The sequence below is a fragment of the Myotis lucifugus genome, unplaced genomic scaffold (genome assembly GCF_000147115.1).
Source record: "Myotis lucifugus unplaced genomic scaffold, Myoluc2.0 scaffold_18, whole genome shotgun sequence".
NCBI lineage: Eukaryota > Metazoa > Chordata > Mammalia > Chiroptera > Vespertilionidae > Myotis > Myotis lucifugus.
In genome coordinates this window covers 947,462-1,019,550 of record NW_005871066.1, presented here as the reverse complement: position 1 = coordinate 1,019,550, position 72,089 = coordinate 947,462, and positions in this window count along the sequence as shown.

Here is a 72,089-nt window from a genome sequence, read left to right as displayed (position 1 = left end):
AAATGAAGAGTTTCTTCAGCCCCGGCTAGGGGGCTGGGTTGGTGGGAACATCCTCCCACACATCAAAAGGTTGTGGTGCGATTCCCTGTCAGGGTACATACCTATGTTGCATGTTCAATTCTTGGTCAGGACACATACCAATCTCTCTGTCTCTCTCTGTCTCTATCTCTGTCTCTCTCTTTCCCCCTCCTTCCCTCCCTCCCTCCCTTTCTTCCTCTCTCTCTTTTCCTCTCTATAAAACATATCCTCAGGTGAGGATTAAAAAGTAATAATAATAAAAGAGTTCTTTCAAAATGAAATACAGAACAATGTAGACGTTTGGAACATAGGAAACCAACTCAGAAAGCCCCATTTTATTTATAGAAAGCTCTACGTGTTATTGTCAATGCCTCTTTCTTTTCTCTGAATAGAAGGAAATCATGTCCAATACTCAATGGGATGCTGTGTTCTAAGTGACCATGTGCCACAGGCAGTCCCCTCCGCAGGGACGAAAATGCACAGCGATTGTCCCTGCAGAGCTGGGAGTGCAGTGCCTCACAAAGCAGAACGTGTTATCCTCCCCGGGCTGCGTGATGCCAGTGTGTCTCAATTGTGTTTTAACCACAAGCAAAGCTCAGTGCTGCTGGGGACCTTCCCTGTGTTTGACTGAGGGATTCAGGGGATAAAGCCGCTTGAAATTAATTAAGCGATTTGTCTGAGTTACACAATGCAACATAATGTGATGATCTATACTTTTAAAATTTTCAATTGAGTTTGTTTTGATGATAGAAACGCTAGGCTTAGTAAAATGAAAGCAAAAATAAAAAAAGCATGAAGAAGTGGGGAAAAAGGATGATAATACCAGACACACTATAAAATTTGCTTTTCAAATATCACACATACATATTTCCCCTTTTCAACTCTTTGAGGATGCGCCATAGTCCAACCATTTTTTATAGAGCAAAATTGCTACTCACCTTAGGTAATATATCCTGCCTTGTTTTGTTGGCTCAGATAATTCCCCTTGTTTTCCAGTTCTTGAAGTTGGTAAGTCCACTGCATAGGTAAAGCTAACTAATGAAAGGACTGCATTGGAGGGAAGGACTTGGGGTTACTGTACCCAGGCATGGAAAATGGCTATTTCCTCACCGTGTTGAAGGAGGAAGTCCTTGCCAATAAGCTTCGAACAGTGTGAATGTTTGAGAAAAGTCGGTCGTTGGGGTTTTCTGTGTCAGTGTATGAAATCTCATTCATAGACCGCCATTGGACGCAGTGCAAGACTTGGTCAACGTAACCACCAGTGGAACGTGTTATCTTTACCCACCCCTGACTGTGCTTCAGAAATGGGCTTGATGGACACCCCTAACTCATCTCGTCAGAAGGTGCCTTGAGGCCTCATCTCTCCATGATTCAGTGCAGAGCTACTGAGTTTATTCTCGTTCTCCGCCTCTCCTCCCTTCCCTCCCTTTCTGTGAGTTTCCTTCTCTCCTGGAGAAGGAGAGACCTCAAGACAGGCCCCAGGGACAGAGAGGAGAACATTTGTCAAATGACGGGATTGCCTTTGACATTAGCAATGCAGTAGAACTAAAAGGCGGAGAACAGTTTCACTTTTAAATGTACATTGACATTCTAAAAACACGCTCTATTCCAAAGCCACTAAAATCACATTACATTGTATTCCAGGTGTTACATTTTATTAGATTGTTAAGTTTTATCTTAATTTTGGGTTAGACAATAAGATGTAACAGACACTATTGCTCACTGAGTAAGACAACTGTCAGTGAGCTCCATTCTGACAGGCTCACTAGGCAAGTGAACGTTCCATGTCACCATCGAATGAGCTTCACAGGTGTCCCCTGCGAACCAAGTACACCTTCTCAGTTCTAGAACGTGTGGGTATGGAACGTCATGACTCAGTTGAATTTATTATAAAGTGTATTCCACATTCTGTGGGCCTCAGGAAAACTGGGTGATTTCAATTTCTGTCTTATCGCCCTCTCCACTAATGTGAAAATAATGGTAGTTCATATGGTTCTGGTGAGGTTCAGTCAAAATTTATGTAGAGTTTTATAGCCAAGTCTATAAAGTTATGCATGGGAGTCCTGCTTGTTTATGTTGCTGATATGTTGTCCAAGGAGAATCAGGACATCATATTGCACAAAAGTATTTGTGGTTTCAGAGAAACTTATTTTGAATCTGAAGTTAGAGGTTCTGGAGTTGAGTCCTTATGATCTTAAGAGTTGAGCCATGGAGCACCCCCGGGCAAGCTTTGAAACCTCCCTGGACTGGATTTTTCTTTGGTGAAGCTGGTGAAGTAGCAGTTGCTTTGCATGGTTTATTTAGATGACAAGCATGGCGGTGTTTGTAAGTTAAATATTTTGAGTGGCTGTTAAAGTGTTAACACACTGGGCCCTCCCAGAGGTGAGGAATATGAAGGAGTGCGACCCTCCAGAGGATGGTGTGCTGCGTCGCAGGGATGCATGCAGATACTTGGGGGAATGCAGTCCGTGATCAGTGATCGGAGGCTGAGAGGAAGCTGGTGTCAGAACCACAGACATTGCCTAGAACCTCACACTCAGAGAGCAGTCCATGGACCGGCAGCATCAGTGATAAGTGACAGCTTTTAGAAATGAGGAATCTTAGGCCCCGGCCCAGGCGTGCTGACTCAGAATCCACGTCTTCACAATGCCCAGGACATGAGCGGAAGTTTTAGAAGCACTGGGCATATTGAGAGGTATCAGACCGATAGGCCTTGACCTTGTGGTGTAGCCTAAGAACGCCTGCTCTCGGTATAACCCTTGACATAGGAATAGCTAAACACTTGTAGGGGGACTGGGCCAATAAAGCCTTGTAGGGCTTGGGAACTTTATTCTCCCTTCTCCTTAGCTCCTCCTGTTCTCAGATCTCCCCAGCACAGACCCACCTACTGGCCTCTGTAACCAGTGACCAGTAAATCTCAGTAACTAAGTCAATGTCAGGATTTTGGTCTCAAATAAGACTTCCATGCCGAAACCGGTTTGGCTCAATGGATAGAGCGTCGGCCTGTGGACTGAAAGGTCCCAGGTTCGATTCCGGTCAAGGGCATGTACCTGGGTTGCGGGCACATCCCCAGTGGGAGATGTGCAGGAGGCAGCTGGTCGATGTTTCTAACTCTCTATCTCTGTCCCTTCCTCTCTGTAAAAAATCAATAAAATATATTTAAAATTCTGGTTTCAAATCAAGACTTCCATCTGGCCCCAGTGCCAGTTTTTTGTTTTGTTTTTGCTTTAAGTATTCATACGCAGGTAGACTACCCACCTTTGCATTGCTGCTTCACAACTACTCAAAGAGGCATTGAAGAGAGAGGCGTTGGAGATCCCTGCTAGACCAGGGCGTATTTTCAGAACAGAACAGACCTGTAAAACACAGATTCCAGGGCCTCAGAGCCCCCGTGGCTGCCTCTCTAGGAAGCTGCTTTTTAACAATGGACTGCACTTTATTCTTTTATAGATACGTTCATAGACTCCAGCTTTCTTCAACCCATAACGTTGCCTATCTAGGTAGCCACAATGGACTGGCCCACAAACACCCACTTTCATTCTTTGTTATCGGAAGTTCACCTCCCTGTGTACGTGCATAAAGGACTAATGTTTAAGGCAGTGTTTTTCATGTAGGGCAGTGTTTCCCATGGACCACTTGCATCAGAAATCATACTTGGCATGTTCGTCAAACTTTCAGGTTCCTTGCCATCCCCAATACCCCAGAATCTCTAGGTAGACTCGGCATCGTTTCCTTTTCCCCAGGAGTGTCTGATACACAGCCCGGTGTGGAAACCACTGCCGTAGGACATTCGTTCTTTACCTGCATATTAGAATCCCTTGAAAAACATTTTCTAATATACCCCTCCTGGGTCCCAAACCCAGGGCTTTTGATCTACTCGATTAGAGGGGTGAGGATGGGTAGCCATCAGTATGAAATGTCCTACTGTGGTTCTAACCAGTTTTCTAGCTGATATAACTTGTAACTGGTGATCACAAAATGCGTCTCCTTTCATGAAAAATGTTCAGGTCAACATTGGCCCTTTGTCCTCCTCAATGGCAGTGCCTCCTATACCTGAAATCCCTCCTGATGTTCACCTACTACCTCTCACACCCCGCCCTCCAGAACGTCAAATAGATTCTATCTAGACCAGTGAGGAAATGCCTCTCTTTCAGTCAGAAAGAGAACAATTCCCAGATGCAATCTCACATCTTGCCTTGGGACTCATTAGCCTCGGCCACTGTGGCCTGCCTTCCAGGATTGCTCCTGTATTTCATTGTGGAGAAACGGAGCATCCTCCAAGTGGAAGAAATGGCGCACTAAGCGGAGTCTTCAGCAAAATGTCAGAGTGACTTCTGTTCATTGTGAAGCAAGTCATGAACAATAACAGAAGATGTGAGATTCTTACTCTATTTTTCTCCAAGTCAGTTGAGCAATCATCTTATGTAGCTTCTTTGTCCAGAGAAAACAGGCAGAATTATCATGTTAATTACAACAGGTGTACCCGTGGACAGCCATCACACCACAAGGCTGCATCTAAATCACAAAGATAATAAACAAAGTAAGGGTTGACATAAAAAGCCACTCTGCCCTTTATCCTTTTGTAAAGTGAAAAAGGAAATGGGCTCCTATTTTTCAAATACAAGTTTTAGTGTATTGCGTTAGTTTACAAAGAAAGATGTGCATTAATTAGCCTCGATAATTTTATATGATATGTGTAAGATTGGAGTTGTGCAAGGATTTAGGCGGACACAGGGAGCAAGCAGGAGGGAAGTTTATTAGAGGGAATAGGGGATGGAGTCACAACCTGGGACAGTTAGGACTCAGCCTCCACTGTCCTGGGGCAGAGGCCGGGGGATGTAGGTGTGCTGCTCTGATTAGATGGAGTTTGGTGTCCTGCAGACCGACCAGTGCTGGCCGAGGAGGCTGTGGCTATAAGCAGCCATTGTTATCCTTGGTGCTGTCTCACTCTTGGTGCAGCTGCCTCCTGTTGGCTGGGTAGGGTGACCGCTGGCTCTTCCAGGAAATGAGGCTGGGGCCACTTTCTCGCTCAGGACACTCTACTCCGCCTGAGCCAGACGTCCTCTGCGGGCCTGTTGATCTGTAGCCCAAAGAGATCTTAGGAGTAGCCTCGCATCATTTACTTGTTTACATCTGAGAAGACACATATCAGGACAGAGGTCATGACCTTGCACTGTAGTTAGAGTTCAAAACAAGAATTCCCGGGTCTTGATTTCTAGTGAGTGTTCTTCCCACACCTTACTTCGTCTTTCAAGGATAAATGGAATTAAGTATAGAAATTTGAACATTTACATCTATACCATGAAATTAGATGTTTTAAAGGTATGATTGATTTTGAAGTGCAAAAGGTCACTAATGCATGAGCATTTAAATATTTAAATTGGATATAATAATACATGTATTGAAGGCTTAAAATGGCCTGTGCTTTTAATGTTAGTTGTTTCCAAAGATGGACTAATAGATGGGCCAATTAATGCAGGATGAATATTTAGCGCCATCAGTGAAATAATGGAGAAGTTGAAGGTGCTCCGTATCTTTTATCTTCCCCTTTATTCTGAGAAACTGTCTAAGTGTAGTTTGCATTTGGTAACTTTTTCTAGAGATGTGTTGCTTTTGTAGCATGGCTTATATATAAAGCAGGAGCTGAAGCCGGGTTGGAACATAAAAATTAAAATCTATGCTCAACGGTACAGTGAGAGGCTGGTTAGAGGCAAATGGAAAGAGGCTCGGCACCTTACCAGGCTCTTCTCATCTCCTGATGTGTAAAGTGAGAGTTATAGTAACTGCGTCCTTGGGTGTGTTGATAGGACTTATTAGGTGCATCCTGAAAGCCCCGCAGAGAAGGCTGTCTACCAGAGGTTAGGTCTTCTGATGTATTCGGTATCCCCTTGCCCTTGGGCGGGAGGAGGCCTGTGGCCGGTGCTTTATACAGACTGGCTTGGGAGGGAAGCTTTGTAAGTTCGTAAGAATCTAATTCCTAGACTCGTACAAACAACTACAGAAGTTCCTAGAATGCTTTAGTTACATTACAAAGGAATGGTAGTCCGCCTTTTTTTGTTTTAAAATGAAGTTTGTCTCTATTTGATCTTTGGAAACTGGACATCTGGTAACTTTTCAAATAATAAGCCTCTTTCTTCATGTTACATGTTATGTCACATTTGATCGGACTGAATTAGATGCAACAGGTTTTTTAAAATAAACTTAACCCAGAGCGACTTTTCTGGAGAATGAGCTTAATTGAGATGAGGATGACAGAAGCACGAGAACAGAAAATGCACTTTTTGAATCCACACTCATCCAAGTCACTGCCTGACAGTAACCACACAGCTGGACAGTTGTGTTGCCGGGTCATGTCTGGAAGATTCTGCGTAATGATAATAGCTGCCAGAGGCCTCCAGCTCTCGAGGATTGCTTTTGGAATTGGAAACGTCTTTCTCTGTGTTACCGTAAATGAACAACAGCCCAAACTGAAAGAGAGCTTCTAGTTCTTACTAAGAGAAAAAGAGAGAGAGAGAGAGAGAGAGAGAGAGAGAGAGAGGGAATATGAATGAGTGAATGAATAAGTGAATGAGTGATTATGAGTGAATGAATTTCTTGGCTACTGACCCTGTAACGAATCTTAGTTATGGCTGATTGTAGTGATCAGTGAAGAGATACCTGCTACCTAATATGCTACCCAGTTTGTGAATTTTGTATCAGCTCCTCGCTCACTTACTGTTCAGGTGTTAGTTTTTTCTTCTCAAATTTTAAGAATTGTTTGATTAAATCTTGTCTTTTATATTTGATACAATAAAATGTTATCCATTTTTTCTTTGTCCTTTGCTGGTTTGAAAGGTTTCTTCAATTATGGCCTAGCCTTGCTTTCCTGACTTGCAAATATCAGGCATTGAATCATTAATGTTAAAATAACAATTTTGAACACAGCAAAGAAATTGCCCATCTTTTTCTCTCTCCCGAATTCTGAACTTATATTCTTTTTAATTCTTGTTTTAGAAATGATACACTTATTTATTCTATTTTGAACAAAATAGTTGTTTCCAGTTTCTAGATGCTTACCCAGAGTTCTTTCTGTCTCTGATTTTATTGTCTAATTATTTGTTTACTTATTTATATTCTTGCTTGTTACTTATTTGTTAATGATTAAATCATGAAGGCTTCTTGACCAATTTGGTTGCATTTTTCTATTGGTTGTGGTTAGTGGAAGGGAAGGTAAAAAATCTGAATCACGTGGACCTCAGTTTTACCTCAATTCCCAATGTAGATGTCATAGTAAAAAATGGAACATGTGTTTTTAATCGCATATTTAATACAGTTTTCATAGTTAATGGCATATGGTCAGGTATGATTTTTATGAATGCTTAGCACATAAACACTATATGGATTTTAAAATGTCTTATCTCCCCACAGTAATTTTTATAATATTTTATCGTTTCAGCTAAGCTATTTGCTACATTCTGCGGGACAGCGTGCCAGACTTCTCTCTGAAGAGTGTTCTGGAAGTTAAGGTAAACTGGTTTGGTTTTGTCCACTGGGTTGTGTCCCATTTCTACCCAATCAATTGTCCAGGTTGTCAAAGGTCAGAGTTACAGATGCTCTTTCTAGTCAGGCCGTTCCAGAAATAGAAAAAAAATACAGAGAAATGAAAAAGGGAACGAAAAACAAAGCAGAAAGATCCTTAACCTCTTTTGATAATTTTCTATATTTCTCTTAATTCTTGTTTTAGAAATGATACTTATTTATTCTGTTTTGAACAAAATAATTTTTTTCAGTTTCTAGATGCTTACCCTTAGAGCAGCTAATTCCCTTTTAACTATTTTACAATATATTGAAGGAAATTTTTCTAAATGTACCATAAACTCTTTGCCTTCTCGAATGGAAAAGCATCATGTTCTCTTTGTTGCTGAGTCTTCATCGTCCCCATGAACAGATTACTGCTCTGAGCGATGCCCTCAGCGGCTGTAGGATGTGCAGACTTGCTTGCCTTCCACACAGGTGGCTCTCTGTGTCTAAGGTCTATGTGGATGTGTGTGAGTTTTAATTAAAATATTATATATTCTCACAAGATCTTTCTTAACATACATCTTTGTTCATGCCACATCCATCAAAATCTTTGTCTAGTAGGGATCTGGGTCATTATCCAAAATGGATATTCCCAATCTTTAAAAAAATTTGTTTTTATTTATCTTCATTGTATAGAGTATTACAGATGCCCTCTCTTTTCCCCCTAACTCCCCCTTATATCCAGCCCCTACCCTACCCCAGGCCTTTCCCACACTATTGTCTGCCACTGGGGCTATGCATATATGCACTTAAGTTCTTTGCTGAATCTCTTTCCTCCTCCCTTCCCTCTGAGATCCATCAGTCTGTTCCATGCTTCCATGCCTCTGGACCTATTTTGTTCATCCGTTTATTTTGTTCACTAGATTCCACATATTAAAAAAAAATAGAGTTTCTTAGCTAGGACTGTTTTGCTTAATCAGTATGTAATCGGTGGTGGTCTCTGCCTGGGCAGGAGCGCGTCCCTCACGTCTCCAGATCCTACAGGCCATTATTCCTCCTGGTGCCAGGCTCAATCAGATAACCAGAGCCCTGCCTCTCCGTGATGAAATATGACATTAGCTACAGGACAGGAACAGGGAAACCAGGCCACTGCAGCCGACACTGCCTCTGATAACGCGGTGTGCGAGCGGGTTCTGCAAAGCCTGCGGCTCCCGGGCAGCTCTGCGGCCGTTCCGGAGCTGCTGCTGGGATGCTTCTCAAAGAAACAAAGCCGCGGATGATGATAATGACGAGGGAATAGCCATTCCAGGAAGTCCTAAAAGGCATTTCCCCTGGCGGTGGCTGTGCTGGGTATCGGTCAGGGAGAGCTCCTTCCTTTTCAGTGAAATCCAAGGTGGATTCTTTTTCACCCAACAAGGAGCTGATGTGATTTTTATTCTTTTAAAAGCTCCGGGGGCGGTGATGGGAAGGTTGGAGGCTTTCACAAATAATTACACACATTTGGTAAAACCAGTTCTCACTCAGCTCAGCGTCAGAAGGAGCGCATTGCTCTGGGCACGTCCCTTCCTGTGCAGACAAGCAGGCCTGTGCTGTGTGCAGGACGCAGCTGCATGAGGGGTGCAGACTCCAGCCCCTGACCGTGACCCCGTTTTCTAGGCCCACCCTCTCCTCTCGCCACTTCCTCAGCAAAGTGTCGCGTTTTCCCCTTAGGAGACCGATGGTCTGAAGCACTCCATACATATCCTGGGGTGTTTGTTTGTTTCTTATTGTTGCTTATTTTAAACGCTTTTCCCAAATGACTTCACAAAAGGCATTTAAGTTTCCATATGACATTGCTTTCCCGCAAAGCATAGGACCTTACCTTCTTTCTGTGCTAGACTTTTCTCTAGCAGCTACTGAGGAGTTAGTACACTAATTGATGAGAGAAAGCATAGAAAATAGGAAAATCCATCAGCTGTGGTGCGATGAGTGCTGTGGTCACCCTGAGGAGGAGGAGTGGCCCCAAGTTTGGTTCCTGTGTGGAAGCGGCAGTGCCACACATGCACCAAGAAAGTGTGGAAAAACTAATACCCCTGATAGGCTTCTCTGGGGAGTGCCAGGCGGCTCCACGCAGGTTCAGAAATGACTGGAGAAGGTCCCAGAAGGAGAGTCCCAGGGCTTGGAGTTTCTGTGGCGGTGAGAGAGGTGAGATTGGCAAAGGTTCTCATGTCAGGCTGGGCCTTGGGTGGTTGGAAACCCCAGTTCTCTGAGCTCCACAGGAAGGAGCTTGCTTATCCGTTTGCCGGATGCAGGGTGAGAGGTAACGGGCACATGACGGGCAGTGAGAGCTGCCAGCACTCAGACCCCGGAAGCTGACGGCAATCTGCGGGGCCCCAGGAGCACGCCCTCATCAGCCTTGTCAGTGCAGGGCGCGCACGCGTGTGGACTGGATTCGGCAAAATACCCTGTGCTGTGGTCAAAAGAGTTTGAAATCTGGAAAACCTAAAAGATATTGAATAGGTTCCATTAAATTAGAGATCGACTTAAAGAACATAGATTCACATATTCCCCCCCCCCAAGCTCATCACCAAATTAAGTGCAGAAATGAATTTTAATGGTCTAACCAGGCTCTTACTGTCTTTCTTTTCTTTTATTCCTTAAATTTAAAGACTGGGAAATTGAAGTCCATTTATTAACACTCTTACTGCCTGCCAAGCCACTGGGCTCATCTGGACTACATTACTGGAGTTATCTCATTTCATTTAACCTTGACATAGATTCTGTGCTCCAGTCCAGATTTCAGAGCAATCTGATGGTATAAATACATGAATCCCTCAGTCATTACAAAAATCTTCATTCTTGTCTGTTGTTCTGCACATTTGGGTAGATTTTTTTTGAACTTTCATAATCTACAGAAGCAGAAATTCAAAACGATCTCCTTCATCTGTTGTGCACAGGTTCTTACTATTACCCAGCTTTCCCCAGGTAGTGGTAAAATTTCCACAATGTACTTCATTATTAAAAATAAATTAATACAAAAAGGTTGTATTTTGGTTAGCCTACAAATATCTTTAGAACTTGTTTGGCCCATGACTCCTTCTCACACCCCTCTGCCCTCCCCTGACCTTGAGGTTAGCCTCACACGATGCTCCTATGCATGAGCCTATATTGCTTTTATCTCATTCCCTTTCCCAGGACAATGCCTATGACTTATGGTTACATGACTAGGATTTCCAACTTTCTGACATAAATGAGAATTATTTAGATTAATTACTTTTTATTCTTGAGCTAAGCATACTTTTGAAATGTATATGATTTTAGCCCTTTCTTTTGATATTTAAGCATTGCAGTAAAATGGTGCCAACCATACAACCTTGTACATATGTGTGTTATTATTATTCACTTCATTAAGAGTGCTGTTTCTGATTTTAGTGTCCCCACAGCCATGTCCCTTTGATAGACAGATGGAAACTGTTCATTAAAATGATAACACTTTTCAATATTAATTGGACTGTGATTTCACTCTATAATAAGCTTCCATTTTCAGAAACTCTGCAATGTGAGGTGTTTTTGGACACTGCATTTTAGATTAGGACCCAACTGAATATACAGTCTGCTGCCTTAAAAAGCACAGTCACCACTCTCCCGGAGAACAACCCGAGTGTCTGGGTACGACTGGGTGGTGTCTCCTGACCTTGTTCATCTAGAAGCAGCGTCTCAGGTGTGTGAGTCGGGAGCCATGTGAACAGCAAGGGAGAGCAAAGACTTATTTCTGTGTTAGCTTTTTCCACTTTGGCACTGCTAAAGATTTTTATCAATAAATTGAGCATTTTCCTTTTCATGTTTTTCTTTCTATGCTTTTTCTCTTGTCACTTCCACCTTTTAAAACTATTTTTCTATTACTCTTCTCTTCCTCTTGCTTCTTTTTCCTGTCTATTCTTATCTAGTCCCTTAAATGCTGTAACATCCAAAGATATAGAGGGCATGTGGAACAGTATTGGTTAGATAAGAGGAAATAAGGGTGGGCCTTTTTTTTCTCCACCTAAAAATATGCTCACTATAGAGTCCTGTTATCTCAGATTTCAAAAATGCCTAACATTTGTCTGAACTTATATTTGGAAAAGAGTCAGAGGAAATGCTTATTCTTGCTCACAGCAGAGCAATAAAGAAATTAACTGGCCCTAGCGGTCTACATGCCATATGGTCTCCAACTAACTAAAGATTTTCTTTGGAAAAAACACACACACCCTACAGACTGAAGGGGGGAGGTATCATCGCTTACTGTTGGGTTAGCCTGGACAGAACCTCTGTCACATGCCATCCCAATGCTCCACAGGCCCTGCATTCCAGAAGGAACACGTTTCATTAAATAACCAGAGCTTTGGCTGGTGTGGCTCAGTGGTTGAGCTTCAATCTCTGAACTAGGAGGTCAGGGTTCAATTCCTGGTCAGGGCACATGCCTGGGTTGTGGGCTCGATCCCTAGTAGGAGGCATGCAGGAAGCAAGCAGCCAATCAATGATTCTCAAAATTGATGTTTCTATCTCTCTTTTGCTCTTCCTTCCTCTCTGAAGTCAATAAAATATATATTTTTAAAAAGGGGGGCTCATTTTCAAGGTCTCATTTTTATTAACCTCGATTCCTATACAACCAGATATTCAGACTTGTGATTGTATAATGGCACTGAAACTTTGATTTCCAGAATGTTTGAGAAATACAGGCTGTCTAGACTAATCAAATAATGTGTGCAAAATAATCAGTGAAGAGTTGCTTTTAAAGTTCAAATTCTTTTTTCAAATCATAAATTTGACAGGTCAAGGACAGAACAGTCAATGATAAAAAATACAGTTTAATTTGTAGCTTAGTTATAAAGCAAATTACACATCCTATATAATAAAAGCATAGTATGCAAATTGTCCCCTCTGCCGGAGTTCTTTGGGGAGTTCGACCAGGTAGTGGGGGTGGGGCCGGCCAGGGGAAGGGAGGGAAGCCCTGGCTGGTGGCAGGCGGTCGGGGGAAGGGAGGGAATACCCGGCCGGCAGCTGGCAGCCACTAGGGACCCTGCTGGTGCACGGATTTTGTGCACTGGGCCTCTAGTTACATAAAATAAAAATATAAGCTATAAAACAGAAGCTATAAACACCAGCAATGCCCATGGACTGCAGTACAGCACCAATCAGTAAGAGTTTTCCTGTTCCCCATTACTCTTTTCCTCTCTAAACTCATACCTGGAGGAGATCAAAATCCTTTTTATGCAGATGGACACAGAAAAATGAACCAGAATCCCACCCCACCCCATTTCCTGGACTCTTGTCTTCATAATGTCTTAACCAGGGAGGGGAAGATTTAATTATAAGGGTCTTACAATTTCTAAATTCAGATAGCATTCCCTGACTTAAAGCAACCATGTTATTTTTATTACTTACGAGTAGTCAAAAAAAGTCAGTGGAATTCATTTTCATGTACATGCAAGGAAAAATATTGGCTACTGAACTGATTTTTAAAAACTTCTTATTATGGGAAATTTCATATACATACAAAAGTAGAGATCATGGTACCGCGGACTCCCATACGCCCATCACTAATTGGAACAGACATCAGCTCATGACCAGCTTGGTTCACCCATGCTGCTACCTTTATTAAAGCAAATCTCAGATGCCCTGTCACCCACTGAATTAATGTTAAAGAGACAGAGGGCCTAGGGAAGTTACTTTAAGATTATACTTCAGGAGCCCTATAATTGTATTGTGGAGAAAAAGATATATGAGTTTTCTATGTGTCATGCCAGGGACAGAACTGGCCTGGAATTGAAATCATGCTTGTGAATGGCTGTATTTATGCAGATCTAGGAAAACTGAATTGATTTCAAGTGACCTGGGACGGGTGTATCCTAACCACATTTTGGGTTTCTAAGTAGTAATTCATTCTCTCATTGTGAATTGTGAAGCATTTTGTTCGTACATAGGAATGTTTTAATACCTTTATGAGGCACAGGTAATAATATAATTCAAGTAACTGACTTATACACACTAAGAACTCTGCGTATTCCTCCCTGACCCTGGTTCCTCACCTCTCCTCTCTGTCACAACCATGACCCATCCCCACTGTTGTATTTATCATATAATTGCTCTTTGAAAGAATGTCTTCCCTTGTGTGTATCCTCAAACCATTACTTGGTTTTGCATGGTTTAGAACTTTATGTGAAAGTTCCTGTTGATGATGGGCACTCATTTGTGTTCTTGGACGTTATAAATACTGCAGTAATGAACCTTCTTTTCTATAACTCCTTGGGCAAGTGGGCAGGAATCTCTGCCCGCTCCAGGCCTAGGAATAAACTTACTAGGCCATAAGGCTCACAGCTTAACTTCACTGGCTGAATTTATATTTATCTGCAAAGTGATTTCCCGATTTACATTCCTACCAGCTTGTGTGAGGTTCTCATTGCTCCACGTCCAGAAACAACCCTGAAAGGGGCAGCATGGTTAAGCTTGGTCAACCTGATCAGTGTGAAGTGGTGATTCCGTGTTGTTTGGATGTGTATTTCCCATAGTCAAATGAAGTTGAGTCTGTTTTCATGTTTATATGTCATCCATGCCTCTCTCATAGAACACACATCGCCTCGATCTTTGCCCGGTTTTTAGTTGAGCTGAATTTCTTTCCCCACATTGGTAAGAGTAGTTGATATATTCTGTATACAAACTCCTTGCCAGGTTTATAGGTTAAAACTCTGTGGCTTTTAATTACACTTTAAAGATGATGCTTTTGATGAATAGGAGGCTGTAAATGTATGAATCTTTTCCTTATGAATTGCACTGTTTGAATAAGTTCTCTCCTGCCTTAATGTCATGACCATCTTCTACGTTTACTTCTAAAAGCTTTGAACTTCTGTTACCTGAACATGATTTCTGCAGACTGATCTTCTGCCACGTAGATTCTCAGTTGTCCGTCTGTCCTTCACTGAGCAGTCCGTGCTTGCCCAGTGGGTCTGCAGAGGCACCTTGGGTTTCAATCAAGGTGGGCAGTGCTGGGGCGCCTGTTTCTGGTCTCCCAGTACTGCCCCACTGGCTACTTGCCCACCTGTACACCAGTGCTCCTCTTTAGCTATTATTCTCATTATATAATGATTTTTGGAAGGGTAAATGTAATATCTTTTCACATTCTTCTTTTTAAAAGTATTTTATTGAAACTTTACAGACTTTGGAATTACCTTATGTTGGATGTTGATTGGAACAGAAAGGCCTATATAAATTAACATTGGGAAAAATAGCAACTTCATAACATTGTGTCTTCTTCGTGAATATACTTAGGTGAACCATAGGAAATGGCTCACACGTGACCATTTCTGACCTGCCAAAAGAGTTTCATATACTTCAACTTAGTAAGGTACCTCTCAATTTATTTGTATCTGTCTCTTCAGTGTCTTTCATTAAATTTTTATTATTTGCTTCAGCAATTCACAGGCACATATTTTTATTTTAATTCATTATTGTGAAATAAATCCCTTTTGAAAACTACACTTCTGTTTTGCTAATATAAAACTGTCCAGATAATTCACTGAAATTCATCTTTTATTTACTCATTTTATTTTTTTAACTAGATCACGCAGTATATTTATGTGAGCAATGATTGGCAGTATCTTTGTCTCACACTGGCTTGAGTTTAAAGGAAAGCCTTCCAACATTTCACTATAAAAAGTGTAATGTTGGCTGGACGTGTTTGATCAATAACCTTAATAGGTTTAGAAACAGTTCTTTTTAATCCTGGTTTATAAATAGGCTTTATTTTATCACAAGTGAAAGTCAAATATTATCAACAGATTTTTCTGCATTTATTGATAGAGGTATGTAGATTTCTCTAGTAGTGTACCAATAGGCTTTGGTCGAGAAGTATATATGTATTTTTTCCCCTCAGTATTTTTCATGAATTGTATTTTAAAAAGTAGATAACATGACTACATAAAAGTGACCATATATATGTAGATATGGTGCAAAGTAATATTTACAAAATGACCTCCTATTTGCTTTATGCAGCTCAAGAGACAGAAAACTGTCAACAACAGGTCAAAGGCTACTCAGAAATAAATACTAACCAAGAGTCTGTAAAACATAACTTATGTGTCCTAACTTCTGAACAGCGGAGTTCTGCCCTCTGCCTGGAGGAGGCACTGTCTCTCCCTGCCCAGCTTGTTTGCTGTACAGATGTCCTTGACAGTTTGGGACAAAAGCTGACACCAGGTGCGCAGCCGCAGAGAGACTCGGAGAGCAAGTCTCTCAGCCGCTCTGGATCTGAGGCGTGTAGGGCCTCGGGGTTGGAGCTGTCTGCAGGGAGGCCTACATGTGCGCCCTGCGACCAAGGGAGCTCACAGGTGTTTGGGGACTAGAAAGGCCGACTGAAACTCTGACCTGGAAAGCTCCACCACCTCGTTCCTCTGGTCATCTCGGGTTCACTGGAGCGCGCTCCCCACAGCCCTGCAGCCACGTGGGTGGGGGACTGGCTCTCACCAATGCACAGTGGGCTAGACCGAGGCCACGGCCTTGGGGAATGAAGGAGGCGCACCTGGAGAGAGTCTGGGTTCCTGAAGGACAGAACAGAGCCATGCCTCCCTCCCACTTTCATTAGACTGTAAAAGGGGTGATCACCATTGTTTTCTTGTTAAACCTCTGGAATGCACTGGCTCCTGTTAGGGCAGTTAGAGCCTGCTGATTGACAGAGAGATCCTGGTCATTTATACCTACCCTTTATCGGGCACTTACCATAGGATGGTCCCATAGGTTACCAAGTGTGACTCCCTCCCATGCTTCCTACACAGGTTTAACAAGCCCCTGGAGGGACTCATTTGCCCTTCAGACTTGTCACATCGCTGTGAAGGGGGAGTTAGGACTCCCAACTAGTTCTAACTGGGCCCACATTCTGCCTGTTCTCTGTTGTGCCTGTGCTTAATTTAATTCTTGGTGTACGCTTTTCCCTGAAAAAGTCCTCTCCTTAGTCCTGGGTGATTCCATCGACCCAAGCTGGGAAAATCTCAAGCTGTAGTTCTCATTAATATCTGGTCAGTAGACTAAGGTTGCAGGTTCAATCCCCAGTCAGGACACATAGAAGAAGCAACAAATTAATTCATAAATAAGTGGAACAAGTCTCTCTCTCAAGCCAATCTATAAAATTTAAATATACATTTTTGTTAATACAAATAATACAGAGCCATAATGTGACCTAATTTTTTTTAATTAAAATTACTTTCTTAGTATGTATTCTAAATCTATAACTTCCTCCTCCTCTGCCTTTGTACAGGGACTGATCTTGAATCTGATTTCTGATAGTAATGGATTTCATTTCCGTGTCATTCTGCGATACATTGACACACAAGCACCATGAAATAGAAAAGGCTTTAGGAAATCCCAATCCCGAGCTCCAGGAAAACTCGAGGGTTACATAACAGGAACCTCTAAAGCGCATCTTCAAGAGGGAATTTTATGAGGATGCCTAATGTCTGACATTCTATTTACCATTCAGTGAGGTTCGTGAAGGGCATGGCCTTCTGTCCTCTCTGTTCTGTTCTCACTTCTACTCTGTGCCGGCTAAAACAGTACATGGTGAAGCATTACCGAAGAATTATATAGATTTTTGTAATTTGAAGGAAAAACGTCTAAAAATACATTTTTTTATTTTTAAAAATGTGTTAGTATAGGAGAGTGATGTTGTTTTGCTGTTGCCAAAATCCCCAAGCCTCATAACCAGGGCGGACTCTCCCTTCCATGTGACGATCGGAGTGTTTATGCCACCGCAGGATAGGAAATCCTAATGGCATTTCCTTGAAGATAAATGTCTATATCTCTAGACTTTGGTTTTATCTACTCAGTAAACTTTTAATTAGTCCTGATTTTGCTTCCTTGACTATGTAGAGAAACTCACTAATTACCTTGGAACATTTGGTTGGGTAGGAAACCTGGTGAACAATTCTGTGGGCAGTATCATTTTTCAACACATTTCCAAGGATGTGGGAAGGGCTGGGATTGTAATTTGCCTGTTTAATAGCTACCTGGCGTAAGCTGATACCAGCACTCATTTGGAGATATTCTTCTCTTCACCTTCAGCAAGATGTTAAATGCCTTTGAATAGCTCTCCTGTACTGTTTTATTGGTGTTAACTGAACTATTAGGGCTGTCACTGGCCATCTTTACAGCCCTTCGCTGTTTCATCTCCACAGCGGGCGTGTGTGGCTACCAGAAATGTCATTGATCATGGATTTAACCATCTTTCGATAGTAAAGTTGGTGATATCATTGAATGACAGATTCAAAAGTATTATAAAAAGTCTCTCAAACAGATGGCAAATAGACCACTGTTTACATTTTTTAAATGAATGCTACAGATGGTGAGAAATTGTTCCACCATGTTTAATAGGAAAATTCCACCGCATTTCTACAAAGGCACTTTTCTTTTTACTGCAAAGAAATATATTTGGCAATTTAGCTACTAACCACTCTTTTGCCTTCCAAATTGTATATTGGAAGCATATGGGAAAGATGCCTAAAGAACCAGTATTCATTTTTTTCTTTATGTGCCCTTAAACTCATTGAGTAGTAAAAATAAATAGGAGTGAGAGAGGTGTATGAATGCGTTCATTCTTTAGGAAAAAAATAATCATTCTCAAAAGCTTTTTTAGGTAATATACTCATTCAATTACAGTATATTTTATGATTAAAATTATTTTGGCTGTAAAGAAAAAATTTAAATGTCACATGTGAACATTTTAAAGAACATCATTTTGTTAAATATGTCTATAGTCTGGATTATATGTTAATTTTATGTTTATTTTATGAAATATGTATAACAAAATGTTTTCAGTTACAGGAATAATTCAACAAATTAAATAAGCATTTGAAAACAAGAATTAAAATTTTTTATTCGGTTATAAATATGATTGTAGTTATAGTAGCAGAGTAGCTGAGATCACTACACTTCTACAAACAATTGCCCACACCTTATGCAAGCATGTCAAAGTCAAAGGCTAACACGGGCCAAATAAACAAGGGATGTGGCCCGCGGGCTGTGAGTTTGACATGCTTGCCTTACAGTGTTTCATGCTATTCTCTCACTAGTGTACAGAATTCCCTGGATATTAATGAGGAAATCTACCCCTCCACAATCAAATGTACTTTATATCACATGTTCTAAAAGAGAAAAAAACTTCATTCTAAAATGAAGGTCCTTTGTAGAACTTTAATATCATTCTCACCACCTTTCTTTTGAGCAATTCCTATAACTGTCCTGCTTTTCAAATCTACATTTGACTTTACAAAATGTAACTTTGAAAATATACATTCTCTTGCCCTGACCAGTTTGGCTCAGTGGATAGAGCATCAGCCTGCGGACTGAAAGGTCCCAGGTTCGATTCTGGTCAAGGGCATGTACCTTGGTTGTGGGCACATCCCCAGTGGGAGGTGTGCAGGAGGCGGCTGATCGATGTTTCTCTCTCATCGATGTTTCTAACTCTCTATCCCTCTCCCTTCCTCTCTGTAAAAAATCAATAAAATGTATTTTAAAAAATATATATACATTCTTCCATTTCCCCTTCAGATAGGCCTGTGAGCTGTTCCCCAGGAGGCCTGTCCCTTCCCAAAGGACTGCTGGGAAGTGATCCCCATTCTCACATAGAAAACAGAACCTGTTATATTATGGTTAAGAGGAGAGTAGAAGACTTTCTTGACTTTTGGCTGTTATCATTTCTTCTTCATATAAACATTTAATAAATATAAAAAGCATTATTAAAATGCAGAGTCTGTAATCTTTTTCATCAAAACAATACAGAATTTGAAATGAATGAGAAGAGAACTTAGAAACTAATACTTATAGGTCAAAATTTGGACACTGCCTGGTATAACTCCTATCTTGTGGCCCCATGGTGCCCAGTGGCCTCCAGAGGCAGGACATGGACGCTGCCTCAGTGGACAACACCAAGGTCAGTCTTCATCTCTAGTCTCCAACCAGTGTTTCTCAAATGTTATGTCAGAACTAGAGGCCCGGTGCACGAAATTTGTGCACGGGTGGGGTCCCTAGTTCAAGCTGGCCATCAGGGTTGGTCTGTGGGGCGACCGGCAGGGAGATTGGGGGGCCTCCGCTGGCACCCGCCTTGGAGGTGACTGGCAGGGTGATTGGGGAGCAGTGCCAGCCCGCTTGCTGGCCAGGCCCGCCCCCTGCCACTGCACACTTGCTGGCTGGCCCCGCCCCCCACTGCTGCCGCTGCTGGTCGCCCTCTTCTGCGGGGTGACCGGTGGGACAATCGGGAGCCCCTGCTGGCAACCACCTTGGCTGGCCTGTGCCTGTGGGCTGGGGGCAATTCCTGCATTGAGCATCTGCCCCCTTGTGGTCAGTGCATGTCATAGCAACCAGTCATTCTGCCATTTGGTCAATTTGCATATTAGGCTTTTATCATATAGGACTAGAGGCCCGGTGCACAAAAATTTGTGCACCTGGGGGGGTCCCTCAGCCCGGCCTATGCCCTCTTGCAGTCTGGGACCCTTCGGAGATGTCCACCTGCTGGCTTAGGCCCGCTCCCTGGGGGATCAGGCCCAAGCTGGCAGTCAGACATCCCTCTGGCAGCCCAGCAGCCCTTGGGGGATGTCCACTTGTCAGCAGGGAGCAGACCTAAGCTGCAGTCGGACATCCTTAGTGCTGCTGAGGAGGCTGGAGAGGCTCCCTCCACCACTGCTGTACTGGCAGCCGTCAGCCTGTCTTGTAGCTGAGCAGAGCTCCCCCTGTGGGAGCGCACTGACCACCAGGGGGCAGCTCCTGCATTGAGCATCTGCCCCCTGGGGTCAGTGTGTGTCATAGTGACCAGTCATTCCCAGTCGTTCTGCTGTTAGGGTCAGTTTGCATATTACCCTTTTATTATATAAAATAGAGGCCTGGTGCACGGGTGGGGGCCGACTGGTTTGCCCTGAAGGGTGTCCTGGATCAGGGTGGGGGTCCCGCTAGGGTGCCTGTCCAGCCTGGATGAGGGGCTGATGGCTGTTTGCAGGCTGGTCAAGCCCCCCAGTGGGGACCCTCACCCCATGGGGGCTTGGCCAGCCTGGGTGAGGGACTAAGGGCTGTTTTCAGGCTGCCCACACCCCCTTCAGGGTGGGGGTCCCCACTGGGCTGCCTGGCCAGCCTGGGTGAGGGGCTGACGGCTGTTTTCAGACTGACCAAGCCCCCCGGCGTATGCAGCTCCCAGCCTTTCCTTTTTTGTGTTTTTTTTTATTCGCTCCAGCTTTGTGGCCATGGCGACTGGAAGCAGGTATCTGGGGTTTATTTACCTTCTATAATTGAAACTTTGTTGCCTTGTGAGGAGGCAGCAGCAGGCCAGGAAGCTTGGCTTCCTCCATCATTGGGGCAACCAAGCCTCCTGCTTGCTCCAGCTCCGTGACTGCCGGCCGCCATCTTGGTTGGGTTAATTTGCATATAGTTGCTCTGATTGGCTGGTGGGCATGGCTTAAGGCATAGCAAAGGCACGGTCAATTTGCATGTTTGTCTTTTATTAGTGTAGATAATTTGGTTAAAACCGATATTGCAGGGTCAAAAACACAGAGTTTTGAATCCAGCGAGTCTGGGAGGGGCTAGAAATGTGCATTTCTAAGATGTTCCCAGTTGATTTCAAAGCTGCTGGTCTACAGACCCATTTGGAGAAAGTCTGCTTTAGCATTGAGACTAAGGCAAGAGGCAGCAAACTGGAATACCGCACTCTCATCTCAGTGTTGCCGTTAGGTGTGTGATCTTGGAAATGGCATTTACTATCCCCGTGTTTACAGCATTATCTTTCTACAAATAATTGGTCTAGGTCAGTGGTCGGCAAACTGTGGCTCGGCAAACCGCGGCTCACGAGCCACATGCGGCCCTTTGGCCCCTTGAGTGTGGCTCTTCCACAAAATATCACGTGCGGGTGCGCACGTATAGTGTGATTGAAACTTCATGACCCATGCGCAGAAGTCGGTATTTTGTGGAAGAGCCAGTATTTTGTGGAAGAGCCACACTCAAGGGGCCAAAGAGCCACGTGTGGCTCGCGAGCCGCGGTTTGCCGAGCTGCAGTTTGCCAACCACTGGTCTAGGTGATGGTCACTCATTTCATGATGTTCCACCCAAAAATCTATGAATGTAAATCAAGAGCCACCAAAGCGCATGCAGTCTCTTGAATTGTGTTGATCGAAGGCCTTAAAGGAAGCAGGGCTCTGCAGAGACTTCTTAGATGACACGGGGCTCTGCCTGTCACCCTGCTTCCTCTGCACAGGTGGTTGGACTTGAGCTCAGAATGTCACTCAGAAACAGACAGAGCTACGTCTGTTCTCTAACGGGTGTGTGATTCTAATTCAACGTGGTCTTTATCACACTGCAAAGTCACAACCTTGTTACCAGAGCTTGTCCACCCCAGGTGGCTGCTGGGCTCAATGCCATAGAAGCCAGTTCCTTGGCACTCCTGTTGACTTAATACCAATACTCGAGGGCCCCGATGGCCTCTTGCCAATCCACCTCTGTGGCAGGTTGTTCAACAAATACTATTTTCTGTTGGTTATAATGATGGCTCTTCCCTGTATTTCAAACACTTAACCTCTGAGGGAGAATTGGGGAGAGTGACCAGACTTGCAAACCCATGTGATCTCCCCATGGTTGGTCTGCCTGGGTTCTATTAGGTTGGTCTTGAATTTCATCATTCCATTTCTAATACAGCTGAGACAGTTTCAGTCATTAATGAAAACAGACTGGAAAGATGATTGACTATTCAGAGTCAATAAAGAGCATGAGGGAGCAACAGTGTTAGGAAAGTGGTTTTCTGATGTGTACCCTTGACTGTCCCCCAAGTTTTACCATGGGCCACTGCAGTATGAATAGTTTTAAAGAGACCAGATAGCATACTCTTAAGTTTTAGTTGTAGTTGATATGAAATTCACCAGCCTGGAAAGCTGTCTGCCTGCAGTTTTTCCTTTCCCATCTGTCCTTGAACAGGGATCCTTACGGAAAGGCACAGGGCTGGCTCCAGACCCCCACCAGTGCTGGGCCTGATGGGTAAACCGCTCCGGATGGCCAGTCAAGGAACATTCCAACAATTGCTTCAAACAAGTCACCCAAGGTCTTTTTCAAATGAATTTTACTTTATAAAAATGAATTTTTTGGAATTAAATAGTGTACTTTGCTGTTTTAAATAAATTAAGCACTATTAATAATTGTGATAAAAAGTCAGTGTAAAAGATAGGAAGATCCTATGGCTACAGGACCTTAAATTTTAAAAATACCTATTTGTAAGGAAGTAAGATGAGACAGTCAATAGAAGACCTTTAAATATGAAGTCGTATTACATCAGGATGAATTGGTGTTGCAGAATTGGAATGGGAATAAAAGTCCAAGGAGACAGAATTAATGGCACAAAATTTCCTATTTATAGATAATAGCTGGTTTGTGTGGTTTTAAATGAATGGTGATGATATCAGTTTATTACAGTATTTATGCTCCATTGGTGTCAGTATTTAAGTAATGTTATCATTTCAACTATTTATACCTAAGATAAAATTTATATGTCACTTTAAAATTTGTGAGAAGTAGGATGGTTTTTCATTCTTTCTGAAGTAACAATAATATCTGGATACCTGTATTGCATTTTTGAATAAAGTACAGTATAAATACTAACAATTACTAAGGATAACATTACTAACAATAATAGTAATGATTCATATAGTGACAGTCTGTTGAAAAAGCACTTCATAAACATTGAGTTGAAATCTTCAGGTAATAGGGAGGCATTCTTACCTCCTATTTATAAACAAGGAAAAATGGGCAAGGCGCTTCCTCAAAATGAAAATAATGTGAAAGGTGCAGCTAGGATGAAACCTGATCCAGTGATTCCAGTGTTTGCTCTTCCTACCTAACTTCTACCTAAGTGGAAACAGTGATCGAATGTAGACCGTAACACACTTATTTTGTTCATCTATACGTCATCATTGGAAATGAAAAACTTGGCAGAAGATCATTGTGTTTTGTTCTTATTAAATAGTCACAGTTTATAATTCTTTAAAATTTACTATATTGTACTATCTCGTGTCTCCTATTAGAACCCTAATATCTTTCTATTTTGAACCATTACTCTTTCATAATTAGTTTAGGTGACTCTTCCAGCCTTTGTAAAAATATTATTAGTGAAGTAACTGTAGATTCAATGTCATTAAATCTAATGGAGTTAAATTATCACCTGGGACTGATAATTCTCGGTAGCAAATTATCTCTGAATTCATCACAAAAATTAACACTTACAATCACCTTTACTTAAAAATAAAGAAGTCTAAATTGGTTCAAACAAGAGAAGTGATAAAATACTTTAATTTGAATAAAATGTTGCCATTGGCTATAATAAGAGAATAAGTATCCGAACTGCCAAGAATATTTGTTATGCTGTAATTTTAAGTATTTTAATGTCTTGCTGTCACATTTAACTTTATTAGGTGTGAGATTCAGCCTTCAAAGATAACCAGGTATTCTCAACTTTGGCAACCAAAACTTTGTCCATCATTCTGTCTTGAAAAGAAAACTTGAACATTGCAAGTGCCAGCCATCAGCCACACTGGGCCCTTGGAGATCTATTAGCGAGTGGGCTCAGCTGTAAGCTAGCATTTGTTGGGAACATAAATAATCTGCCCTAACTGAGTTCCATCACATGAACTCACTGATTTGAGGAAATCCAATACGTTAGTTTCCATTCCTCAAATATATGTCCCTCCTGAGTATCTGCAGATGTCTCGGGTCACAAGATAGTTATTGTTTGGCTCTTACGGGTGAAAAGATTTCTTCAATTTACCTCAACCCATTTCCAATATTTACATATTTGGCACAAGATATAAACTTCTCTTATAACTGAAAATTGTCTCAAGAAGCTGTATTCTATCTCTCCGTACCAGAAAGACAGGCTTAAAATGTATTATGAATCTATTGGTCACAGAATAGACTTTTAAAGACACCAATCCCTAATTTCCCCAATCCCAGATAATTTTACTGTAATGAGCAACCTTGACTCACATCTGAAGAACAGCAACACAGTGAGGCTTAAGTGTAAACGATGCGTCACCTACAGTTCATTTATGGCTGACTAGTGATGGGAGCTTGCATTGTTGAAGGGTGCAGTTTTTATTTGCCTCCTCTTTTTAATAGGGAACCCTGGATTGGTTTTTAGAAACTGAACATTTTAAAAAGTTACACATCTGTTTTTAACCCAGTTACATGTTATCCCTAAAAGGCGAATTTGGACAATGGTAATGAGGCCACGTGTTTATAAAAAAGAAATGCATGTGAATTAAGGGAAGAGTACTTCCATGAAAGCTTGCCCTTGCTGGGTGAACCTGGTGGATCACATGACTGGGTGAGGGGGAAAGTATTCTCCAGAAGGGGTATGGGGGACTTTCCCCTAGTTATTAATCAGAGTAATTTTCATAACATTTCTAAGCCTTAGAGGACGAGGGATTCATAATAGATCCAGTCACACCTTTACACAATTATGTAGTCAGATGGTGTCAAAATGAAGGCATTTTCAAAGGTTCAGATTAGAGTAAAACTCACTTTCTAGATATTAGATAACTGAACATCAGAATAGTCCTTTCCAAGTTATCAAAAGAAAAGCATTTCTTGGACTAACTTGACTTGGTGGAAGGTATTTAGAAGAAGGAAGTTCATGGGTTTTTACAAATGCAATTCATCTGAGGCTCATTGCATTGCTAGCAAAGTCAGTTTTGTCTCGGTCACACGTTATTTGGCAGGAAGTCTGTTGTGGCTGCAACATTTAGGTTTTACAAGCAGGCCTGCTTTATAGGAAGTGGTGGCAGTATTTTTAAAGAGAGGCTATATAATGCACTTTAGTCTCTGAATGTGAAGATATATTGTATTTAATGGTGCCAAGAAGAGATAGCGTGGCCTGGCAATGTACAAACATGTCCACGCTCATGATGCAGTAGCCGAGAAATGGCACTCAACATGTCTCCCATTTCTGCCCTGCACATCTCCATGGGGATTGGCAGTTCAGCCTCTTACTAACGCATCCAAACACGAGGCAGAGTTCTAAAATACGAACCTACGTGTGCAAAGAAAACCTCTATTTACTAATATATGGGTTTTTCAATAGAAATTGCCTAATAGTTTAAGTCTAACTATGTGCATGGGATTTCCATAATGAATTCAATTCCCATCTTCAAATTCATGTTGTCTAAATTAACTTTGATCCGCCCATTGGAAAACTTTGAGCTTTAATGAGTAACTTACCTCTGTTGTCATAGGTAAGTTGGTCAAAGGGAAAAACATGGTAAGTCTCCTCATAGAAATGTTCTTGTATGCAATGAATATCCATTCGAGAATCATAGAGAGCAGTTTTAAGCAGTTAGTAAGTAATTTGTTGGCCTTGCGACCTAGTAGAACAACTTTAGTAGTGATCTGACAGAGAAGATTGACTGCTTCTTATTGTCTTTACTTAGAGAATTTAATGTACTTGTGATTCTAATAAAGTTTTGAGTTTAGGAGAAAAGTATGTCACTTCCATCCCACTGTACTAAAAAGTCACACGAGCATGAAGATACTATGTTTTGCACTTGAGCATAACTGATATTATAAATTGCTTGTACTAATGATCCCATTAATCAAAGGACATGTAGTACAATTATGGAAGAATACCACCTGAGCACTTAACAGACTCCAAAGCATACAACCCTGTGAAAACTGAAATATGCATTCCAGGATGTCGCCCATTATCCTCCCCGAAGGGGCATGCTACTTTTACCTGAGGGGTACATCATGAATGAATGAGTTAGAAACAAGCTAGCCAACAGATGAGTTTACAACCTTACTGAACTACAACACTTTGAACTTTTGCTGCTGTTACAGCTTTCAGATCTACCCGGACACTGAGTGATTCCCAGCATAGATTCAAAGTACCTTCCCCCGACACGTTACTTTACATAGCGAACGCTTGTCCAGTTTTGTACAAACATTTGCCTCAAATCAGTGAACGTTCAAATTCACAGTGTGCTGACACGTTATGCAGTTGAGGTTCATTTTGTAACACAACTTTTACTGATTAAGCTATCACAGGACTAGTTTATTTAGGTCTCAAAGTGAAATTATATTAACTAAGACACAATACAAGGTGAAGTGATGTATTAGATTTTAGATTAGATTTTACTGTTTCCAAGGAACAAAAACAAATGACTATATTATTAATCTAAGAAGTCTGTCCCTAGATATCTGTCACTCTGAATTCCTTATTTTTCTTCTTTAATCTAGTGATGTGTAGTCTCTTAATAAAAATCAAGGAGGGACACAACCCACCCATGATGATTACCTTTATTGCCAATAAAGGAGCATATGTAATTCAGTATCACATTATGTCATATTTGGTCAGTCAGAATAATGTGATATGCAGGGCATATGCCTGCCTGAAAGTATGTCAGATTTACTTAATGAATACTCAAAACCTGGCCAGTTCTGAGTACTGTTAGGAAAGTATAGCATTGTTTCTAGATGAACCATATGAAAGGAAACGACACGCTTTGGAAGGAATAGGTCTTTAATGAGGTCATGTATATAAACACTTCAGTTCTACATCAGGAAAGAAAAATTATTAGCAGATTCTAAATTTAAAATTTTAATATCTATAGAAGCCCGATTATTTTTTATATTAACCAAAAAGAAACCGATAGCCTAAAAGAGATGAAGACTTTTTCTTTAAAATTTCAGAGTGAAGGTAATGGTCAGTGTTTTACATAATGAGCTAAATAACTAGGAAATTCTCAAGAGAAAATGTGGTAACAGATACTTGACAAAATATTTAGAGGCAAGTAAGACTGTGAGCATAGGGAGAATAGTACAAAAGTATCCTTATGGCATCATATTAAAAACAAAAAGGAGAAGTAAAAGCAGGTTGCAAATTACTGGGGATTAATAATCAATTCAGAGGGAGAAAGCCAATAAGGACATAAAGGAGGAGAAGGCCCTTGGTAATCAAAGTGAGGTATAATGATGGTGAAAAGTGAAAGAGGAAGCCAGTTTCAAATAGAACCAAACCAGTAGGTCTTCAGGAGTCCTATTTGTACATGGGTGTAGAAATGGTCACAGAAACCCAGTGGAAGCCCTAGCCCTCAATGTGGCAATAGTTGGTGATAGGGCCTTTAAGGGGATGGTTAAGGTTAAATGAGGTAAAAGGGTGGGGCCCTTACCTGGTAAGGTTGTGTCCTGATTGATAAGAAGAGGAAGAGACCCCAGGGAGTGTGCTGCCTCTTCACCTGTGCACAGATACAAGGTCAGGTGAGGACTCCTGGGAGGAGCATCTGTCAGTTACTCAGCATGTTAGACTCCAGTGAGGAAGGGTAAATGTATCCAAAGATAGATAGGAATAACTGCCCAGCATGCGGTCAGTAGTGGAGCAATGCAACTCATTCACATACACGGAGGGGAGGCTGCAACATAGCTGTGACCAGGGTTTCAGAAGGACTTGGTTTTATAGATCGTATTTCATGCACTGCTGGCGGATGTGCAAATTGGTATCCACGTTGAGACAGTTTGGCACTCATTACAGATTTACATACGTGAATCGCTGGGTTGCAGCAATGCGGCTCCAGGCGCGCCACCTAGAGGAGTCATTGCATGTGCGCCAGAGGACCCCCAGGAGCTACAAAAACAGCCCAATCTTGATCAGCAGAACAAATAATCAGTGATGGTCTACACAAGCAGTAGAATATTATGAAGTATTGGAAATGAATACCTACAGCCTCGTGAGATAAAAATAATGCCGTTCACAAACATATTAAACAAAAAGAAAAGCCTTGGAAAAATACAGTACTCTACCATTTACAGGAATTAGCTATAGGCAGCACTACATCATATACTGTGTCTGTCTGTATATGTATGTAGCGAATCTGCTGCTGCCTTTGGGAGGACAGGAGGTGTGATGGGCGGAGGGGGATACAGTGGCGTGCGTTTGGGGGATGTGGTATCTAAGTGATGTGTAAGTTCCCTTTAACTCGCAGGAGAACAGCAGTGTTCACATTTGCATTTTCCTTTAACCACGACATATAATCTTCACGTGCTCTTTATGGAAGGCATCTTTAGTGTTAAACAGTTACAAAAGAAGAAATATCTGTGCAATCAATGTAATACTTTTGAAAATACTTGTTTGATAACGCAAAGACTATGTAACTATACAAAATATAGACCCAGAAAGGGAGAAAGCGAAAAAGGTAGAGTGAGAGAGACAAAGAGAGAGGGACCCATTTGTTATCCCACTTACTTATGCATTTGTTATTGATTCGTACATGTTCTCTGATGGGGGATTGAACCCGAAACCTTGGCGTATCGAAATGATGCTCTCACCAAGTGCGCTACCAGGCCAGGGCTAGCTCCAGATCTTAAAGAAAGAAAGTGTGACTTCCAAGTGAGATACTTGCTATGGATTGAATGGTGTCCCCTCAAATTTCACATGTTGAAGTCCTAACCCCCAATGTGGCCATCCTTAGTGATAAGGCCTTTAAGGGGCAACTAAGGTCAAATGAGGTATAAGGGTGGGGCCCTCACCTGGTACGATTGGGGTCCTTACAAGAAGAGGAGAGACCCCAGGGAGCGTGTGCACACAGGAAAGGTCAGGTGAGGACTCCTGGGGGAGCATCTGCCATCATCCCTGACCACATTAACTAGAGGAAGCACCGCCTGCCCCTCTCATCAGGGGGCTCACGCTTATTCATGAAATAAGAAAGGATTTGGGTGTCAGAAAGGCATCTCTGCCAGCCCTCCTTCCAACCTCGAGCCGAAGCCAGAGACGGAGGCCCGCCGTTCCCGGTGTAGCTGCTCTGGTGAGAGCTGTCTCTCCAGCGCCTGGCCGGGGCTCCCACTCCTGGGCAGAGGGGACCTGCTCTCCACCAACGTCTGAATTCCCCGTCAAGCCGAGCGACGGCAGTTCTCCCGTACAAACATTCTCTCTTCTACAGTGATGCACTCTCTGAATTGGATGCACTTTCTACTTGCCAGCAAGCTCTCCAGTGAACACACAAGTGAAAAGGAGGAGCAGAACACACAGAACAGAGAGAGGCAGGTTCATACATCGTTTGATCAAGTTTCCTACTTTGGAAGAATTTTGGAAAATAAAGACTTACCTGGATTTTTGGACACGAACATGAATGATCCTATTTACAGCATAAATGATGCATTACAGGATCTTTGAAGACATCATTCATATAGATAACATTTTTATGTTACATCAGACCATAGGAAACTGTTTGGTTGTTGTTGCTGTTGTTTTAGTTTAAAAGCCAGTGGGATAGCAACAGTTTCCTCTAGTGCAACCTCCGTAGTGTGTGGTTTTCTCTGTTTATTGTGTAACCTGTCACAGTTTTACGTGTAGGAGCCTGTTCCTCACTCTGGAGCGATGGGTAAGATATTAAATGATCACCCTGTTGTTTCAGGGAAGCATGCTATCGAAGCCTAAGTCAGTTCTAGTGGCTGGAGTTTTCTGTTCTTGGCGCGGATGCCTATTTCTTGCCGATCTCTCCTGTGACACGAGAGCTCCTGCACATTAGGAGCCGACCACAGCCCACGGAAGAGGCGGAGGTCCCGCGGAATGAGGGGTCTCACCAGGAGTTCGCGCAGGAAGACCTGCTCAGGACACTCGGCTCCCAGGGAGAGATTCCGTTTCTCCCCACGTGAAGGAAGGCCTCTCGCCTGGGACACTGTTTGGAGAGCTGACACTCACCTTCATGTCCATCTCATTTTCCTTTATCTCTTTGAAGCCACTGGGTACCAGGAGGGGACAGGAGACAGGACAGGCCTGGGTAGCCGATGACTCAGGACAGACACACCAGCAGCCTGTGCCCTTCATGTCGGGGGGGGCCCTGACAGAACACGCCTGTGATCCCTTCGCCTGCACAGACGGGGGGTTTGCAAGGGGATGGATCTGGGATGGCTGTCACTTTGACAGATATTTCAAAGAAAATCTCGCTTTTGTTTGCAACTCTACTTTTTTCCCTTTCTACTATCAGTTTAAATGATTTACCTTTGTTTGTCCTCAATACTTCCTGTGAAAGGACATAGGGAATAACCTATTGAAAATAACTTATTGAGATGTCTACCGATACAGACTTCTCCTTTGTGTGATGAGCCTGTCAGAATGACACACTGATGGCCTGTGCTGGAGCAACGTGTGGTGCAGGCTTAGTCTGTCGCGATCTCTCTGGCTGATGGGTCCCTGCTGAACCCGAGTGAGTGACTGATGATGACAGGAACCGTGCGCCAGTGCCTGGTGTCCCGGTGGTGGGCCGCCCGCACCTGGGCCCGGAGCCTGCTGGTGCGCATCTTGATGCGGGTCGGCACGCCTCAGCCTGCGCTCGCCTCTCCTGGATATGGTTTTCAAATTCTTGATTTATCGCTGTGATGTGTGACAGAGCAAAAGGAAAAAAATAAAAAGCAAAATGCAGTGACAGCTCACAGCAATCTCTTTCCTCGGAGGTTCTGCAGCGTCGCCCGAGGACGCTTGATTGTTAATTAGAGCTGCTGTATGAACACGACGAAATCAAATCAGATGTCATCTGGTTCCCGTCATCTCGCGTTGGCCAGGGCAGGGCAAAGTCGTCAGTTTCTTGCAATTAAGGAAGAACTGCCTCAAGGACGATGGAAGTGATGAGCCTCCGAGAAGCTTCCGATGTTTTCTCAATCCAGACGTTTGAAAGGAATCTGCTGTCCGGGAAAACAAGCATGCTATGGCATGAATGATCGTGCCTCCTTTTACTTCTGCGTTCAGATGTTTGTGTACACATCTTTGTTTGCCATTGGCTTGTATTAGTCGCTAAAGAAACAAACTCCCGTTTAGTTGAATCTGAACAAAGATCCCTTGAAGTTGGCTTTAATGATATCCAAATTAATGATCACAATTAGCTATAAGGAAAACAAAGATAGGCATGTTAGTACAGTTGAAACAGTAAAAATCTGTAAGGAGGTAAACTTATTGTGGAATTTTACGATCAATTTTTTAATCTTTCTTGTTAAGCTGAATTCTTAAAACTCACCAGCAGAAAGAAAGGCTAAATGGCTCTCTGACTCCAGTTCAGACCTTCACTTCTCGGCTGGTCATTGTAGATCATCTTTATGTCCTCGGAGCAGAGGCCCCTGGCAGGAGCCTGAGACAGGCCCGCCTGTTGTACATCACCTCAGCGGCTACATGGGGAGGGAACTGCTGTTCTGTTTGCTTGGACTGAAGCCACTGCAGTGGTAATTTCCCCGCACCTGTGTCTTGCCACTGATACAGATGACCATCAGATTCATGTTCTTTCCCTTTTCCTGTCCAGTCGGTTCTAGACGTGCATTTCTTTTCTTCCACATAGAGAAACGATTGGCTCCACAGATGCATGGAGATATAAGTAAGAAAAAGGTGCTTAGGAAAGCACGGGTCCTGATTCATTGTCACAGAATTTGATTTCAGAAGATCTTTAATTGTGTGTTAACGTCACTGTGGAAATGATTGTTTTATAGTCAAGAGGATGTTGGGGTCATTTTAGCACAAGTGAGCTGCACCTTCCCCTTCAGCATCTCTTGAGCTGTTATCGAGGTTCGGCAGGTTGTGGCACCTCCAGGTTGATGTGGAAGATCCTCTCCAAGCCCACTCGGTGGTTGAGGGCGGATTCGGTCCCCGTGGGCCGTTGAGTTGATTGCTAGCTGTGGGCACAGGCCCCTCTCAGGTCTTCGCCACATGCGCCTCTTCAGTGAGGCAGCTTATGTCCACAAAGTGGAAAAGGATCAGAAGGCAGAAGAGAGAGTTCCCGGGAGAGAGTGCTGGAAAGATGGGCGGTACAGTCTCTCGCCTGCTCAGGGAAGTGCTCTCACCACTTTGGCCATCGTTCTCTCGGTTACCAGCAAGGCGCCAGGCGCAGCCCCCAGGAGCTGGCACAGGGCATGCGTCCGAGCAGTTGGGCCGGGAGCTCTCTCTGTGTTCTGAATTCTTCCAGAACCTGAGGAAGGGACCTGCGGATGGTGCCTGGGTCATCGTGCAGATGCCCACCTGTCACTCCAGTGTCCTTTCATTTTAATTTTCACTCAGTGAACATATGCCGCAGTAAATTCTAGGGAGTTCGTTATTTGACATAAAGAATTAAAGCACCTATTTGCACATAAATACCACCGAGATATCAGCAAAAAGGAAGACGTACTTGTAATAGTGTTATCCTTGGAATTCCTTATAAAAAATAAAGCAGTTAAAATTCCATCCTGACAAACCATGCAGTTTAGACACTTAAAAATCTTTGCTGCCACTCGGCATTTTTTTTTTAATTTTCTGAAATGTTGCTCCAGTAATGTGCTTCAGTGATGAATCTGGCTGACGAGGGAAGGTATTTTGTGCTGGTTTCTATGAAGAGGCCTGTGTCCACCCCACTGGCTCCGAAATGAAGCCGCTCGACGCCGGATATGAATGATTCATTGACTCTTATCTCCCTGGTGCTGGCTGCCTGGGCGCTCAACCTGCTAATATAATGGCTTCTAAATGCTGAGTCCAGATGTCCCCCTGGGATCAGCAGGGCAGAGAGAATACAGGTGTGTGAAAAGGCAAAGTTGATTTTATTGTGAATTTTTAATTTAAAATTATCATAGTTTTTGCTTATAGTCAGACCATGCTAAAGCCTTTAATGCACTGCTGTAAACAACCCTTTTCTTTTCACTTGCATGAAAATCTATACATATAAAATTTATATTATAACTTGTGCCCCTGTGTTATATATTATATAGGTAGGAAATAAGGAAATAAGGTCTGGGTGCTGCCAAGACCGCCCTGATTTTGAAGTTGGCCTTACACCCGTCTAACATTTCCGAGAGGATTGGGCAGCACCTGCCGCGTCAGTTAATGAGGAAACCAAAGGGCATTAAATGAAAAGTAGCGCCTACGCCACACCAGGTGGCCTTTTGTGCCCCTGCGTCTGGAGTGAGTTGTACCTGCTGACAGGACCAGGGACCTTGCTTTAGTATCAAGTATCCACGAAGGATACTTCTCTCTTTGACTTCCAGACATTTTTATTCAATGTCTAATGTATTTTAAGTTAAATTGATGTTGTGATTAATCATTAATTTAAGAAGACATGTATGTGTATGTAAAAACAAACACATACTAGCCAAGAAGAGCCTGGCTTTGTGCCCGAATGCATAAGAAGCCCTAGCATCCCGGCACCATCCCCAGACAGCCACTCGGGTGAACAAGACCACAGAGCCCGCCCTCGTGTCAGCACACACATGAGATGCTGCAAATCCTTCCTCTTGCTGAGGCACCTCTGTCTCAACAGCAGCACGATTTCTACAATTGTTCAGTCAAACAGATGCGGCTTATTGTGTGTGAAGGCCACCGAGTCGGGGTTCTGGAGGCATTAGATAAGAGAAAGCTCTTGTCTCAGACCGTAAGCCCAGCCCTGGCTCCGGGCCCTTTGTGCTGCTCTGAAGGGATAAACAAGGTGAAAGGCAGATCTCCATCTACCGGCTAAACTCTCCCCAGTGAGGCCACGTGTTTGCTGGGCAGGAAGCAGGCAGCACCTCTCACCCACTAACACCCTCCTGGGGGGTGCGGGGCATGGAGGCCTGGGTATTTGGGACACGAAGGGCCTGGGTGAGCAGACCGAAGCCTTGAGAAGACCTGGCCTAATTTCTAAAATATGACAAGTACTGATGGAGAAAAATACCTTCCTCTCATTTTTGAAAATGTATATTTATTGATTTCATAGAGGAAGGGAGAGGGGGAGAGAGATTGAAACATCAATGATGAGAGAGAATCCTTTCATCTCTGCCTCCTACAGGATCGAGCCCCAGAACCCAGGCATGTGCTCTGACCGGGAATGGAACTGGTGAACTCCTGGTTCACAGGGCCGTGCTCAACCACTGCGCCATGCCGTGGGGCTCTTCCTCTCGTTTTTTAAAAATAGTATCAATCCAGTATTTACAATAGATGTAAGTTTTAAAACACTGTCACCCAGCATTTCACACAAAGAAGCACATTTTTGTTTATAAATACATACTAGAGGCCGGGTGCACAAAAATTTGTGCACTCGGGGGGGGGGAGGGGGGGTCCTTCAGCCTGGCCTGTGCCCTCTCGCAGTCTGGGACCCCTCAGGGGATGACCACCTGCTGGCTTAGGCCTGCTCCCCGGGGGATTGGGCCCAAGATGGCAATCAGACATCCCTCTGGCAGCCCAGCAGCCCTCAGGGGATGTCCGCTTGCCAGCAGGGAGCAGGCCTAAACTGCAGTCGGACATCCTTAGCGCTGCTGAGGAGGCAGATGAGGCTCCTACCACCACCACTGTACTGGCAGCCATCAGCCTGGCTTGTGGCTGAGCAGAGCTACCCCCTGTGAGAGCGCACTGACCACCAGAGGGCAGCTCCTGCATTGAGCATCTGCCCCCTGGTGGTCAGTGTGTGTCATAGTGACCAGTCATTCCCAGTCCTTCAGCTGTTAGGGTCAGTTTGCATATTAGCCTTTTACTATATAGGATAGAGGCCTGGTGCATGGGTGGGGGCCGGCTGGTTTGCCCTGAAGGGTGTCCCAGATTAGGATGGGGGTCCCACTTGGGTGCCTGGCCAGCCTGGATGAGGGGATGATGGCTGTTTGCAGTTGGTCACACCCCCTTCAGGGTGGGGGTCCCCACTGGGGTGCCTGGCCAGTCTGGGTGAGGGGCTGAGGGCCGTTTTCGGGCTGGCAGGCAACTGAAGCTCCCAACCTCTCCTTTTTTTCTTTTTCTTTTTTTTATTCTGGGATTTATTTACCTTCTATGGCTGTCACTGGAACTGAGAGCCGGCTTTAGCTCTGAGGCTCGGCTCCAGCTCTGAGACCTCAGCTGCTGAAAGCAGGTAACTGGGTTTGTTTGGCTTCTATAATTGAAACACTGTTGCAGCTCCAGCTCTGAGGCCCGGCTGGCTGAAAGCAGGTTTCTGGGGTTTGTTTAGCTTCTATAATTGCAACATTGTTTCTTAGAGTGCAGCTCAGAGGCCGGCAGCGGCAGGCAGGGAACCTTGGCTTCCTCCATCACTGGAGCAAGCAAGCCTCCTGTTCGCTTCAGCTGCCTGGCTGCCGGCCGCCATCTTGGTTGGCAGTTAATTTGCATATCGCCCTGATTAGCCAATGGGAAGTGTGTTGGAGGTATGGTTAATTACCATGTTTGTCTATTATTAAATAGGATGTGTACATGTACACACACTGCATCCTTTTGAAAAACAAAATCACCCTGTCTATATTGTTTGTAAACTGCTTTTTAAAATCCCCCCACACACACCAAAATAGGATTTTAAGTCAGATTATGTATGTTTTTACCTCACATTTGTTAAAGAATATGTGAGATCCCATTTCCTCACAATGTTCCAAGATACATTTACCATTTAATATTGGATATTATTGGTTTTTTAAATCTTTGCTCATCTAAACCTGTGTTAGGCATTTAGCATATATTGGCAAATTATGAATTGTCTACAATACAACAAAACTATACATGAAATTAATAACCTGATGGATCATCTGTAAAAGTGAACTATGATTGCTGAGGAAACATTCATGTCCTTTAAGGCCCCTCTTTAAATTCTACAGATTAGACCCCAATAAACACCAAACAAGATGTAAATTCTGCTAAACTCTGGATGACTTACTTGGCTGCACTTTTATCTCTTGAAATAGTTTTTCACATGTCATGTCGCTGGACTCGGAGTGCAATTAGGTAAAGTGTTGGTCAGGGAGCAGAGAGAACTTCATAAGTCATTTAAGCACTTCTCAATTTGCTGGATCAAATATTTGCAAGTGCCTCCCTGGCTAAAATACTTAGCAGAATAAGAAGAATTCATTTTCCTCACTGATTAACATTGGAGTTTGCTGCAACAGGCCCCTCTATGGCCACATACTGGCCTCATCATCAGTTTGGCAAATGCCAGACTGCCCCGCCCCCTCCCCCCACTTGGTGGTACTTAAGGCCCCACCACAATCAATGAACTAAATGGCCGTGTTTATCTACACAGGCAAGGAAGCCGCCAAAATCATCTTGCTGCTTCTTGTTCACTCTTTGTTTCCTAGAAACCAACTACACAACTCAACCCTTAAGTCCAGGGCTTTAAGATGGTCAACTGTTCAGAATTCATCTCATCAAGCAGCTCCCTTGGAATAGGAGCCGTGACCGTTGCTAGCATGCCTAATGAAATGATGAGTATGGTAGATGACTGATGAATATCTATTCGTTTAAGTGATAGTACTTTGTATGTGGTAGACTTGGTCGGCCAAAGGGATAAATGGGACCAATGACTTCTCTCAAATTACAAACTATGGAAGCCTTTATCTCAAACCTCCAACTTCTCATGCCAGTGAAAGGGTGGACTTCAGTCTGTTCCAGCTTCTTTTAAGTAAGAAACCTTATAACTCCATTTCCCCCCGATGTAGCTTTTCTTCTTTCAGGTGCTGAATCTCTTCCCTTTTGTGAATGTTTTTGTCTAGGGCGCTTCAGTTGCTCCACATGCTCACCATTTGGTGTTGTCAGTGCTCTGGATTTTGTCCGTTCTAATAGGTGGGTAGTGGTAGCTTATTTTTGTTTTAATTTGCATTTTTCTGATGACATATGATATAAAACATCTTTTTATATGCTTCATTTTTTAATTGCAAAATTAATGTGAAACACTTTGAGGGAAAAGCTTAGTGCTTTTATTTCTGTGCAATATGAAAAACTTCAAATAGACAATTTAAATACAAATGTCTACATTTTACAGCATGTAATTATATATAAAATAACGAAGCGGAAGAAGATAGACTGTAAAAGGATATAAAACGTAGCTGAAACTTGTGACAGTTGTCATTAGCTTGTAAGCAGTATGATATAGTTCATTATTGAGACAGGAAGTAGTGCTTTTTGCTCCTTCTCTATACCACCCTCTTTAATCCATTTGCAGATTGACTACAATTTTTGTTAGTACAGTTTTTAAATGTCATGGTAGATTAGTGAATTGAAGGACACTGTGATAGTTAAATGCTGAATTCTACCATGAAAATGTTCAGTTTGGACGCTTCTTCCAGTTCAGGTATAGCTCTCTCTTATTCCTGTGACTCTGCAGGAGTTGTCATTATTTTAATGATCTGTACAATGTGACAGTTTACTCTGTGACACATGTCTTATTACCATTCTCACTAAGCGACATGACTATCATTTAATGGGAGGAAGGCAGAGGACACCTGGGGTTTCCCAGTGAAAAGCCACTTAAATAGTAGATACTGCCTACTGTGGTGAGACATTGAAAACCGTATCTTTAAAGATAGAGCAAGGAGAATACCAAGAGTGAAGAACAATTGAAAATGAATGGCACTATATTATACTCTCTCATTATATCCTTTTTGATTCCTACCTGGACTTAAGAATTCTTGTAACTTCTTTTTTGATTTGTGTTTCATATTGACTAGGATCTTTCCATTTTTAAACTCTTTTAAATAACTAGGCCATATTTAGACAATATATATGACCCTCCAAGAATTAAAAATATATAAGGTAGCCCTGGCTGGTGTGCTCAGTGGTTGGAGTGTTGGCCCATTCACTGAAGGGTCATGAGTTTGATTCCCGGTCATGGGCACGTGCCTGGGGTGCAGGTTGGTCCCTGGCCCCAGTCTGGGTGCATGCAGGAGCAACTGACCAATGCGTCTCTGTCACAGATGTTTCTCTCTCTCCTGCCCTTCCACTCTCTCTAAAAATCAATGGAAAGAATACCCTTCTCACACTCCTTTTTTTTAAGAGTCTGAGAAGGATTGGTGGCAGTTTTTCTTTAAATATTTGGTATATTTCACTGAGAAAGCCACCTGGCCCTGGACTTTTTGGTTGTGGGGAGATTTTGGATTGCTGATTCAATTTCTTTGCCTGTCATAAGTCTGTTGAGATTTTCTATTTTTCTCTTGAGTCAGGTAATTTTGTGTTTATAGAAATGTTTCCATTTCATCTAGAGTACTAATTTGCTGGCTAACACTTATTCACAGGCTTCTCTTGTAATGCTTTTTATTTGTGTCAGGTTAGTAGTAACGTGCCCACGTTCATTGTACCACTAATGGACCTGCCCCACAGGAAATGCCACAGAGAGCCCTGTCTGCTGAAAAGGAAGGAGACAGGGGACTCTTCATTTAATTATGCGGAGTGTTTTATTATAGGAGTTGATCTTATACCTTAATTTCCTCACAATATTTTAAATGTATATTGAGTAATGGTGTTCTTTAAAAAGTATCTTTGTTATGGTGATGGCTCTTATTAGAATGATATTCTTTTTTAAAGCCATAATGTATTACAAATTTGTCATGACTTAGAGAGTAAAAGCAACTTAGAGAGTAACACTATCAGTGTTAGCAAGGTGCATATGTTTTAATGTGGGAATCTGCCCTCCATACTATAAATCAAAATAGGTATTTAAAGAGTTCTATTAACTATAAAAATCATACAGCTCTATTATCTATAGAACCTTGTTAAATTAATTCCCTTTCATACCTAAATAATTTCTCGGAGTGATAAGTTCAAATTATGGTATAAAGCAGGACTTCTTATATTTGCCTTAAAAAAAAAAAGTCTCCACTCAGGCAGTTGCAAGTGGTTTGAAAACAGCTGATCTTAAGTTATGAGAGTTCCCAGATCCCGCTTCCACGGTGAGAATACTCCGTATCTTTCGGTATTGTTGGGGAAAGTATATGAGACAACGAGCACTAAATTGCTTTGCGGGCTTTATGTGCATAAGCACGAACATCATGCCTACAGGAGATTCTGAAAGTTGGTGAGCATGTCCAGTTCTTGGTGACTTTATAGCTATAACTCACAGTCTTCTCGCCGACATATTTCCAAAGCCCAAAGCTCAGCTCTTGTAGATGCCCTTTCCGAAACTTCAGTCAGACCAGCCTTTATTACTCTCACTCTCCGCTGAGCACCTCGCGGCTGTCAATAATGCACAGGTGAGCAGAGCAGAGTTTGTCCCTGTACTTCCTTCTGACCTCTTTGTCGCTTCCACGTGCCTCTAACATTGTTCAGCCGAAATTTCACTCCGGGGTGAGCATTGTGAACATGGGCCTGGGAAGGGAGAGAGGAGCTGGCATGCCCCATTTTGAGAGGAAATAAACAGTCCGTCTCTCCCTGTCCCTCATGAGAGCAATGGACACAGCTGCCCACAGTCTTTGAAGTGTGATTGTCCATTACAAGCAAGATTCTGTTTCTAAGCGTCTTATCCAATCTTCTTCCCTTGGGCTTTTTCATATTATTGTGTCGTGTTCTTTCTTCCTGAAGCACATTGAACACATCTCTGCTCAGATAAATTAGCTTTCCTGTCTTGATGTATAGCCTAGTGAAGTCAATAAGTCAATACCCGCACGTGGAAATGTGGGGAATGAAAGTACCTTGAGTGGATAACTACTGGGTGAAGAGGAAAGTACGCATATATTTTTAGGGCACGACTACAGGCTGTAACATCACAGCTCCCTTCCCACCCTGCCCGGACTGTTCTCACTATTTGCCACTCAGCCTTCCGTAGTCTCCAGGGGTCCACACACACATAGGCAAGATCTCCTTCCCTACTGTCACCACACATGCGTGTCTGTCCTCTTACGAATATAGTGAAGCTACTAATGGTGTATGGGTCAGGCCACCTATTTGACATGCCTGCATTTATAACCCTGTAGCCTCGCCAGCTGTGTGGGGTTTCATGTGTTCAGGGTGGTTTATATGTAAAACATTAATTTATCTCTTAACAAACATGGATATGAGCATTTGAATAGTGATCTGAACAGAAGATGGTCTAAGTCACCTGGAAATCCACATTAGTGGTTAATTATTTTCTCATGCTTTATCATGATCACTAAGAATATGCTGCGTATATAAAACACTGACAAGAACTCTTCCCGTGTTGCAGTTCTTGAATGTCTTGAAGAAGAGCTGATTCACCGTGCGTGGCTCTGCCACAGGGATTCTCCCACGGTTTGGTTCACCCCTCATTCTTTCTAGCTTCTCTTTTAGTGTCAGTGGGTATGAGTGTAGACACAGGGAGATAAATATATATTAAATTTCATCTCCATACCTGTGGCTAGATCAATAAAAACAAGCCCCAAAAATGAGTTAGTTGTCCAACAATTTTGTTGTCTCCACAACTACATTTGCTCAAAAAAGTTGTTTACAATTCTCAGCAGTTTAAAAAATGAGAAAAGCCTACAGCTCCATGGACTTCCGTATCTTTTGCTCCCGCCATGGTTTTGCATTTGTTGTCTTTGACACCAAATTGCTGCAGCCATTCTTTTCTAGGCGGACTCATTTTTCAAAGGAAAAGGCGGAACCGTGAAATCAATGAGTAGCTCTAAATTGAAAGAGCAGTTAGTGCAGTTTGAGATTGGCAACATAAAATGCACCATTTGAAATGGAAGTAATTCAGGTCATGCCATTGCTAGGAATAGGTCACTAACTCCTGAATCTCTGCAAACAGTTTCCTCATTCACTTTCCTCATAGAAGCACATACAACATTTAGCTGCAAGTAGTTATAACACGAAGAACACACACATTTCATAGAAATCAACTGAAAAGTTGCCAGAAACATGCTCTGAAATAAAATAGCAGGAGATAACAAAGCATCTTCATGCTATTAGCAAATTTGAATATATTAGAGAGACAAACCCTGACCTTTACTTTGCCGGACATTTTTGTCGAATCCCTCCTACCTGCCTCACCGCCAGGTGGCAGTGTGGTAGCACTCATCCACACCTGCTTGTGAAAAGCCTGGGAAAGGTGCGTTGGGTGGTATTTTCACTCGGCACAGGTAGCAGTGGGTTTTAGAAATGCTCGTGCTATTCTCTCCAGTATTAAAATAGCCCTGCCTACATTTCATACATTGCCCTTTTGCTGTGAGAACAGTGTGGATAGCTCCCTTCTCTAATTTTCTAAACTAGAAACTCTGAATATATGTACCCTAACAGTTCTTTGTTGTCATAATTTTAAATACGGACCTTTTCCCCAGTATAGCAGGAAGTGAATTATGTGGTTTTTTTTAAACCAGCATTTTTCAACAATTGGATTAAGGCGGGGTTTCCCATGGCTTCTGCAGAAGCCTATGCCCGCAGACTAGAACCCTCTGTGACAAGAATTCTGACATTTCATTTTCCTTATCGAAACTGCTCCAGCTGTCATTATGCCATCGGAGACAAGCTTTCAGCAGACAGGACGACGCACTCTATCAAACCCTTTGTGTTTGCACAATGTCCATTCAGCAGTTTAACTGCGGCAAAGGAGCCAATTTCAACATTTGGTTTCAGATACCCAGGATTTAGTTGTGTTTAAAGTATGTCTGGCTTCTTTTTTACAGATAGAAATTCAGAGATCCACATAGTGTCACCTGATCCAATGTTCACTTGGAGGTGTGGGGCAAAACCAGAAACACAGAACATCTAGGTTTTCTCTCTATCTGAACTGAGTGGTATGTCATCCCCAATATAGAGTGTCCCCAAAAATGTACACACACGCTTTGAATAGTTATAAAGGCAGTGTTTATCAAAATACATTTCATTTTCAGAACTGAACTGTGAGCTGTTAAAGTGTGGATACATTTTGGGAGACACCATGTACTCTTGATGGACTGGGGAGGTGTTGGGGAATATCTCCCATATGGTCCACAAACCCTAAAATACTTACTACTGGGCCCTTTGAGAGAACTCGTACTAGCCAGTGCTTCATGCCATGTCACCATAGGTTATATCCTTACCTGTCTGTGAGCTCTGAGGACAGACTTGTCTGTCTTTTTCACATCTTAATCTCCACCAATGTATACATTTCCAACATATGGCAGGCTTAAAGAAATACTGCTTGAATCTTGAATGAACAATGTTTAAAAAATATTTAGATTTTCAGAGGGTTGGTCAATTGCCATGTCATTCGAAATGTTGGCTGCTTCTTTCTAGGGGAGGATGATGCCTACTGCATTAGAGCCTTGCCTGACTTTGCCTGACCTTGGGACTTGTGGTCCACTCTCCTGGGGGAAGATTGGGCCCCCTCTGTATGGCTACTGCTATTGAATTTAGAATGGTTATTTGACTGGCTTTGGCCAATGAAAGGTGGGTAGAAATACTACATGTCAACTTTGGAGCAGAAACTACAAAATCCAGCTCTTGGTTCACCAGCTCATTCTTTTCCCTTTACCATGTGACCCACGGTGTTCAAAATGGGCACTGCCTAACTGTCTTGAGGTCTAAAGTGAAGACCTGCCTGAACAGACTCATTTTGGCAATGTTCTTAGAAGGAAAAATAACCCGTTACTGCAAATCACTGAGATTAAGGGGTTGTAGGTTGTTACATCCCAGCTTAGTCCAAAGTAATGGATACAAAATTGAATGGTTTTGCCTGGCAGGTGTTGCTCAGTGGTTGAGTGTCAACCCATGAACCAAGAGGTCACCAGTTTGATTCCTGGTCAGGACACATGCCTGGGCTGCAGACTCTATCCCCAGTAGGGGGCAGCCAATCGATGATGCTTCTATCTCATTGATTTTTCTCTTTCTCTATCCCTCTCCCTTTCTCTCTCTCTAAAAACCAATAAAAAGCATATTTAAAAAAAATAGAATGGTTTTTAGGTCAATGAAATAAGTATTTTCAAACTATGTAGACGTGCTTCCTTGTCACAGCCTGGGCTGCTCAGTGTGTCTTTGCTAACTGCTGTCTCCCATCTCCTGTGACTGGGAACAGATGGTAGTGATTTCCAGATGATGTTCTAATGATCTGGGAAACATTGAGCAATCTCAAATCAACTTGGAATTCTTAAGAAATACTTTGTTATTTATTGGGAGAAAACTGAAGTGCAAGGTATTTTTTCTTCAAAAAGGACTTAGCATAGAAAGTACTTGTGTTTAGGACAAACTATCCAATGAGACAGAGTATAATTCAAGAATTCCAATTAAATTTCAATTGCCTTTTCTTTCCTATCAGTGTTTAAATATCTGTGTTGTGAAAAAACTATAAAATTCTGAATATGAAGCACTTATTGAATAAAAAAACCAGAGACCAAAACACTGGAATGTTATAGCATCCATATATATATATATATATTTGAAATTAAAAATTTGGTAAAGTGATTAAAGCTTGACTTACTAATATCTTCAGTGTTATCCTTTTGATGCAAATATTTATCTAGTACAGTAAAAAACAAGATGATCTTTTTATTTAATATATTTTTCTTTCACATAAACTATAAATTGATAAAAATGATGTGTGAACTTTACCACTGAGCAGTTATTAATCACCTTGAATATCTGGGTCTGGTGTGACATTCTTTCTATATCATTTCTATGGCTACATCTTTCTAGGGTTTATAAAATTTACATCACACATTAGAGTTAAGTTTCTTCTGGATAAGTTAGGTCTTGAGGATAAGCCGTTGTATACCAAGCAAAGAAGAAGTTGAAGGCCTTCCAATTGAAGGGAAACCAGACACCAGCAAAGTGAACAAGGTCATGGCATTAACTCATATGTTCTAGCAGTGGTGCAAAGTTTAGTGCCACTGAGGCACTGGGTGAAAAAAGACCACCTAAAGGTCACACACTTAGACTATAGTCACATGGTTCTGGGTTCCAGATCCTTGGGAGATTCAGCCTGTATCTCTAAAAGAAGAGCGTTTCATTAACATCTTTTCTATACATTTCGGTCCTGCCATACTGTCTGGAACACCAATCCATTTGAGAAATAATAGGATGGATTGTTTCCAGGTAGTAACATTTTGTAGGTGTCTACCTGCTAATGTTTCTTCTGTCTTGGATGTTGAGGTTCTATGGAGATGCCTTAGACATGGGTGTATAAGGGAAGGCGAGTGTATTCCCGGTGCCAAGCCATCCTTCCATCTCCATCTGTGTATAAGCAGCTTTATAGTCCACCAAAGACTTTACCCGAGAAAAATGATGATGTCAAAAAATAGAATATCATTTGCTAGATCCTTTTTGATCCACAAGAGACATGGGGGCTTGTTGGTGGCTGCTTTCACCATCCATGGACTGATGCTGAGAGCTAAGTAAACAAAGCCAACTTCGTCTCCATACTGAAGTGCTCGCAGTCCTTCTGGGACATTGTCATGAGCAAGGGGAGGTGATGGGCCGCCTCAGTACACACGCCAGTCTTCTGAGCAGCTCTCCACTTTAAGTGACTTTGTGAGTCCTTTAGGAGCCTTCATTGGGTTTGGGGACGGCGTGAGGCAGCAGCTGCTGGCTGCAGCTGAGTGATTATCTGTTCAGATGGAGCAGATTCTAGGGATGGTGTAATGGGAGGCTTCCCCCAACAGTGACTCTGCAGGGCGGACTCCTGAGCCAAGTGCAGCCAGAAGGAGAGAATCAAGCAACAAGGTTTTATGATGCTGCTTAACTTTCTGAAATCCTCCTCAGTAGACAGATGAAAGGGGGGGAAAAGGCAGCAATGAAAAGACACTGAAAAAATCCCCTCCAACATCTAGAAATAATGTAAAGATGATAAAAGCTTCATTTTTCCCCCTGAGCCTTGGTTTGCTCTCCGGTGTAACTTTTGTGCTGATGGATGAATTGTGTTACCTGTAAATGAGATAAGGAGTGAGTGAATAGGGGAGCACACCATTCATCACCACGGACCCGATCTATAGAGAACCCTCACGTGGGCGTTACGAGCTTTTCCAAGGACCCTTTTAAGAAATGATTTCATGAAAATGAATGGCCCACAGCGGTTGCATGGAGCGGCATTTGGAAAGGGCCCCCTTCTGCCTGATCAGCAGTTACATACAGGTGAGGGCAAATGCCACTCTTCCTGCTGGTCACATCGTCACAGGAACCACTGCAACGTGAATAATGGTACAGGCTTGTGCTCCTGTGACCTGGTTCAGATTTTACCATCATGGCCACAGTAAACACATCTTTGAAATATCCTAACTTATAAATAACATATGCATCTTAAAATATGTATTACTATTCCTTCTATGTAATTCTTCCAGCTGACAAAAAACATTTTTAAATTTTTTTCACAAAAAAAGTACTCCACAGATCAAATACTCTTGGAGAATGCTAACTTAAATATTTAATTTTGGCTTCTGCATACGGGTTTGAGAGCCTTTACTTCTGAATCTCTGAGAATAGAATACAGTAGGAAATTTCTCTTATGCTGATTCTATTACAGAATTGTGTGTGTGTGTGTGTGTGTGTGTGTGTGTGTGTGTGTGTAAGGTATACAGCGTATGCAGGATATGTAGAATAGCTTGAGAAACACATGTGTTCCAAAGAACATGATTTGAGAAAATAGTCTAGAGTGGGCACTTGTTGCTTACAAACAATACCCTGTTAAATGTATGTTGACACCCTATTCAATGGCATTGCTTTCATTGAACAGTCTGTCTTCATTACAGTGACCACACGTGTAACGATCATTTCTCAGACCCTACTGATGCTGCAGTGTCCAGCTGAGATGGTCCTGAAGTCACTCTAATAATCACTTTAAAACCATTGGCCCTTTTCTCAGAAACATGCCTATAACTTCAGGGGTTTTCAGACCCCTCGGATCTTCTCAGAGCACAGAGATGGAAAGGGATCATTTTCCCAACAATCCTTTGAAGAAAAATATCTGCGGGTTATAAAAAGAAAACCTGGATAAATTTAAAACCAGGAGTTGGACTTGAGATTCTTTCCCTGCAGCCAGAAGAACGTGAAAAGAACAAGTGGTCCTAGCTGGTTAGGCTCAGTGGATAGAGTGTCGGCCTATGGACTGAAGGGTTCCAGGTTCGATTCTGGTCAATGGTACATGCCTGGATTGTGGGCTCAATCCCCAGTGTGGGGAGTGCAGGAGGCAGCTGATCAATGATTCTCTCTCATCATTGATGTTTATATCTCTCTTTCCCTTCCTCTCTGAAATCAATAAAAATAAAGAAAAAAGAACAAGTGATGGGGGAAAATTAGAATGGGAATCATGATTACATATTAATGGATAATGAGAAGCCTGGTCTTGAACACTCATCATATAAACATCCCCTTCATAATTTGAAGCTGTCGAGCACTGGGCATGCAGAGTCGAAGCTCTCAGTGGCACCCAAGGCAGAATGATTGGGCGCGAGCTGTACCTTAAAGACAGCGAAGAGCAGGAGCATGGTGGTTAGAGCACAGGCTCTGGGGGCAGACTGTGGGGCTCAGCTCCCAGCACCACAGGATAACTGCGTGGACTTAGCAAGTCACAGGGCCTCGCTGCATCCCTGCTGCCTCACCTGTAAAACGCAGGTCATGAAAGACATCAGTGCATCCGGCTGTTGGCATGTTCTGATGAGTTAAATGATTTAAATCACTTATAACAGGACCTGTATATATAGGTGGAAAGACTGACAGACAGACAGACAGACAAACGACATATATATCACTTACTGTTTGCTCCTATTAGCCTTTACTTGGGTTTATGTCTAATTAGATGGTTTTGCTAAGAGGAGAAGGCCCTTACTACATTGCTGGTGCCTCCTGTCAGTCCGCCCGATGCCCCTGGCCTTCCCCATGAAGGACGGGGTGTCCTCTGCATGAAATGCCACCAAGGACAGTTTGTGAGGAGGCTGTACCCTGAGCAAGAAACCTGGGAAGGTGTTAGCGATAATTAGCCTGTGGGCCAGGCTTGAGAACACATACCATGGATCACATCATTTCCACCAGGAGAGCGAGGCCTGCTGTAAACTGATTCACCTGTGCGTCCAGTGAGGCACCTCGCAATGTCTGTGCTCTAAGACCCACCCTCACAGGGAGACCCGGGTTCTTTGAGTGTCCGTGTGTTCTACTGAAAAGGGTAGAAGGAAAAACAGGACATGGGGGGGCGGGGGAAAGGCTTTGAGGGGGGCAGGGTTAAAAGCCTCCCAACAGCTGGGAGACTGCTGGCTGAAGACTGTTTTCGATCACAGTCTGTTCTTTTGCCCATTGGTTTTCAAATGATTAAGATTCAAATTTCTGCAGATTCAGAGCAGGTCAGTGGGAAGTAAAGCCTGACTGGTGGGCTGTGTCCTCTGACACTGGATGGGACTATAAAGGACATGCCCAAAGGGAGGCTCTTCCAATAGAGTTTCATTCAACACAAACGGACAGACAAGCACATGAACTCATCTCATCTCCAAGGAATGTGTGTGCTTGGCTCAGTGGCGAGCAGTGCTTGTTGTACAATAGCACTGCTGGTGCGTCCATTTTTCATTTGAATTTCATTTTTCAATGACAGTTTACATTCAATAGTCTTGTGTATGAGTGTCTAGGAACCATAGTACTAGTGCTGGCAACCCGGACTGATGGGGTCCTAGCCTCGTGTTATGTTTACCATCTGTGTTTACCATCATTCACCTTGGTCCAATTCCCCGAGCGTTCTGGGTTGCTTGATCAATATCACAGGGATAACAATCGTTTCTTACTATGGAGCTGTTGTGAGTGTTCAGTGAGAATGTGTATTTCAAGCTGTTAGGATATAGCCAGGAAAATAAGAAGTGCTGAATTAATTTTGACTACTATCATAGTGAACTACCAGATTGCATGTCAGCGGAGCCCATGGTGTTTGCTATCCTCTGTGGGTTTTCTTTCCCCCTCACTGATGCGCTCAGCCTGACTTCCCGTGAGGCAGAGTCCTTGTCGCCTTGTGAAGACATTTAATAGATGTGTTTCCCATGAAAAGATCGGCGAGCGGTTAGTGCAGCGTATGTGGACTGTTAGTCTTACCTGCAGTTACGGAAGCTGTTGCCCCCCAGTTTGCAATTGTTATTGTGCAGCCGAGTGTGGAAAAGGTGTTCAGCTTCAGTAAATCACAGATATCACTTACACACATGACCACAGTGCCGGCTGCATCTGGGAACATCCCTACACGTGTCTATTAGGGTCCCATACACTGGGCTGAAAGCCATTTGTATAATTAGATTTGAAGGTAGTCCTTGCAGAGGCTCCGCAGAGGGAAGTCCGATGGTGGATTACTTTGGGGGAAAATATGCAATGTGACCAGAGAACCATTAGATTCAAACATTGCGATATCATCTAACAACCCAACCCATGTGCACAATTCAATTCAGTGTCTTAGGGAGCAGGGAGGAGCAACACCTGACCCCAGAGTAGCTCCTGTAAGTGTCAGGCCCAGATTGAGGCAGCGATTGGCATAAACAGGACCAGTTCCTGTAAAGGATGCACCAGCAGAGCCTTCCTGAGTGTATCCACTCCAGCAATTGTCAAAAGGCATTAGCACCCGAAAGTCATAGTTGCCCTTAGTCTTGATGAGGTTCTTCTATGAAAATAACAGATCCTCACACGGAGAGTTCGTGAACGAAGCAGCGGCAGGCATCTGTACTTCCGGCTGAGTGCCAGGGTTGAGAGACAGAGGCCCCTGAATCTGTTAATTCATCAGTTCGTGGTGGATACCTCTATCACCTCCAGAGTCACGGACGGTGTGGTGTGGCTGTGCTGACTGAGGGAGCGCTGAGCTTGGCTAACAAGGACTTTCTTTATTTTGGGAACGCCAGTTAGGAATGATAGTTCCCTGTTCCTCTCCAACCTCATGTCAGAAAGATGATACGCCCCAAATAGAGATTCAGAATTTTAGGGTAGATGGACGTTGAAAGAAAGGGAGTTACCATTAAATGTCCTCATATAATTGAGGAAACTGGATCCCCACAGGGTAAGCCATTTGCCTAAGAAAGAACAGTTGTTTGGTGGAGCAGACCAGACTTGATGCCAGGTGTCCTGTTTCCCAGGCCAGGCATGAAAACTTCGTGGCGCCTTCCATATTCCTCATCGATTTTTCTTCCTTTATTATTATTCAAAGTTGCATTTGCTGGGCATCAACATCTATAGGAAATTGCACATAAGGGATTTTTTTCTACTCTCCATCCTGGATCCCAACATTTGAGACCATTCTTGTTTCTGCCATCAGATGTTCAACAAAAAAGTTCCCTGGGGTGGGCTGGTGGGAAGCTAGGCCTGGGCAGGACTGACTGCCCTGAGTGGCACGTCATTGCCCCCTTCTCTCTGCCCTTTGCTGGCATTGTGAGAATGGCTCTGACTTCTTCAACGAAAACTGTTCCACTGTAGTCATAGATAACACCTAGAAACCATCCCCATGCTTAAAGTTATTTATCATCACACTGAAAAAGATCTAAGCAGGCTTGTCTGTTTTCCTTCTGGAATGTATTTGATAATCTCTTCTTTTTACACAAGATATATGAAATTTATTTCAGACATGAAGGGAGAGAGAGACAGAAACATCAATGATGAGAGAGAATCATTGATCAGCTGCTTCCTGTATACTCCACACTGGGGATTGAGCCCGCAACCCGGGCATGTGCCCTGATTGGAAATTGAACTGTGATTTCCTGGTTCAAAGGTTGACGCTCAACCACTGAGCCACACTTGCATGTTGCCTGGTTGCACCATTGGGGTTGGTTTCTAACTCAGCCTGGGTCACTAAGAATTGCTGCCCAGCCCCATCCATGACTATTCTTCTTTAATTTTTTTAAAATAAGCTATCATTAATGTTTTAATGTATTTCAAGCAAAAAGAACACCACTAAATGTCTGATACACATCTAAATTTATCAACATTTCCTTTTACATATTTGATTTCTAACTTTTAAAGATAACTGTTAAAACACTGCATAGTGGTTCCATTGGCCCCATTCTTTTCCCTCTATAAACAGAAAAAATCTGACTGGCATTTTGTATATATTCTGTACATGCATTTATATTATTAATATATGTATATATGTTAATAAAATATATACTCTATTCATGTTTAAACTTTGAAACACTGTATCATTTTGTACTGTTGTACTTATTAAATACTAGGGGCCCAGTGCACAAATTTGTACACCTTGAAAGGAACTGTGGGCCAAGAGGCTGCAGTGGGCACAGGGGTGGGTCTCGGCCCATCCACCACGCCCCTGCCCAGCCCCTCCTGCTGCAGCCCCCAATCCCCTGTCTGCCGGCAGCCCTGCTCCCACTGCCACCGCTCTCATGCGCTGACAACGCTGGCCCTGCCAGCCCTGACCACCCCTCAGGAGCAGGGGGAGGTGGAGAAGCCCTGAGGGTTAATTGGGGCCAGCAGCCTCCACACACACCCGCTGACGGCACCGAGTGTTTGGTGTGGGTGCCGGGTGCCTGCAGCGGGTGCGAGCAGCAGCTCTGGTGCTGGCAGCAGGTGTGAGTGCCGGGCGGGACTGTGGCGTGTGGGAGCAAAGAATTTTCAGTAATCGGCACCCCGCCTTGGTCTGGCTTGCATTCTCACCTGCTCCACCGTCCTACCATGGCTGACACCCGCCATGTTCCATGCTCTGCTGCCTGCTGCCTACGCCTGCCATGTTCCGCATGTGCCCCTTGGTGGTCAGCACACGTCATAGCAACCAGTTGTTCGGTTGTTCCACCATTCGATCTATTTGCATATTAAGGGTTTTATATATATAAATAAGGGTTTTATATATATATATATGTATATATATATGTATATATATATATACATATATATTGTTTTGCAATTCATCAATGTCAATAGAGGAAACTTCAGTTTACTAGCTACTATGAATACAGCATTTATTACATAAATATATCAATATTTATTTTTTCTACTCATTATGCTAAAGGGTGCTATAATTTACTCCTATTAAAATATTTTAATAAAGAATTATTAAGTGATTAAGCAAAGGGAAAAAACCCTCATAGACTCAGATAACAATATGGTGATGACCAGAGGAATGGGGGTGGGGGAGGTAGAAGAGGGTAAAGGGGGTAAATGGTGATGGAAGGAGACTTGTCTTGGGGTGGTGAACACACAATACAATATACAGATGATATATTACAGAATTGTATACCTGAAACCTATATAATTGTATTAATTAATATCACCCCAATAAATTCAATAAAAACATTTTAATAAATGTTTTGTTCAGGTCTCATGAGTACTTGCATGAGATTTTCTTGAAGGACACACCAGAGAGTGAGCACCCTCACGAGGAAATTTCTCCTGCTCCCAACCAGATCTTGTCAGGTTGTTCTTCAAGATGGTTGCAGTAATTCACTCACCAGCCACCATGAGATGAGTACTTTTTTTGCTAGACACTCTCAGCAACATTTGTTATTTGCAACTTTTTTTTTTTACCAATCTGATGGACATAAATACTGATTCATTGTTTGAATTTGCATTTTATGGGTTGCTACTAAAATGAACATCTGTTCACATGTTTGTTCGCCATTTGGGTTTCACTTCTGTGGTATGTTTGCTTATGTCCTCTATCGTTTTCAATTGAAATGTTTGCCTTTTTCTTATTGCTTTTTAGTGGTTCTTTATATGTTCTGGATACTTGTTCTGTGTTTATGATAGACATGGCAAATATCTATTCCGAGTCTATGGTTTACATTTTCACTTGTTAATGGTATATATTGATGGCCTCTGAGCATGTTGATTGTTTATATACACAAATGGACCAATATTTCCCCCCTTTGGTTTGTACATATTTGTTTTATTTACAAAGATTAACATTGGTTAATAAAATTACATAGGTTTCAGGTGTAGAATTCTATAATACATCATCTGTATATTGTATTGTGTGTTCACTACCCCAGGTTAAGTCTCCTTCCATCGCCATTTACTCACCCCCCCCCCATCCTTCTGTAATCCAATGTGTAAAATTACCTATGGTGGCATTTTTAAAAATCATAAAATATTGCCTTTCTCATTTAGATATTTAATCCACCTAGAATTTATGTATTTATATTGTGAAGGAAGGTTCTTATTTTATTGTGTGAATGAATTATTCCTTCTGCATCATTTATTAAATATTTAGTTGCTAATTTATACTGTTTCCCCTATCATTTAGCAATTGTCCACATATGTATTATTGTGCATCTGGGCTTTATTCTTATTTCATGTTCATGTGTCCAAACTTGAAAAATACAACCCTCTCTTAATTAACTTCCCTTCCCATTTCCCCAAGTAGGATGCAATCCCTATGAAGCCGGATCCCCGTCAGCTTTATTCACTGATTTATTATAAGCACTTAACACAACGTCTGGCCCAGGCATTGTCTTCAGTCAGTGTTTGTGGGATGACTGGGTTTAGCTGTGTGCATAGTTTCCCTTTCCACCGTGTTCTTCAAAATCTGCCAAACCACACTAGGTCCTTTGTTTCTCCATGTAAGCCTTTGTTCAACTATTGAAATTCTGTGGAAGACATTATGGGTAATTTTATGGGAAACGCATCAGATGTATAGAAAATTTGGAAACATCTTTCATTTTCATGTTACTGAGTATCCCCACCCATGAACAAGGACTCTTTCTCTGTTTTGGTTTCTTTATCCTGATTCATTAAATATTTATATTTTTCTCCGGAAATATCTTTCACATTTTTGTTCCATATGTATTTTGCTAACTAGTTAAATGCTATCTTAAGAATGGATTTTTTATTTTTATAGGGTCAATTTAATTATCTGTATGATTTATGTAGCAAACTTACTACAATGTTTGTCTCAAACTAACACTGATTAGTATCGAGTGTGTGAAGATTTTCCTGGACTTTCTATGTAAACAATCATATTGTAAGTCAAAATGATGTGTGTGCTTCTTTCAAATGTTTTATTCTCATTTTACTGTTTGTATTAACACATGCAGCACAGTGTCAAGTAGACCCTAAAGGGAATGGTTATAATGTCAACATTATGATTTAATGTTGCTATATACCTTTTATCTAACTTCTTTTTTATAAGTGGGTTGATTTTTAAATTTATTGGGATGACATCTATAATAATAAAAGCATAATATGCTAATTAGACTGGACATCCTTCCGGACGACCTTCCAGACCAAGCCTGGTTCCCAGGTGCCTGCCGGAGGCTGCAGGGAAGCCTGGGTACTGGGTGCTAGAGGGAAACCAGTTCTGGCAGCCAGGGGAAGGAAGGCCTACTTTTGCAGGAATGTTGTGCATCGGGCCTCTAGTTGGTTAATAAGATCATATAGGTATCAAGTGTAGGTTTCTGTGATACATGATCCGTACATGGCACTGTGTGCCCACCACCCAAAGTCAGATCATCTTTGTCACCATTACTTCTTGACTCTGATACCGAACAATTTTCAGAGTTTCTTCTTTTATAAACATTAATAGCTGCACCTTTCCTTCTAAGCACTGCTTATATTTCATAAGTTTTTACACATTACGTTTTCATTAGTAGTACTAAATTGTTTCTAATTATTTTGTGCATTCTGAATTTTTTTAACTACAAGTTACCTAGAATATTGTCATTGTTGTATTTTTTAATAGATGGTCTTTTTCTTGAACTTTGGGTAAGAGTGATAAAAAGTTACACTTCAAAATGCATGAATGGGACATGAACTACGTAGGGATATGGCATTCAAATATATGCAGCCTACGCTGAGTCTGACTTCCCGCCCTCCGGTGGCAGTGGGCATGTGTTCCTCCTGAGTGCCACCCTTTACATCATGTGTCTCCCTTTAAGAGTCCTAGTGAATTCCTCTATGTCAGTGGTTCTCTACCTTGGCTGCAAATTAGAATCACCTGGGAATCTTTTGAAAATCCTGATTTCTGGGCCTCATTCTCCGGAAATTCTGTTTCTTTGTTATGGGGTGGGGCCACAACATTAGTAACAAAGAAACAGAATTTCCAGAGGATGAGGCCCAGAAATCAGGATTTTAAAAAGATTCCCAGGTGATTCTGATGTGCAGCCAAGGTTGAGAACCACTGCTCTACGTGAACTCTCCGTGACTCACATCCAAAAACTCTTGACTCATGCATGTGTGGATCTTACCTGAAAGACCTAGATTATCTCTGAAAGAAATCATGAAGATGTAACTCCACCCCATGCAGCCACAGTGTCAACCCAGGGGCAGGTTGCTTTGGTTCTTTGTTCTCTCTTCATTGCTGGCTCCTTGAGACAGACCTCCTCGCTGTGCATTTGAGACAGCGTGTATTGCATGTTAATTTCCGTTTTGATGTGTCTGTTGTAAAAGGGTTTCAGGTTCTTCCTGTAACTACATTGCTGGGCTCCAGTGTCTGCTGCTCTGGTTTTGTTCCCAAGTGCCTTGCTATTTATGGTAGAGCTTCCAAGCCCAGCCCTGCCTGCCTGCCATAGGCTGCGGTGCTTTGCTGGCTCCAGACCTTGACATAAGGAAAGAAAAAAAGACTAAGTGGAGGGAGGGAAGCATCAGAAAGACCTGAATTTGAACAGAGCTACCTGGGGTCAAGCAGAGCCTTCAGCTCCCCATTGCTTCTATGTTGCGACTCTTATTTAGCATCTTAAAATGTGTAAATGCTTGGGGACAGGTCCTGGGTGATTTAAGCAAAGTGAATTATTCCCCAGTCAGAATTACAAAACTCAGTTTGAGAACAGATATTTGAAAAAAAATTTTTTAATCAGATGACATTTTCTTAGGATGGCTATTTAACGCATTTGTTCTTAGCTCTAGGAAACTAACCTCGGGGGAAAGACCCTTAAAATAGCCACGATTTTTGAAAGCGAGATAGAGAAGAAAGTAGCCTTGATTGCTCTGTATGGAACTAAATATAAAAAGGATGTTATCAGCAATTAACTACAAAGCTAGATTCTAAAGAAAAAGGGGAATCAGAGAGGACACATTTTTGAAGCGATGAAAATCCTACTGGGAGCTCCACAGGGCATGGGATTTCTCAGGGGCCAGAATCCATTCCTATTTTCTTGTTTCTAGGCAGCCTTTGGCTCTTGGTGATTTTATGAGGATGTGGGGGTTATACTGCTGAGAGGATATTTAAAAATGGGAATAAGCCAGAATGAGCCTGGAGTTTTCATCCCTCCTGCTTGCCCCTCTCTTCCCTCATTGTGCATTGCAAATAAGTTATCACCGCAAGCCAAACGCGCAACTGCAACATCCCCATGCAAGGCTTCATTAAAAATCAAACACGATCCAATTGCTGGCGGTGATCATGACAAGACTTATGATTAACTGCTAAGTCACTCAAAAGAGGGCTGGCCTGAGAGAAGTAAATAAATGTGCTGGCTGATAATCTCGGGGAAGAAAACACCAAGCAAATAAACAAGCGGAGTCTTGTTAGAGATGTTGCAACAAAATCATGCTTGGGTTAGAAAGAAAGCATTTTTCCAATAAAACCAGAGGAAGTCTACTATTTACCAGAATTTCCATGAGATCTTTTCCTGATGCATTTCCGCATAAACTCAGAGTCAGGGGAGCCAGCTGTGGTCCAACATCTGCCCAATCACCACATGGGGCCAGATGTGCACCAGGGAAACTGCCCAGGGAACGGGGGTCAGGCTAGGAAAAGGAAGGCACCCCAGCTCTCCTGGGAATGGGCTGAGTGTCCGATGCCCGGTAGGTGTGGGTGGGCTGAGGCACACGCCTGCCGTCACTCTCCGGGCTAGTTATTATGACGCAGGAGGAATAGTCTTAGGATTTCTCTCACGCTCCGGTGCCCACTCAGGTTTTTCAGTCTGTCAGTGTGAAGGCATGAGGTGTTAAAGCATAATTGCAAATTATGATGAAGAGATCCAGGAAAATGTGAAAATGTAGCAGCTTATGCCACAAATTACAGGTGTGTGCTTGTTTTCTTTCATTTTATTTTTTTTTCCCAAATGTCAAAATGGTAACGGAAAGTCACTATGCTTAACAAACAGAAATGGCAAAGGACACATGTTTTTCAAAGCATCTTTCTCTACTCTCCCCTTCTCTCACCTTAGAATCCTGAAATTAGGCACATCCTAGAGCTCAAACCTTAGGGGTAAGACCGAGTACCCTCCCTTTCCATCCTGGTGAATGAACGTAAAGTGTTTATTCCTTTCAGTGAAACTGGGAGGACTTCTTTCAGGGTGTAAGCCATGGTCCCTCATGACAAAAGGACGCTATGGGCGATGCCCCCCGCTGGCCAATAGAGTGGCTTTGATGGGACAGAATGGGGGGAATTAGGCCCTGCCTTTCCTCTGCATTCACCTACGCTATAGAGTGCGATGCCTGGCAGACTCAGCAGTGGCAGAAATGAAAGGTGAATTGTTTGACTTTATCAGTGCTTGGGATGGAAGTGAGGACCCCGTACTTTGATTCCCATCAGTAATCTGCTTCCTGGTGTCATCTCCCAACACCTGCATTCTGCTCACCCATCCTTCTGCTTGCATACGGCAGGCATGTGAAAGAAAAGCATCTATTTTTCAGTCGCTTATGTTGAACTAGTAACTTGGAAAACTGTCCTCTGTTTATTTGATTTCCCTTTAGTAAGAAACAGAAGACACATTCTAGAAGACTGCAGTCTACCTCAGGAATTGTTTCTCTCTCCTTAAATGATAGAAGATAAAGAGATGGGAGTGGGTAAAGGGACAAAGCCAAAAAGAAAACCAGTGACAACGGTGACCAGTGCAAAATAGACCATCTTCTGTTGGCTTAGCTTCGTTTAAGATCCAATAGATTTGCCTTTGGGTGGTGGGCACATGGTGAAATATACAGATCTTGTAACGTAGAAACCCACACCTGAAACGTATATGATCATGTTGACCAATGTCACCCTAATAAATTTAATAAAATAAGATCCAATAGCAAGGATTGTTGACAAGTGAAAACATAGTTCTGTCTTCCTTTCTCTTATTTTTCTTAATTCAAAGTAGGCAATTTTTTCTGATTTTTCTTTCTTCTCCTCCCCACCCCACCCAGTCTTCAATCTGTAGCATTTAAATATCTAGATTATACCAAAGAATGCCAACCATTATATATGCCAAACATTTCCACCCGAATCCGGCACCAGGTTCGTAAAGAATATGCTGGAAAGGGCAACCCCAATACACAACCTGACTGCTCTGTTGGTCACTGCTCAGTAGCTGAGAAGTATTCTCATAAAAATCTTGGTATTACCTACAAACACAATGTTATATTAGTTTTAGGTGTACACCCCAGAGATTAGACATTATGTAACTTACTAAGTGATCATCCCAATAAATCTTGTATCCATCTGACAATTTTATGGGAGCTGCTTTTCTCTTGCTGCTTTTAGGATTATCTCTTTAAACTGTTGCATTTTAATTATGATGTGACTTGGTGTGGGCCTCTTTGGGTTCCTCTTGTTTGGGGTTCTTTGTACTTCCTGGACTTGTGTCCCCTTCAGAAATAAGCAACAAATCATTCTTAGCTTTAGAAGGGATATCTGTCTGTGCCCAAACCACAGGACTTCTAGAAGCTCCACTGAAGTGAGGGTACCTGAATTGCTGTGAGTTTATTTCCAAGCCTTTGACGTACACAGTTGTCTCACCAATAGGTCTAGTCTAGTTGTTCCTTCTTGCTTACTTGATTCACTCTCTTTATTTATTTGAGAACTGATGCTTATAACGTTTTCTCTGAGCGCAGCTTCAACTGTATTCCATTTGTTCTATGATAAAGTGTTTTCATTGGTATTGTGTTCAATCACTCTGAAGTTCTAATTTCTACTCTTCTGTTACTCACATTGCATGATTGGATTTTTTTAAAATTCTCAATAGAACTTTCTGTGTTTTGATTTTGTTATTAATTTCAAGTTTTATTGCGTTGCAATCTTTTGCAAAACCTTTATTGAATTTGGGGCCTCTAATATGTCTTTTTGTTTTCTTTGTGATTGTTCCCTGAGCACTGAAGAAGACATTATAGCCTCCATATTCAGGGAACAATGTGCAAGCATTTGGCTGTCTGTGTCTGTTCTATGTTTTCCATAGCCTTCTCTCTTTCTGTCTGCTTGATATATTAATGCATTGATAAAAATGCATTAAAGTTTCCTACTATGTTTTCCGATTGATTTCTCCTTCTATCTCTTAGAATTTCTGTTTCTGAATGTTGCTATTATGGCACTACATGCACAGACATTCAAGGCTATTATAAATGTATGGTGAATAGAAATATTTTAGAATGCTCTTTATTATTCAGTACTTTCTGGCCTGAAAATCAATATTCACAGTGAAAGTGCTCTGTTTTGGTTTATACTTGTTATATTTCTGTATACTCATTCTTTTTAGAACTTCACTTTTTTAGAGCAATTTTAGATTTATAACAAAATTGATAGGGAAGTACAGAGATCTCCCATACACTTCCTGCCCCCCACACTGATTGATCTAACAGGTAGTTTTGGTCTTAATTCTGTCATACTATTTTTTGTTTTCTAATTTAAAAGAAAAAGCACAAGAATATTCATTGTGGTCTGATTTCCTTGCTATGGAGAGAGAGAGAGAGAGAGAGAGAGAGAGAGAGAGAGAGAGAGAGAGAGAGAAGATAGAAAAGAGAGACAGAGAGTGCACACAAAAACAAGGTGACAGGTTTTATTGCACACTTTTTCACTTAGCACTATATTTTGCATATATTTGGGTATATTAAATACATTTCAGTTATTTTTGAAAGTATGATGTTATTTCCTTCATGATATACCAATATATGAGTTATGATAATCTATTTATTTGGGAGCAAAGGTGATTTCCAAATGTTTGCTGTTATGAATAATACTCTTATATTTAAATCTTGGCCCATATTCTAAGTAGGACCTTATGGCCAATTCTGAAATGTAGAATCAGCACATTACAGAGTCTGGACATCTTTAAGGCTCAACACACACATTAGCATGTTGGTTTCTGAAAATTCTGAAATAATTTCTATTTTTCAGTATTAAATATAGCTGCCCTTCTTCTAGCAATGATTTGTGTGTGTGTGTGTGTTTGTTTAATCTCGCATGAATCATCAGTAGAAAATGTGTTCTTTTAGTTTGTTATGGCTGCCATACAAATTAAATAAGTATAGTGGCATAAAAAATATTTTTGTTATCTCTGAGTTCTACAGGCCCCAAATCCAGGCCCCTGTGGCTCAGCTGGCCCTCGGCTCTGGGTTTCACAGGCTGAACCCCAGGGGCCATGGGGCCTGGTTTCCCTCTGGATGCTCTGGGAAGGAGTCCACTTCCAAGCTCCTTCAGGGTGTTGGGAAAATCCAGTTCCCTGTGGTTGTAAGACGGAAGTCCTGGATCACTTGCTGACTGTCATCTCTCAGCTTTTAGACACCACTCATTTTTTGCCTGTGGCCTCTTTCTCCATCTTCAAAGCTAGAAAAAGCAGGTTGTGTTCTTTTCTTGCCTCCAGCTCTCTCAGCACTCGTTGGGTGTTATCTCTGTGTCTCTTCTTCCGTCCCATCTCTGGTTCCTTTGCTGCTTTTCAAGGCCAACATTGGATAATATTTCCTTATTATAGTTTTCAGCTATTTGGACAAAAGAGGAATATTTTTGTAGTTTTATTGATTTCTATTTTAGTGAGTAGAAAGTTTTTTTTAATTTTCATTGAGGTTATAACATTTTTATTTTATTTTTGTATGATAATGTATGATAAAATATATTGTTTTAAATAAATTTGTGTGTGTGTGTGTGTTATATAAATTTTAATTTAATGTATCCCAGTTTTATTTTCATGTTTGTTGTAAGGTAAACATCAAATACGATGTTTTCAAATAATGAATTTTCCCAAAATCTTTCGTAGACTCACTGATACCTGTTTGACATTACTATTTTATCATACATTTTAATGTTCTCTCCCAGAGCTCTCTACCTTGATCCTATTGACCTGTTTATTTCTTTTTGCAATAGCATCATTATATATGGAATGCTATAGTAATATCTGCAATAAAAAGTTGAGGTGTGGTTGCATGTTCGATCCCAGGTCAGGGCAAGTATGGAAGGCAACAGAACAATGTTTCTCATATTGATATTTCTCTCTCTTTCTCTTTCTCTCTCTCTCTCTCTCTCTCTCTCTCGGCATGTCCTCTGGTAAGGATTAAAAAAAAAAAGTCAAGGTGTTTGGTCAACACTTTTGTTTCAAAATTCATAAGGATATTTTTCTTTGATTTTAATTCCAGAATTATTTTCTTCTAAAGAAATTCATTAGAACTTTAATGGAGACTTCAGTTAGTCCTCTAAATTAACTTAAGATAATCTTTCCTCCTTATAGTGTGTTTTTTAAAACTGGTCCTTTTATCACTGTGTACATGGGTGTGACTTTTCTCTCGCTGTCTCTTCTTATATGTAGTTCCCACACATGATGGTTATTTTGAGGAACTTTGTTCACACTATTGTCATTGGCATTTCTTGCTTTTTTTATAAGCCAGCCTGTGTATTTGGTTTTGACCTGCCACCTTTTAAAATATTTAAATTTCAGCATCATTCTACTGATTTTTTGATATCTTATGTATGGATTTACATTCTCGTAGAAGGAATTATTATGTTGATTATTTTGACTCTTGCTTGCTAGTGATTGCATTTGATTTCATAGATTCTTTCTGATCATTATACCTTTCATTTATTTTTCTTTCTTACTTATTGCAGGAATATTACCTTTCAGTATAGTAAAAAATTAATTTTTGCAACCTTATTAATTATATTGTGAAATCATCTGCCATCATGTACTTTGTCTACTTATTGTCAGAAAGCGAATAAAGTCATGTTAATTTAATATACAACTATGTTTCTATCCTTGTCTTCTTACATTTTTAATAATATTTGCTTTACTTTTTAATACTCTTGTCACTTAAACCGCAGTGCTTCATCAATATTCCATTTTCTTTGTACACTATGCTTTTAATGACTATATAATTACCCGCTTTCTCATTTAGTGCTGTTTGGTATGTATGTTATTTTGCATAAAATTAGTAATTATAGTTACTTTCATTTGATTTGAATGAAATATTTAAACACATTTCCATAGAAATAAAGTTGATGACTTTCAGACGAGTAACAAAATATAAATATTTCAGATGTAATTTTATTTAACTATTTTAAATGCTTCCCACCTATTCAGATACACTAATAATTTTCTAATCTTATGTTCCTATTTTGATTAAACTATTAGTTGAATGAGTTATTTTCTAATCATTATTTTTAAGAAATATGCATGGTCAGTAATTTCTGTGTCCTTAAAGGCTTTTGAGACTGTTTTACTCTTTTCTTAAAATATCAAAACCAGTTATGCTATTATAGAATTTTTGAGTCATCAGACTCTTGTTTCTCTATAGAAACTATTAGCTCATCATATTTTACAGAAAATGGAAAACCAAATAAAAGCTAGATTTTGTTCTTTTGTAGGCTATTTGAGTGGGTGTAGAATTATTTTCATTAACAATTATGGAAGGTTAAGAGGATTTTTTTTTGGTCTCTCTGTTAATTTGGTCTAAAGTTTAATGAGCTCTTTTAGTCTGCATATTCATGACTTTTTTTAAGCCTCAGGAGAGATTCTTTAAATTATTTTATCTTTTATTATTGATTCTGTTCCAGTTTTTGTTCTTTCATAATCAGAAATATCTTTGTTAGCTTGAATTCTGTTCTCTGTGATTCATCATTTGTGGATAACATTTTTTTTTCCTTCTGGTCCATATAGTAAATAATTTTTAGAAACCCACAATTAATTTTTTAAAATCTTTATTACAGTGATTACTGCTTTTGTTCTTCAAGAATATTCTCTATAGAACCTATCTTTCTTTTTTTCTTTAGTTCGTATATAATTCATTAAGGTGACATTTGCATAGATCTGTGCTGTGTGATAAGGAAGCCAATAGTCTCATGTAGCCAATCATATTTAAATTAAGTTAATTTAAAAGTTAAGTTTCTCATGGTGGTGGTTACATGAATTAGCCCATGTGTTAAAATTATACAAAATTTTGGGACAGCTAGATATCCACCTGTAAAAAGATAAAGTTGTACTCCTACCTCACACTATATACAAACATCATGTGTCATTTATACACACACATCATGTATATACGCACCTACACACACACACACACACACACACACTTTGTGATCTGCATATTAGAGGTGGACATAGAGACCTTTGCATCTTTAGAGAAACAGCACCAATAGACAGTGAGGCCTCAGAAGACTGAGAAGATCTCGCTAAATAAGGCTGTGCTTGGTTACCCAGGGTGGATTTGCAGACGGATAACTGACTCCTATTTATTTGACCTTTATTTGCATTGGAATGTCAATGTAGCAGCATAAGCAGACTATACACTAATGTGTAGATTTTTGTCCAGGTAGTTGGTCTGGGGGCCTGAGTGGCCATGTTTGAGGTCAGTACCATAGACTGGCTTCATTCTGCTGCTTAGAGTTATTGATAGTATCCTTAATTAAGAGCTATGTGCAGCAAAACAAATGGGTTGGTCCCAGCTTATATTGGTCATATAATCCAGGGGCCAACAGACTGTCAGACTTATGGGAAAATTCCTCAGGAGCTGTGGAGTGTGAAAATGAGGGATGGATGTTGCTGGAAGACAGTTCTCCACGGTCTCTTGCATTTGTGTGTGCCTAGCAAATAGAGGTACTGCCTTCCTTTGTTCCAGACAGTCTTAAGTATGCCTCTGCAAAAAGGCTGCATCTGCATCTTTTGGCTGATTATAGCAAAATACCAAAAGCTGGGTGGCTGAAAAAGGGCAGAAATTTCAATGATCCATTATCTTTCCATGGCTAATTCAATCTTAATTTTATACGATTTCTCATAAAGTCCATGATAAATAACTCATGAGCTACACATTTGTATTAGGCGATTCTCATGTTGGCTTGTATCCACCATCTCATTCAGAACCTCCTTTCACATGAGGAATGTCTGGAGTTTGGAGCTCACAGATATTTAGAACATAAAGTTGATCAAACTCAGGATGTTGTCCTTAGTATTGCTCTCCATGTACTAGGTTACCAACCATTATAATTCCGTCTAAACAATGTCCCCCAATACATCAGATATTGAGTGTGACTTGGATAAAATTAGGTTTCCAGTATTCTGTCCTGGGCCTAGTTATCTCTGTCTCTAGTTCCTATTAGAGAGGACGATATGACAGACCATTTTTAAAGTTCACCTTGCACTCAAATAGATTCTCAGTTCAGGCTGCTATTACTAAGAAAAAGCATGATGGTTTCAATGCATTCTTAAGTGCTGCTTTCCCCAAGGTTTTTAGAACTTAACATTTATTTTTCATATTTGGGAACGGATGGTTAGTCCCTGAACTTTCTTTCCAGTTAAAAAAGAGAAGACATTTCTCATTGCTAAGACTGCAATATTGAGCAGTGCAGCTCTGTTAAAACAAATGTAAAAATATCTGGCCACTCTCTTTATAGGAATAGTGGGGAAAAAAGGAGACAAAACCTTTAAATATTTTACATTGTTTCTTAAATATTAAATGATAAAGATAAAATGAGTTACTAAAAAATACAATGCAAACTATTTAAAATAAAATCCCATGATTTCAACACCATTGGGGTCAAATTGGATGTAGGTAATTCCTTGGGCCAAACAACTAAAGATTGATAACCTTATCTTTGTGTAACTAATTTCTTGTTCTGAATCCTTGCTCTTGACATTAAATAATAATAATAAGAAGAAGAACCTTGGGTGCAGTGGTTCTCAAACACCTGCGTGGTCAGAATGAATTAAGATTTTTTTTTAAATGGTGACTCCTATACTCTACTTTAAAAGCCTTTCTTTTAACTCTTGTTTTATTGTTGGAGTTGGTTTTCCACAGGTTCTGTTTTTTTCTTGCTTTGAGTCCTTAGTGACATCCAAACACTCTCAGTTAAGTAGCTGGACAAGGTGGTTACAAATCAATTTAAAAATTTCAAGTATGGATCATTATGATTTTGGAGAACATATGGTGTGGCCATTATGATAGACTTGAACCTGAATGGGCCTCAAACTCATAATGAATCTGCACCCTCACTCTCACCAGCTTTTCCTGTGGAATTTCATGGTTTACATCAGGGGAGTGCATTGAAGCCTGAGCGTAGATGAGAAGAGCTGAGGGAGCTCCCTAAAGCAGAGGGGGCTCTTCCCGAGTCCAAGACAACGAACTGCTAAAGAAATGGTCAAAATAGGAGAACGGAGAAAATTACTCCATGCCACTCGGCACCATCATCTACAGCAAGATAAAAGCTGCCAACCTTGGGGGCCAGTTAGGAGAGCTGAGAGAACCCCCCTTGGTCTCCTGGCATTCACTGTCTCCACACCTGGCCTAGCAATGGCCTGGGAGAGTCTGGGAATGACTGAGTGGAATCCCAGTCCTCAGGCCGGCTCGGTCACAGCAGACGTTACCAAAGGCCGATGTCTGAGGAGCCGGGGAACAGGGGTCCCCTCAGGGCAGAAAACAGGAGTAGAACTGGGGAGCAAAGAGACTGCCTCCAGAATTGGCAGAACTCTCCCAGGGTTGGAGAGAGAGTGGCAGCTCAGCTCTACAGAGAGGGACACATTCTGTCTGATACTCAGCCCGGCTGCATAAAGGAATGCTCACACTCAGGGCGCTTCTGCAGATGGTGGGAAAGCGAATGCAGGTAAAGCGGCAGTGAAACTTAGACCCACATCAGCCTCAGATTAGATTCACGCAACCTCGTGCATGGACAGTCTAACAGAAGAATGGGTAAATATTGAGTGGTAAATATCATTTTGTTTTCTATTATTCTTCTGAAGACCACATCTAATGTGCAATCAAAAATTACGAGTGTAAAAATGTGGGGAAATGTAAGCATCTTTTTTTTTCTCCTCATTTAGAATCGAGTATATTATTATGTGAAATGTAAATGAGATCTTTTATGTACATTTAATATTTCAGAATCAATGAGTTCTTATCAAGGAAGATGTTTAAAGAGTTGAGATAATCAGTTTAGCATCATAAGAAGGCTGGGCAAAAGATATTGATTTAAAATTAAGGAAGAGATAAAAGACAATTTTGGATGATTCAGAGGAAATTCAGCCATGTGTTGCAGGTGGAACCTAATTTGGCTCACATAATCAAGGTAGTGGTCTCTGTTTGCCATGTAATAGGATTTAGTGTATTTTTCTAGAGAGCCCTATCCTGCCATTGAGAACTGCTTCATCAGTGGGGTTTCCCCTTGAAACATACAAGCAAATTGATCCAAATCATCTCTAAAATGTATTCAAATCTGGTCTTTTGGCAAATAAATATATATCAGAAAATTACATATCAACAGAGAGGATAATTCAGTTGGCTTTAAGTTGATATCTGATTAATCTTCGTATATTCCACATCATTCCATTTTATGATACAGGTTTGATTACATCAGTCTCTATTCACATGCTCATGAAGCCTTTGAGGATTCTCTGAGTCATAAAGAAACAAAGTATTCTGAAACATAGCCCAGATTAGTGCTTTCAAAATTCTAGTCCATGGCTTACTCACCTGGGGAAAGACTTAGTTAAAAGAAATGAAAATGGCTCATTGTCAAGTAACTTTAGAAAATGCATTCATACACCAAGTGTCTTTATTTATTCCTAGGAATAGATAACTGTTTAACTTTAATTCATTATGTCCCAAACTTCTTTTACCTTGAGAAGCTTTTACTCAAATAACTGCTTTAACTAAAATTTGATGGAAACGTATTTTGGAATCATTAGCAGAGAGTAGTTCCTGGAACATAACATGTGTTTGGGAGACAGAGTGACAAAAGTACAGATTTTGTTGCCAACAGACTAGCCCTGAACCAGGCTTTATCCCATGCAGCCTGCAGCAAAGGATTTACATGTTTAAAGGCCTACAGTTTCATGTTGGTTAGAGGGAGAGTAAGGAAAGGCATGCCATTAAATACAAGTTTATGGAAATGGGTTATGACACATCTTTGTTTTATGCCACTGGAAATTGTTACCTTGTCCTCAAGTGACCGTTTTTATAGATTGATCTCAGCATGTTAAGATATAGGCTCAGTTTGAGCAAGAAATCAGGGGACTATTTATTTTATAGTATTTCCATTCCAACTGGAAATAGTCAAGTTCAAACCTCTCTAAGAGCACATTTAATATTATCACAGAAACTTATAATTTTGATAGATCAGAATATTAGCAAATTTATTATTGAGGTTCTTAAGTGTCATATTGGTGGTAAAAACAGTAATAACCGCAATATTAATTTTATAAAAAGAGCACATTTTAAGAAGATGTTTCTTATAAGGTCTTTCACTGTATCCCAGAAAGTGATGTCACCAAACTCAGAGCCCTTTTCTCTATAAAACACAAACCGTTCATTTTACCATATAATTTAATTTCCATTCTGAATAAATGAAATTCTTAACCAGGAAATATTGCAATCATTAATCTAGCATAATTAAAAAATGATTTCCTTTAAAAGCTACAGTGTGAAATTAATTTTTAAAAGAGAATAACAGATATACCAAATCATAGTGGGTTTAATATGGATGGAAAATTGATAGTAAGATGTTAGAGGTGCATTTATTTGCAATCCCCAAAGCATATTACAGGTCATTGGTATCAGGGAGAAAAAATTAGCTTTACACAGTCATTGAAAGAAGTGAAGAAATAGGCAGACGGGGCTATCCCTTTGTATCTTATTCTTTTGAGCATCTCCAAATAAGCAGGAGTCAGAGGTGCTGTTATTAAATTGAGAATCTGACATTCTTGCCAACAAAGGAAAGAACATACTTTGTATTAACAGGGAGTAAATAAGTCTCACATGACAAATAACTGGTGAAGAGAGACCGGTGTGAAGAGGAAATTTTGGCTGTATCTCCTCAGAATGTTATAAGGCTCACTGAATTCATATTTTGTAGTTACATTTGATCTGGTCATCTAGATTGTTTTATTAACTGGGGTACCTAATTAAGCCACACTTCAGTTGTGTTTGTTTGGATATTGCTGATGTATTCATCTAGCCCTATGCTGGACAGAAAGACCATTTTATTTAAGTTAAGACTACTTGCTAAATTTTCTTAAAACCTGGCATGATGTCAATTACTTTTCTTCTTTGTTTTTATAATTTTTTATTGACTTAAGAGAGAGAGGAAGATAGAGAGAATACCAATTTGTTGTTCCACTTATTTCTGCATTAACTGTTTGATTCTTGCATGTGCCCTGACCTGGGATTGAACCCACAACTTTGATGTATTGGTTCAACACTCCCACCAGCTAAGCCATGCCACCAGGGCTTGTCTTTGTATTTAACTCAACAGGCATCATCAAAATCTTACTGTGACGAGAAGAAAGGCATAGAAACACTACAGCCATCTAGAAGAAACAATCTCATTCTGTAGACATGAGAAGAAACTACGACACAATCATAAACTACCTTGTGTCAATACTTAATGAAGTGCCAAAACAAATTCTACAGGCAGTAATAGCCAACAAACTTCTGAAAGTTAGGGATCAATGAAGGATGGAGCAATAACAGAAAGCTTAATGAAGGAGGTGAAACTGGGTGTTTAGTTATGGTTGGCGTTTGGCTAAAGGAAAGAGCAAAATGTTTTAGGAAAGACAGAGCTTTGAGATCAAGACAGTGTGGAAGTACACACGGAGGGCCTGCCCCTGGCTGGAGCAGACAGTGCACCAGGAAAGGAACAAGGAGGCCCTTGGATAGATACGAAGAAGCCAGATTGGGGGAGGGAGGAGGCGGCTCAGCAATGAGATGGAAAGTTGGGCAAAGTGAAACAGTGATAAGGAAAATAATGTGCTTTCGGTTAACTCCACGGTCACGTCCCCTACTCACTCTTCTAAAATTAGTTCTCCATCAGCATTTCTAGAAGACATTGGGAAATTGGGGGTTATGGAGGGTAAGCAAGCCTGATCTGACTCTGAACTGACCATCCATAGAATCATTCAAATTTCACCCTTTTCTATGTGAGGGATAATAAGGAAAAAGAGCGAGCAGCACTGCTTTATGTTGGCAACAATATTGAATCAACATCCTGATTTTTTATTCATTCAAGAAATGTTCCTTTTAGAAACATTTGAGGTGAGGGGTCCTCACGAACGTGTGATGCCTGATGACCAAGAAGGCCTTAGGTTACTCCCCTGACCGTCACTAACATTTAGACAGGTCTCTCCCTGCTCTAGACCCCTGACCTCCCTCTCCTTAGAGCATTTACTTTAGAAAACCTATCAGTATAAATCCTCCCTCTGCCCCTTAAAATATAAATCTTTCTAACACCTCCTGCCGGTTTAACAGACCAGGCATGTCTTTCTCAAGGAGCCTAATTCTGCAGGGGCTTCTGGTTCACGTGCTACATCACCTCTTGTCATGAGGAGGGGGCCATCTTTGCCTTTCCTTTGGATAAATGCAATTAGCAAACACAGACAGGCTCCGATCTTCCTCTCCTCCAAGCTCCCGAAGACCCCTGCAGCCTTTGCTTCAGTGGAGGGATTCAGACTGAGGCTCTTCTCACTCCCCTCTTGCAGTCGCCTTAAATAACGTCTCCCTCGCCCACATAACAGAGTCCATCGCAATTTTTGCTCTGACACTGAAGTTCCCATGCTGCCTTGCGTTATAGACCCTGACTCATCAGTGTCTGTTGGTCATGAACCACAGGTGAGAGACTCATGCAATCTACTATGTATCTGGATTATTGCTATGATTATTTTAGAAAAAAAAAGTTTTACTTGCTGTTTTCTTTATTTCTACTTTTTCATATAACCATAATTTGTCTTAAAATATACTTTTAGGAGATTGCACAATACACACAAAATAGTTCATAGCACCATCATTGGATGTATATTCTTAGATGTCTATTTGCTGATAATCTTATTATAGTAATGCAGTTTATCAATTTCTTTCCTCTAAATTCTATAGAAATTATGGCTGTAAAAAATTTTCCCCTTGGCCCTCACAGGAAACATTTATTACACAGACTATACCCCATCATTATTCAGCCAGAACATAAAGGTGAAAATATATGGTTTGACTCCTTGCCTTTTGAATGTACTGTTCTCTGTTTTCTAAAGGAATCTGTTTTCTATGTTTTTTACTTCATTTTAGGGGTTACATCTAAATATTCATTTGCACTATTCATTTTCCAGCCTGTTTGCTCCTTTTCTGTAAGACAGAGATTTTATACCCATAGTGAGAGAAAACATTTTAATTTGTAGATGCATGTTACATTCCATAATGAGTCAATTACTGGCGGAGCATATGTTTTCTTTATACATTACTATATCACTTTAACAAACATACTGTATTAATTTATGAAGAAATGCACAAATCACCAAAACACCCTACAATGACGGTATGATATGCTTCTGAGATGCTGTTTATTCGTTTTATTGCTTTATTTATATGAAGCAGCAGTGAGATTTGCAAACCAGCTGCAGTGCTAACAGGTGTGCATGCCCCCTGGATATCCGGGGGGTCTATTCCCGCCAAGTGGGAGTCTAATCACCCGGCTCCATGCAAGACTAAATTTAAATCAGATGTTAATTGCCTCCAGAGTTCAGCTGATCTTTGCATTCAATTATCTCAGGGAAAGCCAAATGGAAAAACATACTTTGACTCAGGAAATTTTATATGAAATTCACAACTCTTGTTTTCAAATCTAATAGTGACCCCACTATCTTTTCTGTCTTGTCTTCATCACATGATTTCTATAGAGATTATCTCTAGAAAACTGTAGTGTATATAACTCTGTTTGACATTACAAGCTTCTTTACATAAGGAACTGATTTTTTTTTATCTGTCTCTAGAGCAGTGCTTCTCAACCTTCTGGCCCTTTAAATACAGTTCCTCATGTTGTGACCCAACCATAAAATTATTTTCATTGCTACTTCATAACTGTAATGTTGCTACTGTTATGAATCGTAATGTAAATATCTGATATGCAGGATGGTCTTAGGCAACCCCTGTGAAAGGGTCCTTCTAACGCCAAAGGGGTCGCGACCCACAGGTTGAGAACCGCTGGTCTAGAGGGTATTGCCTAAGAGAGCCTGTTGTCTACAGTAGATGTTCACACACCTATGCCAGTCTACCTCTGAACATAACAGTAGGCCTGCACTTGAGCAAGTTACTTATTTCCTCAACTCCCCTCTTTCTTCAGTTAACTTCCATTCTGACTTTTCCAGCTCCTCTTCCTCCGTCCTCCCCTTTAATGTATAAATTTGATGATGGACAAGTTCTGGGGACTGCTCTGCCCTATCTTTCATCCTTCAGCTCCTGGGCCAGCTTATCTAGTGTCACCTCTGTGCACGTGACTTCCAGCTCTGTCTTTAGTCTTGGCCACTCCCAGGTCTTAGTATCAACCACAGGTTGGCTGACCAGGATAGTCTTTCTGGCCATCTTACTCCATCCACACCTCCCTTCCCAACTAGGTGTCTGCTTCCTGTCTTTTCCTATATATCTTGTCTTTCACTATTATCTTAATAGGTATTTGAGTTCAACCTTTCAGAGTGAGTTTGAGCTTTTCACTCATTTCCTGTCATCCTTACCCCCCAAGTGATCAACCTTTATTTAATCAGTTTCAGCTTTCTAATTTTTTTTTCTAATCCTCTTGAGCTTTGTACAATTGTTACTCTGTGAGGAATTATTATTCTACGCTGAACGTAATTCTCAAGCATCATAGTGGGCATCTTAGCTCTGGTAAGCAAGAATCAGTGACATGTCTGTACTACTCGAATCATATTGGTTTTGATTTTCCTGTATTTGCTCTCTTGTTTTATGGATAATAACAATGTCAAAAAGGCTCTTTAATTGTCCTAATTTATACTTTTTATTAACAATGAAGAGAGAAAATTTGCTTTATTAAGTTCAGAGCTATTGGAATTCATTATTTACAAAGGACACTGCCTACAAAGTGTTAACTTTCTGGGCAAAACAAAACAAAATCTATGCCATTACAAATGTCTATTCTATTGCTCAGCCAAATTAAAAGCCAGGAGTTGCAAATATAACAAAAAAGTAAGAAAGATCAATCAACCTACTTGTGGAGATAAAATCGATTGATGGAGAGCAGCAATGGTACTAAACGTTCTGTGCCACACAGTGAGCTCTCATTTACACACGACCCACAGTCTTTGTGAAAGAGGAAAATACCATTAGTTGAAAGCCCATCCAATTACCAGAAACCTATCTTGTATGCTTGGTTTCTAGAAATGCATGTCTATAAACCTATCATTTTATTTTATTATTATTATAACCTTTTAAATTCAGACAGGCACTGAGTAAATGAAGCTCAGATATAATTGAAGACTAGAAATACCATGTTTTTCCCTTTAAACTCCCATAACATAAAACAGGCAAACCAATTTAAACTAGATTTAGAAAATAAAAAGTTGCTCTCTCCCTACTTTAATCCCAGTGAATTTTATATCAGAACAGTAAATCCCTAAAAACGCAGGCTTCCAATGGAACCTTGTTAAATATTTAATCATAGGCTCTAGGCCCATAACCATAAGCCATCCTCCTTATTCTTATTTATTTCAACAGTAACTTTTATTCTTTTGATGGAAGAGATCAAAGGACGAAGAACAATCACTCATGTGAGCATACGTGTGCTTGCCAATACCATCGTGGCGCTACTGCGGCACGCAGACGTAGTGTGCAAGAATGAAATGATAATAATGACCACTCTGCAACAGAAGGACAAGGCAGCCCTCACCGCTACATCTGCTACTTGTGTGAGATTAGGATAAATGCATAATACCTTTTGGGATGCATTAGATTTATATTAAAAATAAAAATGATATTTTGAGCAATCAAAAGGCCCAAGTATATATAGCACCAACATAGGAATAATGCACACATTAAGGTTAATTTTTACTCATCCTTCAGAGCTTGCCTTAAATCTCACTTCCCTAAGAAAGCCTTCATTGATCTCCCACCCCCCAAAAGGTCTATTTCCTGATCTATG